This window comes from Acipenser ruthenus, chromosome 6 (assembly GCF_902713425.1).
Source record: "Acipenser ruthenus chromosome 6, fAciRut3.2 maternal haplotype, whole genome shotgun sequence".
NCBI classification, from domain to species: Eukaryota; Metazoa; Chordata; class Actinopteri; order Acipenseriformes; family Acipenseridae; genus Acipenser; species Acipenser ruthenus.
The window spans coordinates 21648421-21720509 of record NC_081194.1 but is presented as its reverse complement, the minus strand read 5'-3'; the positions used below and the strand labels follow the sequence as shown (position 1 = coordinate 21720509).

Here is a 72089-nt window from a genome sequence, read left to right as displayed (position 1 = left end):
CCTCCTTTCCTAAAACCATACTGACTTTCTCCCAGGATACTGTTACCATATAGGTACTTTTCCATTTTGGATCTTATTATAGTTTCCATATAATAGAAGTCAGGCTTATTGGTCTGTAGTTACCTGGTTCAGTTTTGTCTCCCTTTTTGCCACATTACTACATAATTCCCTGAGGGACAAGCCTTCAGCTGCACCAGTCCTCTAGGTTCCGGCGGTTGGTGGATTTGGTTTTGATAAACTGGGGGTGTTGGTTGGACAGCAATTGGGAAGGGCCCTTGTTAATCCCCGTGGTTTGCTTTCTGCGTCACTCACGGGTGGAGCACACAAGTGTTGGTATAAGATTGAGCGTCATAGGCCGCTACACCCTTGACGTCAGTCAAGGTAAAGGGAGTTAGGTTTGTCAGGTGGGTGTAGGATGCTTTACTAGTGGGGTAGGAACAAATCAAGCAGAAGAAGAATATTTAGTTTGAATCGAATCACTGTAGCAGAAACTGGGAACAATAAAGTACTGCTTGCAACTCAGGACAGTGAATTCTGACACTCATATCACATTTGTACGGGGATAGGGTTAGATTAGCAAAACCCCCAAGGCTAGCACATGTGAGCCATTCTATTTAACAAAAAACAAAACCTACTGCTTCTTACATCCTCATTTCAGTATTAACATAAAACCAAAACTATTTCTATTTTCTAAATTTCTGAAATTAAAAATATCAGTTATGGGGTCTATTTAATTGATCACAGCTTGGCTGAAAATAAATATCCCGACCACCACAATAAATGGTATTCAACAAAGTGACTATTTTGAAACATTAACTTCTACCAAGAGTGCAAGGTTACAATCCCCATTGTAACCTTGCACTGGTATATACTTATTTTGGACGTATAGCAACTTAGAGAGACAAACAGAAAAAAAAAAAAACATCTACAGATATCACATTTCAGTTGTTGACAAGAGAAACTGAATAGGTTAGTTTTGTTGCTTAAACTGAAATCTCCCTTTCCCTAATATAGCACTCCCCACATGACTCACCCATTTTCAGAATATACTAAAAAGGACTGTATTGAGATGGCTATACAGAATACATGTCATAGTGTTGTACATCATGGGGGAGTGAAAACAAAAGTAATTGTTGATACTGTATACGAATAGCAGGATTCTACATTATATTTATAACCATAAATAATACTGCTCCTAGATAGCTTGTTCCAGTTTACCAAACAAACAAATACATAATTTAAAAACATTTCCAGTAACTGGGGTGATAATAACACACCGTGTGTGAAAATATTGTTTGTCAATCAATGGTAAATGAACAGGAGACTAACTGTCCATTTGTTGTTGCATTACTTTTTTTCCCCCCCACACGTACATGCAAGTAAAAAGTTTGAAAGCTGAAACATTAGGATTGCTTTCAAGGAAAAGCAACAATTGCTTTTTAATGCCTAAGCAGTTTTAAATTCAAATTCTTTGTGTTATAACTAGGATTGCTACCTTTCAATTTTAAATCAGTAAAGCTCTTTAAACATCAAATTCCTCAAAAATATGAGTTCGACAAATAAATTCACATAGGATAAAACGTCAGTAAAACCACTCGCTATTTTTTATTTTATTACCATAAATAATAATAGAGATCATCTCTAGTTTGTGTAGTTTTTGTACTTGCTGTCTGTCCCTTCTCCGTTCTGCTCTGAATGGCTAGGGGTCGCTGTCAGTCACCTCAGTGGTCCCTTAGTAGGCTAGTGTAGTTTCACTGTCAGTCATTTCATCCTGTGCTGACATTGACTGAAGCAGTGCTAGAATGCTCTCATTCGTTTAAATGACTGTCAATCCTCAAGACCTGCACCGACTGTGCACTTTCATTTGCCAGATACAGCACCTGTCATTCAAAGCGCCTACTTTGAAATTAGCAGATGATGGTGTAGGTAAGCTTTTGCTCAAGGGATACAGTGACAGTTACTAGTTTAATTTGGAAATGGGGTGCAAGAGGAAAACTTGAGTATTGTGCACAATACCCTGACCGACAGCTGAAGTCTCCGTGGCAGGAAGAAGCGGGCCTATATGTCTCCCTAACAGCGAGTCCAGCTGTGCTGAAGCAGGAGAGGGGCGGAGCTCAGACTGAGAATAATACGTGTAAGTTAGTTCTGTTCAACTATCTAATGTTTTGTTCTGTGCATATTATTTTTACTTGTAAATTTATGCTATAAAAGTCTGTGTAATACACTATTATATGCTACATTTTCTGTGGTTTGAGACCATTTTTAAATTTGCGTAGGATCTTTATATTTAGGTATAGCTCCGCTGTGACGAAACATTATTTCAACATTGTTAGTAACCATGGTTCTGTTGCATGCTGAATATTATAAAGGGGTTTCGCTAATGAGACGTTTCTCAAAGCAGAAAGGTCGATTTCACCCATTCTCTGCTTGAATTAAAAAATAAAGATCGAAAAAAAATGGTAAATTCTTTCTAAAAAAAAAAAAAAGTCAATTTATTGTCGATTTGGCAAACAAAATAAAATTATTATTATTATTATTATTATTATTATTATTATTATTATTATTATTATATCAAATAGTAGCAAGCCTAGTTACAAATTAAAATAATATAGGATGACCCCTGGATATTATGTAACCCACATATCTGTCAATCCAAATAGACACTTCTGGGACAGTGTGGTAGGGTGCCCCCCACCCCTGTGCGTATTGTATGTTTTATGTGGGGTGTTACTGTATGTATGTATTGGTGCATGGGGTATAGTGTGGGTTATGTGGCACGGGTGATTTAAAATGTATGTTGGTCTCTGGGCACAGGGAAGTCACAAGTAGTTTATGTGCAGACTGTATCTGGACTCAATTGAATGATTGATTAGCAAATCGAGTCCCGGCACAGCTGCATAAGAGGCACGCACTTCTCACTCAGGGTTGGGTGTTGAGTGTAGAGAGAGAGTCGGGACAAACAAGACCAAGTAAAACAATTGCTACTCCTGCTGACATAGCTCAGCACAATACTTGTTTGTTTAGTGTTCGCCGTGTTTTGTTTGCTTGTCTATTGTTGGCTCTCGTGCCGTTTTGTTTGTCCTGTGTTTTGTTTAAACCATTTTAAATTTATAATTAGATTCGTATACCAGCGCATTTAACCATAGGACCGTGTCTCTGCACTTCCTGGTCTGATGTCACCCACAAGCCATTCTTGTTACACAGTTACATACCAAGAATACCAATAAAGAAGGAGAGCACTACCAGCTACCAACCACTTTTTTAGACTAAATTATTCTGCTCATAAAAATACAAATCTTTAAAACTGCTGCACTCTTATTTTGGGGAAAAACTGCAGCATGTGGTTTAAATCTCATCAGCAATTGATTATTCCTATCATTCGGAGCAGATGGATAAATACCAAATAATAACAAATACTGAATTACAAACAAATACTAAATTGCTGGGTGACACAGAGCTAACTGACAGTGTATCACGTACAAGGTACCTGATCAACCAGACTAAAGAGGAGGAAAGACAGCACCTAGATTCTGCTCATGTGTTTATGCTTTGTGAATAGTGCACACACTTAAACTTCACTGGTGGAGTGTTTCTTTTTTCTTAATTTAGTAGTCGCCAATTGTTTTTATCATTTTTTTCTTCCAATTTGGAATGGCCAATTATTTTTAGGCTCAGCTCACTGCTACCACCCCCACGCTGACTCGGGAGTGGCAAAGACTAACACTCCGAACCGTGTGCCGTCAGCCGACCGCTTCTTTTTCACACTGTAGGCCCGCCATGCAGCCACCTCAGAACTACAGCGTCGGAGGACAATGCTCTGGGCAGCTTACAGGCAAGCCTGCAGGCGGCCGGCCAGACTACAGGGGTCGCTGGTGCGCAGCGAGCCGTGAGCCCGGGCGGCGCTCGACCAATTGTGCGCTGCCCCATGGGAACTTTGTCCACGGTCGGCAGTGGAATAGCCTGGACTCAAACCGGCGACATCCAGGGTGGAGTGTTTCAAACTCTTGTTTCCACACTTTTGTTCTGGGTTTGCATGCACATTAGAACAGTCACTTCTCAGAAGAGGCCATTTTGGAATCCTTTCCAATCCATGGGAAATTTAACAGAAACATTCAATTAACATAGTTGCACATTATTTTCTTTCACATTTTAGCAAAAGGACATACATGCATAATATAATGCATTTTAATGGCTATTTCTCCACAGATAGGGAAAGCGTGAAAGTTTTGCAATAGTTATCAATGCGACGCCATTATACAACCCAGACGTCCTTAGCACAAGTTCTTGCCCTGAATAGGTACCATACATACTGGATCTGAGGAGTTTACCATACTACTTTGCCAAATGAAACCATGTTCTATGTCTGCAGTGTAAGCCACTACAAGCCTTTGATAACTCAATGACACGTACTTGCATTTACTTGCTTTAATTAAGCTGAAAAAAACAGATGGTAGCTATTCTGCAGACACGTCATGATATTCAGTCACACTCCCTTTATGTCCCTGTCGGCACCAACTCTTAAGCTAGAGAACTGACAATTAAGCCCAAGTGTTCCCGTGAGAACCACCAGACTCTAGAAAGACAATGTTGCAGAGGTAGGGCTTAAAAAAAAAGGATTTACATTTCACAAAAACCGCCATGACCCCAAGATAAACCATTTATTTAAGTTTTTTGAGTTTGTTTAACATTCTACAGTACATAACATAGGCAGGGTCCCAGGGCTATGCATTCACTCTAAAAGACTATTGCATTCACAAATCAATTGCAAAGCAGAAGTCTGCACCTCAATGCAAAATTATTAAAATATAAACAAATTAGATGCATTGCTATGTCTGAAGAGACCAAGCTTTCCAACTTGAAAAAAAGGAGAATCATGAAATATAAAATGAATGAACAACAGCCTCCATGTGCTGTGGTGGTCTTACTGGCCATTTAAAACCTTGAGTGTTTGTCTTAACATGGTTAGGCAATGACCTGGAACAATGCTTCTTTATTTTGCCCCAAATCGAAGTACTCACTATAAAACCAGATGCATAAAAATCCCATCTCACACCCGAGACTAGACAGAAATTTAGAATGGTTTACTTATGTATTGCTTATTTTTTCAGACGATATCAGCATTTATATATTTATACATTTTAGTAAAGATCAGTGAGATTCTTCAAATTAAATTGCTTTGTAGCAACATTAAATGATTTCTGTTTCAGAGGCATAGTTACACAGTGCAAGCTTTTTATTAAGACAAAAGACTTGACTGTGGAGGTGGATCCTATGTGTACAGACTGGGATGTTGACAGTGTGTGTTTATATTATCTTTTAATTCTACAATGATGTCACGGACATCTTCGTCCAGAAGGAGAGAAGGATGGACTTCATATACAAGTAGATATGTAAGTGCAAGTATTTATTTTCATTTTAATTGTCGGGTATTGGTGAGCAAATGTTTAAAAGAACGCTAACAGGTTAACTATAGATTTGGGCATTTATATAAAAACACTAATAGTACGAATTAAATCAGTGTGTACGCTTTACAGTACATTCTTTTGTGGACAATATTATTATTATTATTATTATTATTTATTTCTTAGCAGACGCCCTTATCCAGGGCGACTTACAATCGTAAGCAAATACATTTCAAGTGCAAATACATTTCGTTGAGGTCAGAATGCTAAAGTAGGTATTGAAATTCAGTGCCATCTGTCGGTTGAATCGTGTAATTACATTGGGGTTTTCGTTGAGCTGCATCAATAACAGTCTCGTTCCCAACCGTGCATAATTATAATTCTGCTCTCTGTAAGCCTGCCAATCGAATCTATGTAAATTGGGGTGCAAGACTGGCCAGTTCCTACTCAACCACTGACCTCACTGCACGTTACTGATGTCCTGTTGATATGCAGTTCCTTTTAAAACCTGTTTTACTGTGAAAAAATATATATTTAAACAGCGCGTCTAAAATAAACAGCGCATGTGAAAATAAACTGGACCTGACGCGCCTGATACTCGCTGAATAAATGGACCGCTAAGGGTTAATACATACCAACTGACCACAGTAAATATAAATCTTAATATGAACTATTTAAGCTAGATGATGGAAGATGATGGTGCCTCATCCAGAAAATCATGAGAATGCATGGTCAACAGCGAGTGATTATTGACAAACTGGCTAGTGGCCACGCATATGAGAAAACCCGTGCCGAATGTGGTTGAGAGATAAACTAGGTAATTAATATCCAGTTAATCCATCAGCCACAATATAAAAACCTGCAGCTGTGGCTGAGCAAGGTTGGAGAGTGAGAGAGAGAGAGAGAAGAGGTAAAATAATACATTTTAAAGAAACAATTCCTAGCGTGCTAGTTTAGACTAGCACAATACGTTTTTGGTTCAGTGTTCCGTTTGTTTTGGCCACCGTGCCATTTTGTTTGTTCAATGTTTTGTTAAAAGTATTTATTTGTTTAATAAAACGTGCAGCAGCGCTCTTTGCACTGTAGTGTGTGTTTCTTCCGGGTCTGACATCACCACCAAGCCACCGTGTCACATGGCCTTAACACTAGCACCGCCATAGCCGCTTTTTGAACGGCTTTTGCAATTCAAATTTAAATATCTCCGCGTATGTGATTATCTTGTGCATGTCCGTTCTTATGTGTTACTGAATATTTTAATGAAATAAATACCAATACGGGGTTTCAGCTGCAGAATCGTAAAAATGAATAAGTTATAAGCACTTGCTTCTTCAACCGCCAGACCCGCAGTTTATGTGGCATATTGAAATCAATACAATATACCTGACAATTTAGTCGGGGCTTTGAAATAAAATCAACGTCATTGTCAAATAACGTATTATAAATCTTGTTGAGTGCTTGAAACACTGATGAAAGTCATTCTACACATCATATATTAGTATTATTTACACTACATTTCTCAGGCAGAATGACTGTCACCCTGAGTGTGACGGTGCAATTTTTATTTTTTTTAAATGTGCATATTTCAAGCTCTACACAGATCAGTGACCATCGGGACTGATGCTAAACGAAAACCAGAGACTGTTGCATTTTACAATGCAACGAAGTACGGTGTGGATATACTGGATCAAATGGCACGGCTGTATTCTGTCAAAGGTGGTACTCGCAGGTGGCCTGTGTCTTTTTTTTATAATGTTTTGGACCCGGCAGCTATAAACACTTTGGTTTTGAACAAGGAGTGCACCGGCAACACGATCACTCCTGGGACATCATTTTGCAGCTAGCCCTGGAGCTACTACAGAAACATTTTGATAAGAAACACGAAAGCCGGCTGGTAAATGCCCCTCAATCTTCAGCCAGCGCTGAGCCCACTGCCACACGGAATAAGAGACAATGCCAGGTTTCTAAATGCAATAAAAACAGAACTTTTGATGTCTGCGCCCGTTGTGAAAAGGCAGGTCTGTGGCAAATGCACTGGTACAGTTGAAAAGCATGTTTTCTGCGTAGATTGTACTTAGAAAGCTGTAATAGAACTCTGAACAGACAGACAGCCTTTGAACTCTGTTTCACTCAAAGCGCTTTCACGTTGCATAAGTTATGTTATATTTTTTGTTTTATGCTATTTTTACAACTAGTTATTTATAGTTAGTTAGTTAGTTATTTATATTTTATAATTTTATGTGCATACAGCTTTCTACACCTGTTTACACAGAAGTTTATTGCGTAAAGTTTATTACAGTTTTCCATGTTTATGTATATGTTCTCTTTTTGAACTAAATAAGAAAAAATATTAAGTTGTATCCGATTGTTTGTTTTTCATTTTTATATCAAAGCCAAGCCACACATTTTGCGGGTGCAGTGGTTGTATGTAGTCCGAAATCTCGGCGGTTCTAGTGTTAAGTGTAGGGCTGCAACGAAGGATACATATTGACCTTCGAAGGTTCGGAACACATTACCGAAGGAAGGTTCAAACCTTCAATGGTACTCATTTACATAATTGATTGGTGACGTCACCATAGCTACGTGTGTGTTTGATTGAAAATCCTAATTTTACAGGTAATCCATATAAATGGAATAAAACATTCAAGTGTAGTTTAAAAAAAAAAAAAAAAACAGTGCGTGAAGTCGTCTGATGAACCTTCGAAGGTTTAGAAAAATCTTTGAATCCCTGGCTAGCGAACGAACCTTCAGACACAGCCCTACGTAAGTGCAATTAATACTGGAAAACTATTTGCAATTCTTTCCCAAGCTATTAATTTTCTCTCAGCTGTGGAACTGTAGGAGTTCATTGTCTTTTCAGAAAGCCACACATGGCTATGACCTCATAATTATGTAGATTACAGTTGTGAATTAAGGTAAAATTACCCTTTGGACTTTTTGCGATTGAGTTTGAATAGACTTTCTTTGGGCATCCCAGAAAACCAACTGTTGCTTTTTGGTATCCATGAAAAAGTAAAATGTTAATATATTCTCAGAACTACAACTGTGTACTAAGAAGGGACACAATACATTAATCTGTTTTGTTAATAATTAGCTTAGAAAGTTTGGACCTTGCTTGATTTTTGAGCAATGATATGAAAAGTCACATTTTTTGCCTACTGAAAATACATTCAGTAAATCTGCTAGATTTTGGCACAAATAATTATGTTGACACACACTACAGTTATTAAATGCATTTGGTTTGATTAACTCCTCTTCCCTACCAGTACATGTAGAAACACCGTGCAGCACTGAGAACCTTATCTATAAAATAGGACATTTTTGCTGTATTTCCTATTCATTTAATTAATTGTAAAGTTAAAATTAAGTACATTCCTATATATGTTAAATCATTTTAAGGTCAGTTCCATTGAAATAATGCGAGATAAGATCATTGTTAAACTTTTTTTTTTCTTGAGAATAAAAACAGAAACCAAACAAAGATATTTCTTTGTTCTTGGCATGAATGCCGATACAATACTTATTTCCCATCACTGCATTAACTTATTTAAAACAAAACAATACGAGGGTAGATACTGTTCTGATTTTCATACTTACTTTGTACATACTCAAATGACTTTAGCAATACAGTACCTTGAAGGATAGGTAAAGATAACTTATCTTTATCAAGAACTATAGAATTATTTAACTAAGCCACATCTCAGATTCCACACGGTTGTCAATTCTGGACAGAATGACCAATACAGACTTACTCTAGTTCGTGGTGACTAGCCTAAAATAGCAATACGGTTAGGAGTATGCATTTGATGAATTTTGGCTGAAAAGACTAACAAAACACCACTTCAAGTATCTGTGGCGGAACTAAGAGACCAGTTTTTCCAAGACACTTATCCCCACAGCTTTGTTTTCTGTCTTAAATACAGAGGGAACTGCATGGCCTGCTTTCTCTTTACACAATTATTTAAAATGATGTTATTTTATAAATATACACACATCAAGAGATGGCCACAGAAATGAATGTACTTACTGGCTTTGGCATCTTCAGTTGTTTTCTAGGTTTCCTTTAGAAGCACTGCAAATTCTCCTTCCAATCCTTTTGATGGACCACTGTAGGTTTCTTTTCTCCAAATCTTCTCCTAAATTAAAAGAACAAGTTGAGAGACTTCAGAAAACTACTGTCAGAAGACTGTTGCTCCTTCAGACCAACTTCTGCTTGTATACTTGGCTACTGAAATAAATATTTGTGAATCACTGTTGTAGGCAACTCCTGAATATAAATGAGCCTCACCCTCCAAGCAAAGGAGTCCAACTGCATAATAGCATTACTTAAAAGGTCATCCGGTCCCCACCCAGTTTAGCTAAATACTTACCTCAGCACTTTTATTAAAGGTGTGACCCTTTAAATAGACAAAAGTTTAGGTTCTCCTAAGTAAATAGTCACTGATTAATACAAAGACTGATATTATGATATTGCAACTTTATGTTTCCAATAACACAACAACAAAAAAACAGCAGTTAGTGCTTGGACATTCATTCCTTCACAACTATTTATAGTATTTTAAAAAAGAACAAAAACAAAAAAACACAGTAACATATTGAGTTACAAAATAGGTTATAAAATAATTGATTATTTTTGTTTCAATGTAGCAAACGACATATAAAACAACCACTCATTTATAACGTTATGTTTCAATTATATATATAAACTACGTGTGTGTGTGTGTGTGTGTGTATATATATATATATATATATATATATATATATATATATATATATATATCACGTAATTTGTAATACGATGTTAATGTTTGCCAAACCTTTTATTACTTTCACATATGACACACACACGTAGTTGTTAATGCCATACCTTGTATTACTTTCACACATGATTAACGGCAAATCTGGTTTGCGACAATGGTTGTAAATCACGTAGTCGTCTACTACCGTATGTTGGATACATCGTCCTATACATTTAAAAAACCGTGATCAAAACATAACCACCCTTAATGAATACTAAATTATTTGAATGCTTTTATTATTTGATTGTGTTATTATTTTATCCAAACCACCAAATGAAACGGAACTCTTTGGTCTCAATGAAATGCCTATCTACCAAATCGTATCTACCTTGTTTAAAAAAAAAAAAAACTTCGAAAATAAAATCAATCGAAGTTTAAAATACATTTATGTACATTTTGGTACATAACAAAATGACAACAAATAAAACCGGTTTACCTAACAACACTACTAACCACAGCCCACAGTAATCCCTGTAACACCTGTTGAGCGATTTCCTTTAATTCAAATAGCAACTGCAAAACAAAAACAACTAGGACCTCGTTGGTTTGGTCGTTCGGTTGAATTCTACTTCGTGCTCAAACATATCTTTAAATGTAACTTATTTTATGTTCTTACCAGTACAGGTGGGATTTAGAGAAGTCAAACAGTTCTAGCAGCGTTCGTTTGTCCCCTCCCTCAACTGAGCAATGCTGCAAATGGCTGACGCTCGTCTAACTCGTTCCTACACAGCTCTATTCTTTTCATCACCCGCCTGTTCCTGTTTGTCACCGCTGCCAATGGGACTCGGGAACTCCCACAGCGACTCCTACCACCCTAAAGACAGCAACAAGCACCTGCTGTCTCTACACAGGAATTATTACACAACTAAAACAGTAGGACTTTAGTCAATATAGTACATTGAGAAAAGAAAATAATGCGCGCGGGCACACCTGTCTAAGAATATCTACATACTGTAAGTTTAGACAGGAAACAAATTTAGGGTATCTGTATTGATTTCACACTTACACCTAAAGACATTACCATATATACAGAGCTCAGACTTACTTGCTTGAAAAAAAAAGAGAAGTACCTATGACACATAATGACATATTGTAAAAATAGTTTCCCCTGGCCTTCTTTATTTAGGGTGGTTATTTTAATTACTATGTCAAAAGTGTGTATGTGCTAGAAAGATGTCTTGCTTTTATAACATCAATATTTATATGTAAGAAAGGATGTGTCAGAGTTGTATATCATCATAATGATGTGTATTTAAAGAGTCACAAGCTATAGAAAAAAAAATCTTATCTTCGAGTTCTTAAAGAATCCCTGCTGACATGAGCTGTAGGTGCTGCTGTTACTTAGTTTAGTTCATAGCCTTGTGGGCTGTCCATGTCACAAAACAACCACACCCTCAGCAATCTCTGTTAGGGAGCCTGTATCGTGTCATGTCCCTCATCTTTCACACTAATTTAAAAGCACACACCTATACAGTATATCCCTCTGTTCTATGTCAACATTCTACTCAAATTCCATTCTAAAGGAGTGTGATTGAACAGTGTCATAGGTGGGAGTTGAAATGGAAAACCTCTTTTGTTAGACCGTCTGCAAAAAAAAAAGCTGCAAATCTGCAGTAACTCTCCCATATACATTAAATTATGATAATACATCAGACAAGAAAAGTGAGACCCACACAAAATAGTAAGCAACTGCAGGTAAGCCACAGCCAGAGGAAAATGTAACAGGGGGGGTTCAATATTCTAACAGGCCAAAAATGAGTCACCAGTAACACTTTGACATTGGATAATCCTTTACTGCAGATGAGCAGGTTACCTAAAAAAACAGCACTGGTTTAAAGAAACATTCATTAATAGTAAAGTTAAAGCATTTTTAAAGGTTAACAGATGTTTCAAAATCAGTTTCTTACCCGTTAGCACTGTCACTGGCCAGCCTCTTCTTGTGTTGGGGTTCTTCCTTATTTTATGTTTTTTCAGAATATAAAGATTTGTCAAGTACAATGCAGTCAGTATTGTGCTGTTTTTATTTACTGGTAGCTAATCACTTCCTGTGTACTGGGTGCACAGCCCTGACTGCAACTCGATCATTTTAGTGAAACTGATCTACAGCACAGGAAGTGAGTATCCTTTGAATATATATCTGCATATTCAAAAGATCTAAAAATACAAGCAAAAAAACCTAAAGATCTTCAACAGACGAAAAGTAGGATCAGGTGTATATTACTAGTGCTAATAAGAGGTAAGATCATTTATTTTATAATACTATTTACCATTTACCAGATGATAATACTTAAGTGCAACCTCTTCTTTTGCTTTATAATTATGTATTATAAATATTAACAGTGAGCCTAAATGAATGATTTTGTATGTGGCCTATTTGGTCTTATTTATTAAGAAAATAAAATTGATGGTTTATTCTTGTATGTCTAACAGAAGGGGTCTTCTATACCAAAAGCTGCAGTGCCACATCACTTTACCGAATTATACTGATATAGTACAGTATTGTACTGATATAATACAGTATATCTGTTTATTGAAATTGTACGTGACGGCGACTTTTCCATTCACTTGCACTTTTTTGTCACGTGGTGTCCTTTACAAGGTCATCTACCAAATGCAAACTGAATAAGCCTCACGAGTACAAAAAACAAAAGGGATTATATAGAAACATAGATTGTGAACCGCTAGTGAATAAGCGGTTCCAGGACTAATGCACATGGATATTTACATAGATATGACGTAGTGTTTCTAATTGCATTATGTGAGGATGTATCAGCAAGTCATACCTTTCACAGAGCTATTGTAGCAGCGGTCACAGACACTCCCACGGCACTTCAGCAGAAACCCGAACTGGGTGGGGAGGGTGTCGTAACAGAGAAGGTTGGCCAATAGGAGAGCGCGATTAAAATAGAACCATATATATCCTTCAGAATCTCCTGTATAGCGTTAATAAACCTTACTGCAGCAGCTTGGTGAGAATTGTACGTGTATACCTACATTCTTTGTTTGGTGTTTCAGCTGTTACTAAAAAATAGTGCCGGTAAACAATGAAAAGTGTCTAGGCAGGTAATGCGCCGAGCAGTACAGTAGTCTTCCGGAAAGTGCTTTTCTCAGTTGCTTTCATTATCACACGGCAGAAAAGTCGAAAGTCTTGTTTATTTCGAGACTGCATAGAACACTGTATAGTTTTTAATTGGGCCTATGTCTCATATAAAACCAATTAAACTACAACAGTATCTGTGCACTTAAAGCTGTAGTAAACCCAGGACTTGAAAATGATTCTCTTACCTACCGTGCAAGTCCCTTATCTTTTTGTGTATTCGTTTTCCATACTTTGTTATTATTATTATTATTATTATTATTATTATTATTATTATTACACAAATCAGCTACTTTGACCACTTTCCCAATAAAGCAAGCCCCACAACTTTACTTGTAAAGTTACCATCTAGTTATTATTATTTAAAGTGTTGTACAATCCCTCATGACCCCCACATAGTTTCATATTAGCAATATGTACGTCAAGACTCAATTTAGCTATTTGCATCACAAACTGCACAAGAGAGTGCCATGACAGCATACATTTGCTTCCTGCGTGTCAAAGTGAAAATATAGTTTTTATCTTTTACAGCCTGAATTATCAAACTTATTTTAAGAACTGGGACATACAATAACAATGTTTATGTAGGGTACTTGTTTTTATCCAAAAAGTCATAAACTGCTCACTTGTGATAATAAGAACAGCAGAACTGTAAAAGGTCAAGAAAAGTATGACAATTATTTATCTACATCTATCTACCTTTCTATCCTAATTGCGGAAGGCTATGTTGGTTGTTCTGTCTGAACTTTCAGCATTTAAAGTAGTTTTTTTCTTTTTCTGTCAGTAGCACATTGTTACATGTTTATTTTGTATCCTTGAAGGCCATTAGTGCCAACAGCAATGTGTTTTTTTGAGAACTGGGCTGACATGACCAAGGTGAAAGCATTTTTTTGGTGTGTTTTCCAATTTTGGTGCCTGTCATAGACTCTGCTGTCAATATGCCCTACATTAACTAGATACAGTTAATGTAGAGCATGTCTAAGACCCTGTTCACACTTGTTTTAGAATTATTAGAATCGTTAGCTGTCCAGGGTTATAACTTTTATACGTCTCCAGCACTTCTGGTGGAACTAAAACGACTTGGCTTCAATGCATGCAGCACATGTAACACCAAACGATGAAATTTCCCGGCAGTAATGAAAGATTATAAAACCTGGGAGCATAGGCGCAAGCGTGGGGATATGCGATGGTGTAGAATAGAGGAGGGGAACATTTTAGCTCTTCACTGGAGAGACACCCGGACAGTTACTTGCCTCTCATCTTTCCACAGCGCTAACGACTCAACTGTGGTATCAGGGCTGGTTAGGAAAGACAGTTTGGAATAGACAGGTGGTGCACTAGCCAGCCACCATACATGACTACAACCAATTTATGGGTTGGGTCGATAAGACCGACCAAAGAATTGGCACTTACCACATTTTAAGAAGTCTATGAAGTGGTGGAAAACGCTTTTCTTCCACTTTTTAGAAATTGCGATTTTTAACAGTTTTCTGCTGTTTCAGGACTGGCGACGTAGTCATCCAGCAGCTGGGAATCCACAGCGATTAAACACATATTCACACCCTATTTTCAGGGTAAACCTGTGCCAGCAGCTACCAGGTATAAATATAGATGATGACGTTCTGCTTTACAACCCAGCCGTACAAATCTCTAAACCCTTCTCATCTTTTCACACTCTCCACGTACCAGAACTGATGATCTCTACTAAGAATTGCTGGCTTTGTTACCATAGAGATAATAGTAGGAAGGAACAAAATATTATTATTATTATTTGTTTATTTAGCAGACACCTTCATCCAAGGTGACTTACAGAGACTAGGGTGTGTGAACTATGCATCAGCTGCAGAGTCACTTACAATTACGTCTCACCCGAAAGACGGAGCATAAGGAGGTTAAGTGACTTGCTCAGGGTCACACAATGAGTCAGTGGCTGAGGTGGGATTTGAACCGGGGACCTCCTGGTTACAAGACCTTTTTCCTTAACCACTAGACCACACAGCCTCCATACTGTGGCACCAGAATGCAACGGGACACCACTTTGCTTAGTTAAGAATCAGAACTGTCCAAATTTGGCACTCTCCTGAAGGTGATTTTTTCCGTTTGTAACAAAAAGAAGTAGGTCTTCATATAAGTAACTGACAGGAACAAGGTGATTGTTGTTCAGTTTCATCATTTATCTTGCTCACCTTATTGCATATTGCCTCAAAATTCACAGTTTTCATATTGTTTTCTCTTTCACCGTTCTACCCTACTGACATCACACTACACAGGCATTGTTTCTGAAAATAGTTTACTGATCATTATCTTGTATATGTTATAAAATATAACGTTTTTGCAGTAAAACCTAATATTCTCAGTCTGATTTATTTCTTCTAGTTTTACCAATACTTGTAAGTTGCTTCTTTTTAAATAAAAAAAAAATGAATTACTCAACATCTTGTGTGTTTTTTTGTTTATTTTTGTGACCTCTATACTCATAAATAAATATACTTTTATCACAAACAGGGTAATACTGTTTTCAGTCTCAGTTTATGGAAAGTCTTAGAGCTGGTCTGCATTTGCCATTTCGGAGGTTGTTTTTTGTAAAAAATACCATGCATCGTAAAACCTTGTGCATCTCTGCAACTGTACAAGATATTTCATTCCTGATTTCTGATTTGAAATCCTTGGAAACTTGCACAGCTCCTATATAATTGCTATATAACTTGGAAAGAGATCGAAATTGGCTTTTTAAAAAAAAAAAAATTATTTATTATTATATATTTTTCAATATTTTTTGGGGGGAGGCGTGGCTTATATGAAAAAAATATAATACAGTCCACAACAAAATACATTATATCATTGGAAACAGCTACTTAATGCCTTTCTGTATATATATATATATATATATATATATATATATATATATATATATATATATATATATATATATATATATATATTAGGTTTTAATTTCTGATTTAAGGTTGCCAAACTACAAGCGCTAAAAAAGTGGTCATATCCATGCCCATATATGGACATTCTGCTTAGGCAGCAAAGGGTCATACAGTAGTTGGTCAGTTGGTCACTTCCTAATGCCATATTTACTCACTTGTATACATTTTTGTATGCTCTGTTTTTCTCAATTAAGTATTTAATCTAAATAAGCTGAAGTGTGACTTGCTTTTTAGTTCCAGAGTCTACCACGATTGGGTTATTGAAGCCTGGATATTTAGACATACAGTACATTAAAGAACACCTTCCATCCATAGTTGTTCCAATTTTATCAATGCAAAATTACTTCCCCACATTGAAACAGGATCAATCTTTTTCTTTTAACAGCAGAGCTACTTTGGCCTTCACTTTGGCCAGTTTTAATTTAAACCACATTCTGTTGACCAGAGACAACACCAAAAAACAAAGCAGAATATTCCACAGATTTTTTTTCAATGACTGATTTAATTCCATGAGGCCCAGATATGCTGCAATATGCAAACCACAAGGCAGACATATTCAATACTGTTTAGGATTTTGTGTCATTTGAGGAGAGCCACACTACAGTAAACACTTTAAGAAAATATATTTATATTTAAGGGATAGCAGTTTATTCCTATATAATGCAGTTATTAAATCTGTGTGTAATGAATATTAAAATCATCTGATTTGTTAGTTAGAGCTACTCAGGAGCTTAACTCTTTATTACATTATTTAAACTTGAAAATACAAAATACATTAGCTGTGCAAATAAAACTCATTGAACCTAAAGTGCTGAGCCAGATTACAGGGTGTGCCTGGCTGCTGCTGCACTGTATTGTGAAAGAGTGAATTTGAGTAGTTGGATAGGATAGGATGGGACAAAGGGGAAGACAGCCTTTTGTTTTACACCTTTAACATCTATAAAACAATTCACTTACATCTTCTTTTGTTTTTAGTCTGCCAGAAAACCTGTGGAAATAAAACCATACATTTCAGTAAAATAAACTAATTGTAAGTTTTCCTCTCTCAAGGTGATGTTTTGTCATACGACAAAAAATTCTGTAATCTGTATTTATAACCAACTTTCAGAATTTAAGAGTTATCCTCTATCCATTGTACCCCTGTTTCAAATCAAGACAAAAAAGTACAGCAGAGGATGAGCCACCACAAGGCCTCTTTCAAAAGTCAGTGCTTTCCAACTGACTACTATCAGTAATTTAATTTAATGGTCATGCTGTATGACCATTGGCGATTTGATGTAATGGTGGTCTTTTATACAGATCAGTGGTACGATTTGTAAAGAGCAGCATTGCACCGTCTTGCTTTGATATTTGTTAGATATTTGTTAGAGGTTAGACTTAGATCTGTTCAGAAAATAATTCATTGGTTAATTTACAAACAGTATGGTTAATTTACAAACAGTATGGTTAATTTATAAACACCAAACAACATGATGTTGAAGCTGGCTTCTTATTTGGCTTCTTACTTCTTATTCACATTCTTTGGGCTACTTATTTCAAAAGTTGATTCTCACAGAGGGGGAACCCCTCTATGTCCCCCATGTGTATTTATCCCGACCCAAAACGGATTTTGACGCACTACTACTACTTAAAGTTACCAACTTTCCGAAGCCTAAATCTGGGAGTCATAATTCGCAAAGACTGTAACTCAGTAAGAGTTTCCACGCTCATCCAGTCTGCAGTAATGAGGTGTGAACTCAAAACATGTCATGTAGAATAAAAATATATAATCAAATAACCTCAAGTTTACTTTTATTTAATATATTAGGCATTCCAAAAACAATGACATTTCGACCACAGATTAATTTGAAGTCAAAGAGTTTTGAGTCTTCTTTCAATTAAAACTTTTCCTCACCTCGGTTTAATAATAAAGAGCCACTACGAGCTGACTGCCAGTAAACAGATTTTTTTTTTTAAGTTGCAATAAGTGCAGTTGAGTAGCGCTGTGCAGAAGTCAACTAGTCTCAAAGTGTATCAAAGTGTCTCTAGGTTTATGGGACAAGTTTGCTTTAGATTTACCTCAATCCATCAGGAAGCTGCTTATTTACAGTTGAGCCTATGGACAAACACAGACATACATGAAAAATGGGACAACTAGCCAAAAGCGGGACAAAAATAAAATTATACTAAACTTGTAGGGACACCGGGACATGCTATATTCAAAAGTTATTATTATTATTATTACTATTCTTATTATTAGTAGCAGTAGTAGATCTGGTAGTAGTAATGTTATCAACCGTCCAGATTTTCGTGGGACAGCCCTCTTTTTAGGTGTCCCGATGACCCCACAAGTTTAGTAAAATCTTATTTTTGTCCCACTTTTGGACATTTTGAATATTTTTATTTACATTAGGTATTTTATGGGAACACAGATCTATAGAATACAATGCATAACAACTAGAGACAGTAAATGCTAGTTTACTTCTGCACACAGCGCAACTCCACTGCACTTATTGTTTCCTGGCAGTCAGCTCGCAGTGGCTCTTGTAGACACTCTCCATGCATAAAATATTATTAATCCGCTTTAGGCTGGGATAAATACATATGGGTGACATATAGGGGTTCCCCCTCTGTGTGAATCAACTTTGAAATAAGTGGCCCAAAGCGATTTTACCCTTGAAATACCCATTATATTTTAGGGATGCGAACAAGAAGCTGGAATGCAAATAAGAAGCTGGCCGAATAAGAAGCCAACTTCAACATCGTGTAGTTTGGTGTGGCAGAGACACATCAAAAGCTGGACTCGGCCTTGATGATCATTTGCTGAAATTAAAAATACTCCTGACTTCATCTTCAGCGGAATTTGAGGACCGGTGTGCTGGAGTTAGACTGTTGAAATTGTTGTCCAATGCATCTGATGTTGCCTTTTGCACATTAAGGATTCGCCAGCAAGTTTGAAAGAATGTTACTAATATTATTAGTAGTTGTGTTCTCCATTTTGATTGCCCACAAATTTTCTGGACAATCTGTGGCACAGAAAAAATGATTAAGCCTCATGAGCAAGCCCTCCAAAATTATTTCAAGCTACCTTATAATCATACATATAAGTGTATAGGTATAGGGAGGCTAGTGCTCCAGTATGTTGAAACAGACAGACTTGTAATGTGTAGGGGACTGTTTTAGAGTATTAGAGTAAAAATAATGAAAATATTAGACATGCTTTAGATTATTATTATTATTATTATTATTATTATTATTATTATTATTATTATTATTATTATTATTATTAAGTACAGCAATTAGCTTTCTTAGCAATTAGCTTTCCTTCAAATATGTAAAACACAAATAATGCCTCATCATTTTAGCCTTCTCATGGAAAGTGTATGCCTATCTTCGTCACCAGAGTGCGCTAATACTCAGATGGCAAATGTGAGATGGAAAATGACGAGCATCCAAGTATAAAGACTATGTATTCATTTACGCATCTATATGGTATGACAGTAAGGACCCCAAGGTTGTCCTTCACTGTGCCATTTAATGTCCCAATCATACTGTTTATAAATTAACCATCTTGAAAATAAATTAACCATACTGTTTATGAATTTACCATACTGTTTATAAAGTAACCATACTGTTTATAAATTAACCATACTGTTCGTAAATTAACCACCTTAAAAATAAATTAACCACACTGTTTATAAATTAACACATCAACAGAATTACCGATTCCATTGAAGACTAAGTAACACAATGTATCAACTTGTACACTCAATGAACCCTGGAGTTATACAGCGACTTAAAGGAGTGCTAGTTGTTATTATTTTTTACCTCTTACTAGCACAATGATATTTTCAATTTCAAAGCAAATTTTACTGTAGTTAAATAGTACCTCAATTTAATGGTACACTAATAAAAGAGTGAGGGATGCAGCATAATAGGAGGATAATTTTTGTTCTTTTTTTCTGCAGCTTATTTTAGGCTTGATTTTAGATGTCACTACTGACAAAAAAATATGTACTCAATATCTGCATTTGTATGGTTAAAGAGGGAATTATGGCAGCAACGTATTAGAACTACTGTGGTGGACTTCATGGAAACCATAAATAAAACAAAACACAGAATTCCAAAAATTCAAAATAAAATGGGTAAACAGCTACAAAACAACAATATGATTTTATTCTATGCTTTGAATGGTCACTGTATTACTGGACAAGACTTTTTTTTTTTTAAGAATTTATCCATCATTACCTCTCTTATTATTTTGAAGCATGTTTCTTATGTTCTATCTTCTCAAAGACATCTAACCTCTGCTTAACCACCTTAAGGATCAACGCTAAAAGAAGAAAAACAGGACATAATAATAATAAACAAACAGTAAAACAAATAACTGGATATATTGGATGACTGTGCACATTTTTTCTCTGGTGATATTTCCACTGTTATGCCTGCTCCAGTGTACTATTACTATTTTGCTGAGGTTACCACATAATGGACTATCTATATAGGCGGTACGGACTGCACTTAAACAAAAAGGGAACCAATCTACTCAGAGAAAGGATCCTTGAGGAGGTCCAGAAGCATTTAAACTAGAAAGGAAGGGGGAGAAAACAAAAAAAACAGAAGGGAGACCACATCAAAACAAGGGCAACAACTCAGGTAAGACAGCTATTAAATGTATTTATCTAAATGCTAGAAGTCTCAGAAACAAAATGTTAGAACTTAAAGCTACTGCACTAACAAGTAACTAGGATGTGATAGGTGTTACAGAAACTTGGTTGTCTGAAAGTGATGGAGACCAATATAATATTAGTGGGTATACACTGTATAGCAAAGACAGGCAGGACAGAAGAGGCGGAGGGGTAGCGCAATACATAAGAAATAGTCTTGAAGCCCAGGTGTTAAATCAGGACAAAGAAAACAACGCCGAATCAATATGGGTCAGAATAATGGACAGAAATTCAAAGGGCATAATAATAGAAGCATGCTATAGACCGCCAAATTCAGATAGAGAGCAAAATAATCTGTTATACAATGACATTAGAAATGCATGTAGAAAAGGAGAAGCTATACTAATGGGGGATTTCAACTTCCCCCATTAGTATGGCTTCTCCTAACGCAATTTGTCAAGGAGGCACTTTTTTACACAGAGAATTGTGAGGGCCTGGAACCAACTCCCCAGTAATGTTGTTGAAGCTGACACCCTGGGATCATTCAAGAAGCTGCTTTATGAGATTCTGGGATCAATAAGCTACTAACAACCAAACGAGCAAGATGGGCCGAATGGCCTCCTCTCGTTTGTAAACTTTCTTATGTTCTTATGTTCTTATAATAGAACTGTAATTTTAGACTACAGATGTAACAGTATTGTTAAATTAATGCAGTTTTTTTAAAGAGTTGTTGTAAATTTAAAATAAATTAAATAAAGGAAAAAGTAATCCAGAAAACCTTTGGTCTTTCGTAAAATAATTAGAACACTTAATTAGAACAAGAGTCTAAAGAAAGTGCAAAGCAAACGAAAGTTATACTGAATCCCATTGGATAATTTTTATGTTGACTTTAATAAAAAACGTTTATCATTGTTAGTTATTATAGTTTTATCTAGAGGTTAAATGTTTTTGATATTATAAACATTTTAAATGACACACAATTATGCAGAGATGGGAAGTAAATGGTACTGTATTATTTATAACAACTTTGCAGAATAGAAAGTGAATATGTGTGTTTCCAAAGAGATTCCCAAATATTGTCTTTTGATTCTGTGCATCCAAAGACATGTAATTAAAAGTTTCAAGAATTAAGTCTACTGTTTGGTATTCTTTCCTAAACCAGCAGTTTGTCAGTCACAAACTGTTGTGACATAAATTATATATTAAATAAATGGAAAAAAAGAAAATGTGTTAAATCAGATTATTCTGCTTTTTATTACACTGTGGTACCATTCAGTAGAGCGACAATTGAAAAAAGGGTTATTGAGCTGAAACCGCCAAACCTCTTAGATTATCATGAAACAAACAAAAAATGTCACAAGGTGGCACTGATGTGCTATTAAAATGTATCAGTCAGTACACTTCAGCTTTGTTACCAACAGTCTTCTAATGTGTTCAATATCTCTTTAAATAAAGTATTAAAAACCTCACTTCCATTGCCCTATTAAAAAGAAAAAGTAGTTCCTCTAAACCCCAATACAATTACAATGACTAATTCCCCATCTTGAAGCACATGTGTGTTTTGTGTCTATACAAGATGACCATGCACTGAGAATATATAACCCAAGACATGGGTGTGAAGAAAACTTCATTCAATAACTGCAGAATTGTTACTTACTGTCCAGCATTGTTCTACCAAATACACTCTTATCCAAAGTCTTCTCTAATGAATTCTGTTTCCACATCTGTGACAGTGACAAAAAAAGTGTTTACAATTAATATTATACAATTGTATTATATTATGATATCATTACAGCTGGACTTTGCTAACCTCCAATCAATTTTTGTTTTAAAATCTGAAAACTGTCCTAATAATGACCTCAGTTATTGATTTACCTTTTTAATGGAAGTGCGTCTGTATTAAGATTTTGTATGCTAGATTTTTCATTTTATAAAATTTACCATTTTAGGATTAAGAACTTTTGTACAAACCTCTCTCAACTGAGTTGTAAAAAAATAACCATTATTCTGCAGAGAACTGTAAACTGAGGGAAGGAGGTCAGCCAGATAGTGCTGTGCGAGTGCTTGTGCTGCAATCTTCTTGGCACTTTCTTTTTCCAACCGTAGAAACTCCCTCTGTTGCTTCATGCGGTGTTCCTTTAAAGTAAAGAAAGCCAACATAAGCTCAATATACTATAACACAGGTCATGGTGCACCACAATAAACATATCGCTTGATACAATTACTGCCAAACACACTTGAACAAAACACATTTTTATAGAAAAGCAGTTTTGGGCCTTGTGGAAGGGTGGTGGGCAATTCACTGACACACACGGGAGACAGAAGTTTTATTTGAAAACACCGCACTGGTGCCCAGCTTTATTATTTTTGATTTTTTTGTCTTTTAGCCCGCAGAGGGCGCTGTTGTCCGTGGTCTGAGTACTGACAGTGGTACACAGGACCACAGGAATACCAATACTGGTAAACAGTAGAAACACTGCCACACTCACAGGTGCTCAAAATAATAATGAAAACAAAAGGCGAAATGAAAAGGGAAAATAAAACACGGTAATAAAACTACAAAATAAAGGTGCTGCTTACGCAGTGCCCCCACTGCTGCTAAGCTGGTCAGTACGGGCCTCCGACCTACGCTCAGCTATTTATATACACTGGGTTGGCCAGAGTTCCCCGTATACCTACACACGTCCCCTCGGGTACGTAATTATTTATTTTACTTTGTAAATTATTTTAAGGCAGGCTGTCTCCCTCAGCCGGGCTTGCCTGGTCCTTGTTTTACACTGGCGTCTTCTGCCAGCATCACTGTATATTCCCAAACATGGCCACATGAATGAACAACCAAGCGCAGTTCTTATGGGCCAAGCAATCTCCCAAGACCTACCTCTCAGCCACTCAGAGAGAGGGAAAGCCAACACACCCTCTTCCCCACCTCTCTGTGTCATTGCCATGACTGACAGGCGGATCTTATGAGACTGCTGCCCTCTTCCTGCAGTACCACGCAAGTGCCAGATAGTCAGTCCAGATCTCCCCTATTACAGGCCTAAATGAACTGGATGCTGGTAACCCAACCCAATTTCTGTAATAACAAAGAGCAGACCTAAAATTCACAGTGAAGAAAAGCCTCTGTCTTATTTTGGATCAGAAGAATCCTTACCAGATTTCAGAATAACAAAAGTGAGAGTATTCATTTTCAATAAACTTAAATCTCTCCAACAAAATGCCTTCTCCTCTCTGTGTCTTCACTCTTGCTCCTCAAGTCTCTGTACTTCCACCAGCTCAGCACTGAGCAGCTCTTCAAAAGCCCGCTGCTGAGCATGAAAGCTAGCTAGCTCCTCTTCCTCTATCACCTCCAGCAAGGCCTGTTCAATTGTTTTTTCAGTCAGCACCTCCAGGATGGGACTGACTTCAATGTCAAAGTCAAAAAGCTGAAGGGAAGGAATATGTGAATGGCACCTTAAGTAAACAGCCACTTGTTTTAAAAAACTTAGGGTTTCACTGCAATTGGTATAATGTTTAAAACACACTCCAAGTTTAGTGATCAGTGTTTAAAAAGTAATGTTTAGTAATAAGTACTGTTTACAATACTTATTACTAAGTATGTCACAGAACTCCCTGCAGTGTTTAATATACTTTTGAACATAATCCTGATTTTTTGATATTTGTATTCACACAAAGATCAACTGGAAATACATTCTTCAGTTATTCCTCTTAGAGCGTTCACAAGGAGAAAAACTTATCATATGAGCATCAAAGTGCTATCATTGTGTATTGATGCTCCAGTCTGCAACAATGCTAGTCCTCTGATTGAAACAAAGACAAAACAGCATTGCAGGATGGAAAGAGATCTCGATATGCTTCAATGCTTATAACAGAAATGCATTTTTCTTCTGACGAACACTATTGAGCAATGTATTCCCCTGGTGATTTATGTGTGAATAAAAATATTAAAATAGTGGTTATTATGTATGCCAACATACTGTATTGCTGTCGTATGGACACAGTAAAAGGTAAAGTAACACGTCTGTTGTAACCATTTAAGTGTGTTCTGTAACCTTTTCAAATACCACTATTGTGGAAATTACAGTTATGTTAGAAGCCATATTACAGACTACAGTAATTATTATTATTTATTTCTTAGCAGATGCCCTTATCCAGGGCGACTTACAAGATATCACATTATTTTTACATACAATTACCCATTTCTACAGTTGGGTTTTTACTGGAGCAATCTAGGTAAAGTACCTTGCTCAAGGGTACAGCAGCAGTGTCCCCCACCTGAGATTGAACCCACGACCCTCTGGTCAAGAGTCCAGAGCCTTAACCACTACTCCACACTGTATAGTGTAGACAATGGAAACACTGAATGCTAGTGGCTGAACCAGAACACTATTTACTGACTGACTTGCAAGGCTTTAAGACTATTTCATGTTTTTAAATAGGAAATTACTACAGTATACTGATATTTTCCTGTAGTTTCTTGTATACTTTCAGGCAAATCTCAAAACAACATTCATATCTAACAGATTTAGAAAATGTTACCCCAAATATTATTAATTTAATGATGTCACACCATTCTAAAATCATGGATAGAGTTACAACGAACAATGATGTCACTGCTATAAGTTGCTATGAGTGGAATGAAATGGTGTCATAATGCAAAGCTTGATGTGTCTTCACTATGCAATGAGAGGAAAGTAGGGAAATCCTCACAATGCATAACATATTTTTTGGTATAACTTATTTGATACCTTAAATTAGGATTTCTGAATCATTTATTAGTGGGCTATACATGAAATACTGATTTTTTTTTTCTGAGAACTTACTTACTGTATGTCTACTTTGAACCTCCTAGCACTGAGTAAGAAGATACTGTAATATTTATATCCCAAACATATGAACATAGGCCTGTATTATACATGAGCTATTACATTCATGTTCCCCATATTTGAATAACATTTTTTAGTAATGAATCTGATATACTGTCAGCAGCGCAAATTCATCCTGATATGTGTTAAGCATAAATGCAAAGACACTCATATCTGCACATCTAGACCTCAATCTAGAAATAAGAGTTTCTCACGATTCAAACTGTTGATACTATTGATGTCAGGCGTTAAGAAACTGAAAACTGTAACTTGCCAAGCAAGATCAAATGCATGAATTCTCAAAACATTAATTTGTAATGTAAACCTACTTGATGATATTTAAATTCCGTCTGTAATGATAACATATATTTAAAGGATAGCTTTGCAGTATTTTATATATTGTTGTTGTATTATTTTGAGTAGGCAAAATATGTTCTTTTCTCACAGCAAAGCTGCATATCTGCATATTCCTATCAATTTATTCTATCTGACCAAAATATAATGCACGCACACGCACACGCACACACACACACACACACACACACACACACACACACACACACACAGCTCTGCCACAGGGTCTCTGAATTTATTCCGATTTTCTAGAGCTCTTGGTCGACTACAAAAGGTGTAGGTACCGGTCGCCTCGTTTTAGGGCTGGCAAATAGACGTCATGTTAACAATAATATAACTTTAAACTAAAAGAAAACACAACGATGTCCAAGTTGTTTTGTCTCAGCAACCGTATCCAACATAAACTGTTGCAGCATTTCCTAACGTCACTTCCGTTTGTACAGATCCATATGGACTTGAAGGAGAGATAGAAATCAATATTGCTAAGGGGGCTAAAACCAATTCCAAAATGTTTTTCCAATATTATAACAGCAAGAGAACATTCAAAGAGGAGGTTAAATGTCTAAGAGACACAAATGGCAAAATCATAGATGAAGAAAAAAAAAATAGCAAATATATTAAATGATTACTTTTCACAGGTTTTTACAAAGGAGGACACGGACAACATGCCCCACATGTTGACCTGTTCCTGTCCAATTTTAAATAACTTTAGCATAACAGAGGCAGAAGTGTTAAAGGGACTAGGAGCTTTTAAAATAAACAAATCCCCTGGGCCGGATGAGATCCTCCCAATAGTACTCAAAGAAATGAAAGAAGTTATTTACAAACCGCTAACCAAGATCATGCAACAGTCTCTTGACACAGGGGTTGTACCGACAGACTGGAAAATAGCAAACATAATACCGATACACAAAAAGGGAGATAAAACCGAACCAGGTAACTACAGACCAATAAGGCTGACTTCTATTATATGTAAACTTATGGAAACTATAATAAGATCCAAAATGGAAAATACCTATATGGTAACAATATCCTGGGAGACAGTCAGCATGGTTTTAGGAAAGGGAGATCGTGTCAAACTAACCTACTTGACTTTTTTGAAGATGCAACATTGAAAATGTATAATTGCAAAGCATACAACATGGTTTATTTAGATTTCCAGAAAGCTTTTGACAAAGTCCCGCATAAAAGATTAATTTTCAAACTGAACGCATTAGGGATTCAAGGAAATGCATGCACATGGATTAGGGAGTGATTAACATGTAGAAAACAGAAAGTACTGATTAGAGGAGAAACCTCAAAATGGAGTGAGGTAACCAGTGGTGTGCCACAGGGATCAGTATTAGGTCCTCTGCTATTCCTAATCTACATTAATGATTTAGATTCTGGTATAGTAAGCAAACTCGTTAAATTTGCAGACGACACAAAAATAGGAGGAGTGGCAAACACTGTTGCAGCAGCAAAGGTCATTCAAAATGATCTAAACAGCATTCAGAACTGGGCAGACACATGGCAAATGACATTTAATAGATAAAAGTGTAAAGTATTGCATGCAGGCAAAAAAATGTGCATTATAAATATCATATGGGAGATACTGAAATTGAAGAAGGGAACTATGAAAAAGACCTAGGAGTTTATGTTGACTCAGAAATGTCTTCATCTAGACAATGTGGGGAAGCTATAAAAAAGGCCAACAAGATGCTTGGATATATTGTGAGAAGTGTTGAATTTAAATCAAGGGAAGTAGTGTTAAAACTTTACAATGCATTAGTAAGACCTCACCTAGAATATTGTGTTCAGTTCTGGTCACCTTGTTACAAAAAGGATATTGCTGCTCTAGAAAGAGTGCAAAGAAAAGCAACCAGAATTATCCCGGGTTTAAAAGGCATATCGTATGCAGACAGGCTAAAAGAATTGAATCTATTCAGTCTTGAACAAAGAAGACTACGCGGCAATCTGATTCAAACATTCAAAATCCTAAAAGGTATAGACAATGTCGACCCAGGGGACTTCTTTGACCTGAAAAAAGAAACAAGGACCAGGAGTCACAAATGGAGATTAGATAAAGGGGCATTCAGAACAGAAAATAGGAGACACTTTTTTACACAGAGAATTGTGAGGGTCTGGAACCAACTCCCCAGTAATGTTGTTGAAGCTGACACCCTGGGATCCTTCAAGAATCTGCTTGATGAGATTCTGGGATCAATAAGCTACTAACAACCAAACGAGCAAGATGGGCTGAATGGCCTCCTCTCGTTTGTAAACTTTCTTATGTTCTTATGTTCTTAATTCAAAAACAAAATAAACAAACAAAAAACAACAGCGACAAAATAAATAAATAAAAATATTTAAAGAAATGCAAGATCTGACAGATATATTACAACGTCTCTGGTGGTGCAGTTGTTAGAATAAAAAGATTATTTTTTTTATTGCAACTGGAATTAGTAACAGTAATGTATAGCCTATATTTGAATAACACTGTAAGCAGTTTCTTTATTTTGTTTGAGACTGTGGTTATTGATGGTGTTAAATACGACAAAGCCACACACTGGGTAGTAGGTGGAAGTCTGGAAAAAATAAGGTGACCATATTGCGCCGTGTTCAGCAGGACAGTTTTGGACAGTTCAGGCTTTTCAACTCACAAGCCAATGCATTCTGGTAAGCGCAGTCCAGCTTGTCTTAAAGGAAAGAATGGTACCTGAGACAGGTAAAACGGGTTGACAGGTAAAACGTACCAGAATGCATTGGGTTGTGAGATGAAAAGCCTGAATTGTCCCAAACTGCCACTGAACAAAGAGTCATATGGTCACCTTAAGGCCTGTATTCTTTGCAGAGTAAAACCATCTTGAGTAAGGATACCAGACATCAAGTTTTGGACGGGACAGTCCCACTTTTGGAACACTGGTCCCAGTGTCCCCAGAACCTTTCTTGGGACGCTCATTTGGTCCCATTTTTTTTTCTCCCCCAGAGCATTGTCGTATTGGTAACAGAAATTACAAAATATTGTATTTTCATGCTGGCTGCTGTGTTTCTACCATATCTAACTTATTACAGTACAACACTTCATGTGACTAAAGAAGGCTGAACGACCAGTAGCATTAAAAAATGGCTGTAAAATGCTGTGCAAATCTGAAGAATTACTGAACAGTCAACGTTCATAGTTGCAACCAATCACAGAGAATTATGCCCGGGTTTATCCACTGACTGCTGTTAAAACGAACGTATGTGCGTGAATAACACAAAATAATTTATGAACTAGTTATTTTCACATTTGTAAAATTCATATTTTACAAGTTTCAGAACATTCTTTTTTTTATTTCTTTCAGTATACATGTTATGTTGTTTTTAGCAATGATGAAATACAATAGTTTCAGGTCTCCTGGTGCCAATTTAATTTCTTAAAAAAAAAATATTTACATTGATAGTTGAGTACTGTATATGATACACATAGTTTAAATCAATTACAAAAAATGAACCACATCCTCGTTTCATTTTACCTTTCTTTAGAAAATATGTAAATCTCTTTTTAATTTGGTGACCCTTATTTGTATTTCTGTGTTAAATGTATATTTTATCCTGCAACGTTTAAAGAAAATAGAGACAATGGAGTACTCATATTTAAGATGAATGCTATCTGTTGCATAGTGTGATAGCTCTGTAAAGTATTTTATAAGAATTTTTCTTTATCACAGCTTTTAGTTTAATAGAAGAAAAACAATGATCCAATCAGAAACTGCAATAGAAAACGTACAGAACAAATACCATGTCATATTAAATGGTAAGAAATTCAATATCTTGAAAAAAAAATGATTCTATGAAGTAATCATTTAATAAATAGAAATACTGAGATATGTAATGTTTTCATGGAGGAAGGGCTTGGTTTGCAGATTGGACACTGGAGGATAGCGCAGAGATAGAGATAGAGCGAGATGGAAAGTGGAAATTAAAGAGAGAAGATGCAGTATATAGAATCTCAGAATTTGATATTATTGAATTGCTACTGTGTAATGTAATTAATATCTGTTGTGTAGAAATGGCATTACAAAGACAATAAGATCATTTATTCACAAAAAAAGTTTATGAAAGTAAAATATTCCACTCTGAATATCACCATGAGTCTCTGCATTCACTTTCAATATAATATTAGATCAAACATTGCCAAAGTGAAAATAAAAACCTGAGATCTTCCCCGTAGCTTTGACGTTGGAAGTTATTCACAATATTTCCATACTGTCCCAGTTTAAGGACTTAAAAATCTGGTCACCTTAGTCTTGAGTGTATAATGACATTCCCCTTCGGTTCCTAAAGTGGTTGTATAAATAATTCCATAAATCGTACCTATAATACAATTCCATTCACTATATACATTTCAAATGATTCATTTTGAAACAATCACAAGTTTTGGCAAACATGCATTTTGATTTTTAAAAAAGGTGCCTCTGAATGCTTTATTTTGGGTTATAAAAGGATCTGAGTTTGGTTCCCTTTTGACAGGTAGGATTTATTGAATTATTGTGTTAGATGCAACCTCTTTATAATCAAAGATATTTGATTATAAATATCAAAGATATTTACTACAGACAGTAAAAAACAAAACTGTGATAGAGCATCCATCTCCTTGATGAATACGCTTTTCTAAAAGTTTCTGTTAGTATTCACAGCTAGTAGGCAATGGCAACTGTAAGATTAAAAAAAAAAAAACATAAACTCCAGATTCACATAAAAACTTCCAGTTACAGTAATTAGGACCATCCATTGTGCACTGTGACATAAAAGGATGTGATATGCATTTTTCACTTCCTAAAAAAGGCACTTCTGTATTTATCCATTTGATTCAGAAATAGTTAATAGTCATGTGCGATAACCTCACTAATGTTCATTGAGAAGCAGAACTACAGGATAATTCTATAAATCAAACTGTAAACACAATATCTCACTTGAGGTGTGTCTGTCACATGAGTGAATTGGACATCACAAGATCTTATACATTTGTACAGTGAACGTGGAGCAGTGCATGCAGTCACTTTATAAAACATGTTGATTTCTGTGCAGGACTATGGAAAGGGGACTTTACCCACAATAAGATTATTCGGTTTTGTATTAAACATGGCCAAACACTGGCATTTAGATATCAGGGTGACTGGTATGTTTGCAAAATAAAGACACTGTGCACTGTGGTTATGGTGAAGTGTGGTAATGGTGCTGTCTGGTTATTTTTGCACAGGAAATCGTGTTGAAAACTTATTTTATTATTGTTTTCCTTTTTATTCAGTATTCAGAAAGCCAAAAGAGCCACACTCTAAAACTGTCTAGTGTTTTAAATGCAGACATATTTGATCTGTTTGCACCTGCTTTGTTGGCAATTCTATTCCTGGAGGGCACATCCCCTACAATGACATCGATCTAATTAAATAATTAACTACTTAATAACCTGGATGTAGGTGTAATTGTTTTCATTAAACAATTCAGTGCTTGGCTGGGACAAAGACCTGAACTGGAAGTACCAACTTATGATAGTTTGATCTTTGTTGGATCACACTTTTTACCCTGCAAATATGGTTTCTCTACCTGACAAATTCTGTCCTTTTTTTAGTGCCATGCAGTTTAGTAGTTGTTCAGTACTATATACAGTGCTAAATAAAGTGAATGCCAAGAGTGACAGCAGTGGTCACAAAAGGTTAGTGATCGACAGAGGGACAGATGGAAAGTTAGAAAATCAAACGGCAGCTCAAATGACAGAAACATTTAATGCAGGACAGCCTGCACCCATCCCGTAATATGCAGAGCATTGCAATAGATCAACTACTGCTGTCAGAGACCATTGTGAAAACTATCATCTCAGATACAAGAAAGTATGGGTGGCGGGGTGTAAGATTGTACAATTGAATACTGGATGAAAGTGATGTCATCAGAATAGTCACGGTTCACCCTTTTATGCATGGATGAGAGAGCTGAAATATTGAGCAGACCACACAAATCTCTCAACTCCTCTTGTATGGTTCCTGTTGTTAAGGCTTCTGCTGGCATGTGATGGTGTGGGGCATATTTTCCTGGAATACCCTGGGTTCATTTATTAGTCTGGAAGGCTGAACGAAACCATGGTTTACCTCAGCATTGTTACCCATCAGTTCCACCCAACAATGCTAAACTTGTACCTTGATGTTGATAATCCTGCATTTTGATAAATAGATATAAGATAAATAAATTATAATATCATAGAAACAATGTTGTTGCATTAATGTTGAGTTCAAATGTCAAATCTAAACTGTATGCATATTTAATTTTATCTTTGGTAATATTTTTGAAGTTCAGAGAATATCCTACCACAAAGGAAGCTGTTAGCTTTGGCCTCCTTTACATTAAGAAAGGAACAGTGCAAGCCACAAGCATACAGAGACAAAGAGGACAGGCTTAGACAGAATTTTTATTTTTATTTTTCATGTGCGCATAAATATTTTAGAAAATAAATCTTACCAATGTAGTTATTATAAGACAACTAAACAGTAGTTGCAGTTAATCTGCAATCTCACAGTACCCATACATTATACTAACCTTTGTTTTTCTCTTTTGAACCAGCAGTGTTAATATTCTCAACGTTGTACTACTTCAATTTAATGCAATTATTTTACATTGCATCTACAAAAAGGGAACCAGATTTTAAGTGCATCAGACAGTATAGTACAGATTCAAGAAGGAACCCTGAAACTACCTGATTAACCTGTGCCAAAAGAGCCATAGTCTGGAACGGTCTGGTGTTTGAAATGCAGGCATATTCACCTGTTTATCTTTCTGCTTTTGTTGGCAATTCAGGTCCAGGAGGACAATTCCACTTCTGGTATTATTGATCTAATTAAATATCTGACTACTTAAGAGGATTAATGGAGGATTAATTGTACTGGGTCTACCCATTTCTGGGAGTCAGATACTGTATGGTTGTTGTTCAGTCAATCTGTGTTGGATCACATGTTTATTTTCTCAAAATAGGGGTTTCCTACCTGCCAGATGAATTTATTTTTCCTGGACAACTGGAAGTCCTGCTTTTTATTGCCTTGTGGTTTAGTAGCTGTTTTGCTAAACAAATCTTTCCTGTCTGTGTGTCACACTTACATGTGTCACACTTAATATCTATAGTCACTGTGTTGCTCTTTGTTGTTCAGCTATCTTAACATGTGTGTTTACTGATTTATCTCCTAGCATTTCAACATTAACTTGAAACAAAGTGTTGAGCTAACACAGGAAGTCTAAGTCTGCTGCTGATGAAAAAGGAGATAGTATGGTTACCCAGTAGGAAGGCTACATTTCAAAGAAAAAGCGACCTTGTGATCAGTGCTGGTTTCCACTTTCATGTAGTGTAGAACTCTCTGTTCTCAATGGAGCTAAAGCCATGTGTCAGGCCATACTTTTAAAATGCTCCCACTCAAGTAGAAAAGGGAAGAATCTGACACCTAAAATGCATAATTTACATTATGTACATGTTTTAAGCTTTTTATGCTGACTTGACTCATTCACATTCCAATGCAACTGCCAAAGAATATAGTGGTTAGTTACAGCTATTTTCAACACTGTGCCCGTAGTCTACACTACAGGTTTCAAAATGACTAAACTTTAATGTTGTTGGTAAACTAACCTTTATTAAGTGCATTATTTAAGAACGGCTTATATTGCAAAGATTCACCTTGAAAATAATATTATGTATAGTCTACACTTCAAAATACAGATGTTTTAACTACACTGGTAGTTTTTTGATAATTTTGATAAATACATTTTGTTAATATATTTATTTCAATGACTAGGCTAACTTCACAATTACATAAATGCAAGTTAGATTGGTAGCTAAGGTACAATACATCGGACAAAGTACAGTGCATTTGGAATTGCACCCACACTGTTTATTGCACTCCAGGCCTATAATGATCTTACATCAAGCACACACTAAAGACCTTTAAAAATGGGTTTAAAAAGTGCTTTAATGTAGTGGAAACAACATCAGAAATTGTAGTTGACAGTTCAATATATACAGTAACTATATAAAAATACATTATACTATAAAAAAAGTTAGCCCAACAATAATATGTTTGGTGTATAGTATAAATATAGATATTCTATAGCTAATTTTATTTTTTTACATAGCTTTACTGTATGTATACAGAACAAGTGCTGTATAAAGCTTACTTTTACTAATCAACTATTTACAGGTAGCTTTTAATGTGGATACAGATGTTCAGTCTCTGTGCAGAGGCTGATAAATATATACATATTTATTCCATTGCTCCCAGTCTGTGTTGGCTGGGGATGTGTCTGTATATGTACAATGCACAAATATTTACACCTGTACAGTAAACAAACATGATATTTACACATAGGATTCCTTAGCATATGAAATATCCTCAAAAAGCGGTTGGCTACACCTACGCTGCACCCAATCATACCTAGCTCTTGATATGGATTCAGACATGGCTCTGTGACGGAATGCTGTTGATTTTTCAACTATTGTATCGCTGTCATTAATATCGTCTCTCTCCTTGTAGCCAAATGTACTATTAGTTGTGGAATTCAAGCAGTTCTCTGTTACTGACGATGGCCTGGTCTTTCTATCTGTTGACAATTTGTTTCTAGCATCTTGCACTGTCATGGAACTGTATTCAGGGGGAGGAGGAGACGTCCGACTCCGAATAGCCTGTTCATAAGATGGGGGCTGGCCCGGTTTTTTACTGTCTACCCGCTGAAAGACCTCCTCGGTTGAAACTGATGCTGTACGAGCTCCGGGCTGTGGTTCTGCTGAATCAGTTTCATTTTGAGAGTCTTCCTGAAGAGTGTCACATGAGAACTGGCTTTCTTTCTGAGAGTCTTTCTTTAGGCTGTTCCTGTTGAAGCTGGTTGGTCCCCAACTTTTTGTTTTAAATAGGGGCTTCTTGTCATTCCTTATAGAAAAGGACAGCGAGTGTTTCTTCAGTTCTTTGTCATGTTTCTCACTGTCATCAGTAGCTCTGGCAGAGAAAGACTGGTTCCTGCCAAAGAAAGACCTTTTGGGGCTAGATGGGGAGGCCAGAGGAGAGCTGGTAAAGACAGAGTTGTCAGAAACATTGGAAAAAGTGCTTTCCAGAGAGCAGGTTGAAGAAGCTTTAGAGGAAGGTGCTGTTGGCAGTTCCTTTTGCAAACTGTTGCTCAGCTTCAGACTTGCAGGTTTTATGTCCCTGAAACAGCGTGTCACAAAACAATCGTCTGAGTTTTGCTTTTTAAGTTGCTGATCTTCAAAGCTTAGGTCCTCTGTCTCAACTGAGAAGTCACCTTGGCTCCGAGTCAGCTTTTGACTTTTTATACCAACTGAAGAGTTATGAGCCAAAATGCTAGGCTCTGAGCACCTTCTGTTTATTCTTTTTGTGAATGTTTCAAAAATGTCAGAAGGAGGGTCTTTTTCACAAGTTGAAGAAATGTGTCCAGTTTCAGTTAGTTCCAGGTCATTGTTTTCTTCCTGGAGACTGCAGCCAGTGTCTTTTTGTTGCTTTGTGCTTAGGTTCCGAGAGTCTCCATCAGCATCTGGGTCTGTGCTGTCGTAGGCAGAGTCATGTTGGTGGGATGATAATGTATCTGAGGTAAAATAAGAATAAGAGTTATTTAAGATTATTTTCTTGTGACTCTCTGAAAGATAGTGGGCCTATAACAAAAACTAATGTTTACATCTATCCACTTAACATTTGATTAACACTTACCTGAGCTATTAGCCAGTTCCTCTTCATGTGGCTCATCAAGCAAAGATGTGATGTTATCTCCAAATATTTCACAACAGTTCTCAATTAGAAACTGTGTCAAAGTTGTGATCTTTAAAAAAAAAAGGAAAGTAAGAGTTGTTTCTATACATATGTTATTTACTTATTACCTCCTGTCACTACAGTAGAAGTAGACTAATGACAAAAAGAATGTGTACTGACCTAGTTCAATAATTTATAAACTAATGAAACACATTGATGCTTATTATTAGTGTCTTGTAACTGGATACGTTTCTAAAAATATATATTTAATCACACTTTGCTTCTGCTAGTAAAATGAAAGTAACACTCTAAACCTTTACATATCACTTTTACTTGGTGCTGATATTTTCTACTTTCTGATGTCACACAAGACTTTATACAGTATAAATATATATTTTGATTTTCTCCTAACTATATAACACTGCAGTGCCTTTACCATCTGCATTCATGAATACAGCCTACTATAAGGAACTGTTAGTACTCACCTTTTCAGTCATCTCTTTTTGCACTTCGAGAGACAATGTGCTGTCAAGCAAAAGCATGTTTGGTGCAATGCAAACAGCAAGGTTTTTGGCATCCATCTTGTTAATCCCGGAGTTCTTGCTGATGTGGTGAAGCACACAAAGGAAGTGTTGCAGTAGGAGAATGTTAGGCTTTGGGAGCTTCTCTACCACCCTGAAAAAAAGAAAAGCACAATATATAATCTGCCCTGCTGTCTCAACTTCTTCTTTCACCAAATCCCCAAGTAATACAGAAGTAGCCCTTCACCTTTCAGTACTTCCTTAAATAACTTGTACATTCCATTCAAAAGCCCCTGTTCTAAAATTGCTGAAGGTTTCATTCAAATAATGTACCAGCATCTACAGTATTGTACAATCCGTCTCCCTGTTACAAACATATACAATTTTATACTACATAGCTAATGTGATTTACCAAGTACCTACAGTGAAGTATACAGTTCCTAAATAGTGTTATATATTATAATTGTCCTTTTACAGTATTTTAATAGTTACATGTCATTATGCATATATATTTATTCAACTTACAGTTTAAGGTTGTAGTATCTCGCTTTAATATTGTCCTTCTCCATTGATTCCATCCAGGGAAGATAAAGTTCAGTCAACAGCAAGCTGTGTGGAATGTGCCTCAGGAAATCCTGGAAACACATTAAAATGTATGTCATTTCTTTGAACAGCTGAAAAAAACTGTGGGGATCGTCACATCCACAATATTTTGTATTTTATTGTTATTCTGATTTTGTTGAGATAGGGTTGTATAAAACTAGATTAAGTATTACCTTGAAGACAGCTGCTAGAAGAATAATGGGTTTTGTGTCCATGTCAACCTCTGTTCCAGCATTTAGCTGTTCCTTGATCTCCTTGCAGATCTTTGCGTTTCCTGCTTTTCTGAAAATCCCCTCAGTGGAGGTGCCTTTTTTCAACAAGAGTGTAAGAATATCCTACAAAAAAAAGTGAAGTTTGTTTAGAGCATTTGAAGTTTTTTTTTTTTTTTTTTATACACCTTGTTCTTCGTTTTCTAAGGATGTTAATTCTGTAACATTATCAGGCTAATAACATCTAATTAATAATGTAATAACTTGATTTTTTGTTTTGGTTTTTACTATAGTTACAGTAAGTGGGGAAGCACAGAGTTGTGATATATTAGCGATAAGGAAAAGGAATTCCAGATGCAGTATTTACCATAATGGGCTTGGGAAGTTTCTCATCTTCATCACAGACCATGGACAAAGGCTGTCCGAATAACGGGGTCTTCATATCTGGGTCTGAACGAGTGGAGGAGTCAGACTGTGTGGAACTCTTCCTTATTTGAAAAGGCCAAGACAACACTTTCTTCCTCTTCTTGTTGCCTTCTGATGTGAAAAAAGAGATATAAATGTTTGAACTCTCTAAGTACATTTTATTATTTTTCAGTTTTTATGAAGTTTCCAATAAATACATCACACCGTTTTCCAGGTATATTTATATTTTCTTCAGACCACCTTCCAGTCTACTGTACAATACAATCCATGTTTTAAAAGAAACTGGAAAACCATCTAATTTTATACAACACAGAATTTGAAAGCTAAAAACATTTATTTGCTTTTAAATATTTCCCATGCTAGAGGATTTACCACAAGTGTAGTCACAGTTAGGATTTCATAATTTCAAACTCACCAATCAGATGACATGTTCCATCTTCACTGTCACATGGCGCTGACAAGTGGTAAGTTTTGGCATCACCCTGGAAACAAACATATCTGTTAGTTGAAGTGTCGGAACTGCACGCCACAATCCACATAAGCTAAGATTTGTGTAACCTAATGGGCTAAACCTGATTTATGTATTTTACAAACAAATACTTCTCTCTCCAAAGTCAACCCTGACTGCAAATGTCCAATAGTGTAATCCTTTAAAAAGGTTAATGTGGTATGCTATGTTAAAAGCATAGGAAGCATAATAAAACACAAATAAAAGGCAAAGGAAATGCATGGGAAACTACAAAATTAGAATGCACATTGGCCATGGTAACTTTTATAAAGAATACCATGTCAATAGTGATTTTCAATCTAAATTTATGCTTAGCACATGACTTGCTGTATTGTAACACTGGTTTAGATGAGCCCATAAGCTATGCAGACGCCTCCATTGGCTACATGATATGTTAGCAAACATAATAATTTTTTAAAAGGTATGTAGGTATTGAAAGTAAACCCTCAAATAAACTAGTGAAGATGCTAAAACTTATTTTCATTGTGCCAATGATTTAAAATAAAACTTACATCCAAAGCAGACTCGATGAAGGAATCCATATTACCTCCCGACAGTGTTTTAGACTAAAAAGAAAACAAAACATTTTTAATTAAGTAAGTCTAATAACTTGATGCAGTAAAGAGAAAGCAAATTGTATTTTTGACAGACCGATGAACGTTACTACTGTATGTAAACTTACTGTAATGCTGCTACTTAACACCTTCATGAGTAATTTTGTTGATGGTACGTTGGGAGCTTCTTTCCCTTTTGCTTCTTTAATTTTCCTGTAAAAAGCAGTACAACCTTTCAGAAAAATGTATATGATATTCTTACCCCTTTTGTAAGTATAGAATGTTTAAACAGTAGAATCTGTTTAATTAAGAACTACAATCTTAATTTCAGCATCACATAAGTTTAGGTTCATCAGTAGTATTTTGCTGAATTAATTAAAGTGTATTTGTTGATACAGTATGGTTTTGGGAGGCACCATACATTAAAGTTTATAGTTGCTTATATAAAAGTGTGCAAAAGACAACATAAAGTAGAACCAAGGTCTGGTTAATAATTTTGTGTTGTTGTTTTACATTCTTCCACTTTATTATATTCTATGAACATATATAATATTTTTTTTCTTTCTTGCTTTACTATAAATGTATTGTTTTCCTTCTTATTAATATAGTCAACCCATGTACAAGGTGGTACTTACCAGTGGAGAGTATCTAGCCAGCGTTCTTTCACCTCAGACGAGCTGAATGTAAAAAGAGAGCATGATTCTTAGTTACTAATCCAAAGGGGCAGCACAACAAACTGAACAGGAGGACAGCAGCACATGCTGTATTAAGGGAGGGGATGTAGGCGGCGGAAATTCACAGAGTAATGGAGACAGGAAGTAGCATCACGGACTCTCACTGAAAACATCTAGACTTCCCCTTTCCTTATAGGTCGACTGTTGCTTTTTTTTTTTTACTTTTAGTTGGTGACGTGTGGAAACAGTGACAGTGTCACAACAATATTTACTCTGCGTCACCTGGTGGGTTGAATGAAGGTGAATGCAGACTAAAGAGACGCAAAGTGTGGTCATCTTTATTAAAGGTGTTGCAGAGGCACTGTGGTGCTTAAATGTTTTTATGTTCTTCAATCCAGTCGCCAATAAGAGTCTTGAAACTTTCAGCAGATCACAGAAGGAGCCTGCTGCCGTTAAGTGCAAGATAATAGACTATGAATTCTTCTAACATCTCAAGACACACTCCAACATCTATTTCAGGATCTGTGGGATGTGCTGGACTGATAATCACTACCCTCAGCCACCACTGTGATGATGGACTAATACTGGAGGAACTGTGGATTTTGACCTGTTCCGATGAAATAAAATAGAATGCTTTGCAGGTACCAATTCAGCTGAAGGCAGGGAGTGATCCTACTTCTTACTGAGGATTCCATTCTCGCACAAGGAAAGTTTTGTGTTTAATGAACCCTACTTAATCATATGTTTAGCTAAAGCAACACACTGACACCATCAAAGTTATTTTATTTTCACAAGGCTTTAAAACAAGAAGTGAGGACCTGTGTAGAAGTGTGAAGACCAATAACAAAACCAAAGGAGAACATTTTTAAGAAATTGTAATGCCTAGATGTAGAGAAAACAGAGCAAAACATTTACCAGTTTCCTGAAAGAACAAAGTTTTCTTTGTCACCTATTTCCTTTCCTTATCAGATTTTAGATCTTTATAGCCTTACTACTACCTGCCCTACTTAGAAGCTGTGGCAGATTCAGTTAATATCATAATCACTTTCTGCTTGGTCTTTTCCATTTTTTTCAAATTTGGAAAATACAGAACATTTATAGAAATAAATAAGCACATTTGTACAAATTTCACTATAGCTGCAATGTGCAGAACAATGCCTGGACTACCTGAAACTAGAAAACATTATTTGTGGATAAAATAAAATCAACATTTTATTCTGATTCTTTGCATAAAATGTGCCTTATGGAGCCTTATGAACAGCCTACACTTCTTTCCTAGTGGTTCCTAATAACTCCTGTAGTGTTCAAAGCAAAGCAATGTTGTTAAAATGTTGCTTGTCTCAACTGACAATGTTTGCCAAAAATCACAATGGAGCAAACACACATTCACATAGAAAGTGAAATGGTTAGTAAGTGATATGGAGAAGTAATGATAAACAATTACTCACACACATGGATATTAGCATAGTAAAAGCAAAAAACAAAACAAAACAACAAACACACACTATAGCAGCATATAAATGTGCAGACATTTATTGAGGAAGGGTAATTATTCAGAATTATATTTTCTACTGAAATGCAGGGCCCCATATTCACTAGGGTTGGGGCGAAATTGTGAAAATTGACTAACGTGATAATTGCTAATATATGACAATCATTGGTATAGTAGTTGGATATTGCTTTCCCCGATAAGCTCTCAGTTTAAAGGCATTTAGAAAATAAAATATTTTAAATTTAAGTTGTGTTGTATTGACAAATTCTGCAAGATCACAGGCAGTACACAGCTTTTATTTGTACAACAATCAACAAATTGGGAATCACCAAGAACTAGTTTAGCAATACCATGCAAGCCAATCCATCACCCCTGACAACACCTTCAGTCTTGTGTCTTAGTATCTGCCTAGATTTTTAAACAGCTACATGCTATGTTTAACAAAGTACAGTCAGCAACAAGTCCTTCTAATACTGTATCACCCAACAACCAGACAAGATTTAAGTGGTGGGTATTAAATGGCTTAAAAATGCCAAGCTCTTTAAATTACACCTACACATTTTGTTTTTGTGCCCTACATTGATGTCAATAGATGCAACCCAATTCAAAACAGTCACCCTTAATTGATGTAACCTAGACAACAGGATCTAAATGATAACATTTTTGTTTTCAATGTGAAGCATAACACATACTACTTACTTGATTGTATTCATTTTGTAGAACAGTTGGATTTCTGGGAAGTACCCTTGAAGTAACTATCTTTTCTTTTTATATATATATTTCATAATTTTCCTTTTAACGGTTTAATTATCAGATATATTTTTGTGGCTAAAAGGTGACAAATCAGATACTTCGTGGTTTACTGTACTTCTCGTGATCTCTTGAGACATACTAAAGGGTATTCCAGTTTTACTTCTCTTTTGGTGTTTCGTTCTGTTCCCTTTTTCTACTAAACTGTAGACATCCTCCTTGTTTTAATGCACTCATAATTATAGGGCCTGATAGCCCTTTCATGGATACTGAGATATTTCGCCAGCAAGCGGTTTAAATGGGGTCAAATTAATTCCTCCATCCCCACTCTTGGATTTCCTTTAGAAAATGGCTAACCATTGGATTTGTGAAGGTTTGCATATTAAAAGTCATTGCATGTTTTTTTTTTTTAAGAAGAGACAATTGCAGTGCATATTCATGGCAAAATAAATGCAGTATATATAATAAGGGGCCTCAGAAGGGTAAAACAGGCAGAGCACCACCCCAAGTTACCTGTACTGTTAATCATATACCCTAATGCTTGCTGGAGGGTAGGGTTTTTTCTCTATTGATGTTTGTTTTGTTTTTTTGGATCACACTGACCTGAAGAAAACAATGCAGACTGTTAGGGGCCAGGCAATGACAAATGAATTCCTTGGATCAATGTTGATGGCACAGATCTCTTCTTCACAAGAGGCTATCCATAGATCCCTCAGATTAATCTTGTGTTTGAGTCTGTAGCTTGTGTTGGACCTGGGAGAAAACAAATAAAGCCTGATAGTTTTGAAATATGACAGGTACCATACTGTGACAGAAAGACAATGATTCTTGGTGGTAAATCTCCCTCTCGACCTGTGAGGGTGCTAAGTAATGGGAGTATTCTGGACTACGTTGCCTGACACTTCGTTCCGAGGGTTAAAAGGAAGTCGGTCATGTAGAAAAGAGACGGAGCTTCGGTACACTAACTCATTGACCCGGAAGGGAAATGATGTGGCAACTGCAGGTCATAAAAAGCAACTGCAACCGTTTACCAAGGGGTCATGAGTGACGGTATAAATAGGGGTCGAAGCAGTGTTATCTGTTCCTTCGTTTTAGTTATTTAATAAGTGACCCGGAATGACCTGTGTTTGGTGAAATAATCGTGACTGTTTGTTTTGTTCTGTCTATTTGTTTGTTTGTATTCACTAGACAGCTAACGCGTTCCGGAGCTGTCACCAGAGGCCAGCACAAACCCGGAACAGCACTGCACTCGTATCACTAACTGTATTTGCACCACGAGCACCAATTCACGCACTAATGGACTTGTGTATGTGTTTTGTGTTTTGTGTGGGTGTATAATAAAAACAGGACTATTATTTGCGGGGCAAACCCAGGGATTATAAATTAATTAATACACGCTGCTGTATTACTTACCTTCAATATTGTTTACTGTTTGTTTTGTCGTCAGGCACTGGACAAAAACTAATAAAAACAAACCGTTTCACCTGGATCACAATTGTCTGTCTGTTCTTTAATCACCTGCACCTGCACACTGCACCACTTTGTCACACATACCTATCAACTTGAATGTTGATCAAAGAGAGTATATGCAACTGGTTAAAAAAAAAAAAAAACAGGAACACATTTATCTTTATGTATGGATTATCCATTTTAATATTTACTTGCTCATCTACTTATCCTTATACTACTGTATACAATTTATACTACACAGTGTATACTCCTGTAATACAGGACAGTCAGTCAGGTAGAAAAATAGATGAACTTACTAATGACAGATCGGTTTACAGGGATGATGAGATGATGCACCATGATTGTAAAGCCATTCAGCCAATCTATCAATCCATCCATAAAAGCCAGATTGTTCAAGTTTACAGTTAGAGGTATCTACAGTACTGCACATTTCCATTAAATACCTGCAACTGCATGTAAGTTAAAGCTGCTTGTTGCAATGTTTAAATGGTGTATTATCAATGATAAATAAATAATTAGAGACAACCATAGCAAAATAAAACTACTTGTCTTGGGAAGCTCAGAGTCATTTCTGAGAAAAGTTGTGTTCTTGAATGGCTGCAGCATTCAGAGTGATTGTATTGGGTTTACTCTTAAACGGTCACAATTGAAATCAATGCTTGACGGGAAACATTTCTTTGTATGTCTGTTTGTAATCTGAGGTCAGTAATTAACAACAAGATGTAGGATTTGGACTTTCCTCACCAGAAAAGCCTTCGTATAACTAAATAAAGCCTCACATGACTAACGCTGTGTTTTTCACAAGACAGCCCACATATGCCAATCTCTGTAGGAGGAATGTGAAATGTTAGCTCAGAGGCATTAAGGAGGTCTGGTGGCAAAGGCTGGATCTTAAGTCCAGCATGCTTGTATTCCAATTTTAATTTTAAATGGAACACTGACTGTCATCACTTCAAACCAAATAGAAAGAAGGACATGATTATTTTTGAGAAACATTTTGTACTGCATATTATCATCATGGCATAACTTTCAGATAAGCAAAACCAAAGATGGTGTTATACTGTACCGCAAGAGACAGGATCAACTTTGTGTATATTAACAATATTTTGTAAACAAAATCAATGTCTACACTATATTTTAGGACCCATGCACAACAAATTTTAGAAGACACCAGACTGATTACCAACTCCCCAGTAATGTTGTTGAAGCTGACACCCTGGGATCCTTCAAGAAGCTGCTTGATGAGATTCTGGGATCAATAAGCTACTAACAACCAAAGGAGCAAGATGGGCTGTATGGCCTCCTCTCGTTTGTAAACTTTCTTATGTTCTTATGTTCTTATGTTCTTATGTGGCACAATGCTACACTGTACTCACATTAAAAATACTGTACAGCTGTCTGTTTCTGGCATAAAAAACATTGTATAAAAACTAAATGCTAAAATGCTAAAATGTTTTATGTATTGTCTGTATTATGAATAGAAGTTTAGAGAGAGTAAGGTACATTATGAACCCACTTACAGTGGTTCTGAAAAGTAGCCAGTAAAAGGTCACTCAGCAACCCAGGAGCAACAGTAGAAAAAGGAAAGCAAACACCAACACATTTTCGAGAAAAGAAAGTTTTCCAGGGGAGCAGTTAAAAAAGCACAAACTGATTGATGCTTTTTATTTGTCAGGAGTGTTCATAATTCTGTACCCTATGCTGTAGCTATCTTCTACATGAAAGCACCACACACTATTCTTTTTGGTATGTTAGGCACATACATGCCTGCAAAAAAGAAAATGTCACTTTCTTTTAGTTACATTTTATTGTGGAAATAAGACAATACAGCATGTAGTATTTCTTCTTCTTACCATTACTGCCACTACTATTATCATTGCTTTATTCTTTGTATTAATTAAAACTATTAATATTTTTGTATTTTTCAGATAAATATGAAATAAGTTCCAACTCAACCACAGGACTAATACTTGATAAGAAGTCATTAGCTAGTCATTGAAATGTGTATTTGTTCAAATAAACTTTAATAACTCAAACACCAAATAATGTCAAACCACCCAATTTGACAAACCTGTGGTATTCTTGTACCATTTTTAAAAAAAAAACATGGGTCTGTCTAGACATAAGCAGGATTCATTACTGTTGACATGTCAATTGCACCTATCCTTATTTACAGTACAGTGTTCAATCAAAAATAGTATACATTATCAGAATAAATTGAAAATATATATTTTTTTAAGATGAAGAGAACATCTGAATATGAATTTGTATTTGAAAAAGTATTCAATAAAGGTTTAAATTGATTTAGTTAAATTCTCTCTCTCTCTCTCTCTCTCTCTCTCTCTCTCTCTCTCTCTCTCTCTCTCTCTCTCTCTCTCTCTCTCTCATATATATATATATATATCCTGAAACTGAAGTCATTGTGAGACTTGCTTATTGAAAAATGTCATCTTATTCATACCAGGACACACAAATACAACAGCTACGTTTGCATTTACTGTAACACAGCACACACACTAATACAATAGCAGCAGTGTGGAGTAGTGGTTATAGGGCTCTGGACTCTTGACCAGAGGGTCGGGGGTTCAATCCCAGGTGGGTGACACTGCTGCTGTACCCTTGAGCAAAGTACTTTACCTAGATTGCTCCAGTAAAAACCCAACTGTATAAATGGGTAATTGTATGTAAAAATAATGTGTAAAAAATAATGTAATTGTATGTAAAAATAATGTGATATCTTGTAACCATTGTAAGTTGCCCTGGATAAGGGCATCTGTTAAGAAATAAATAATAATAATACTAGTAGCCACTGTATCTGTTTATCTGTCTATGCCTGTTTGAACATAAATGTTAATGACAATCTACTGTATATCTGCATCTTATCACATCTTTTGATCAGCCTGAAAAGGAACAAATCTACATTTGTCTTCAGATCTGTTTTTGTTTATTCCTCCTACTGTACTTGAACACCCACCAACAGATCTATGCCAGGAGACCCCGTGGAAAAGAGGTGAAGAGCGTATGACTGTGTCAGCTCTTTGCCTGAGACTGAGAGTGTGCTGGGCTTGTAGATCAATATGTGACAGAGACAGGAAATTCCACTCTGTGAAAGGCTCCACCGTCTGCTGTGTTTATGAGTGTATGGAAACCTATTCACTCACTGGCATGCTCTAAAAATGCAATATATTTTGAGAGATATATTTTCATATACTCTATGTCTTTACTATTTTCAACAGCATTGTTTTTAAGTATTCTAGGAGATCACCAGTTAGGATTTCCTGTTTGTGTTAAATCAATTCTCATTGGTTTATATTTATATACCTGGCACTGGCAGTGGTATTTACCCAACTCTCCAGACATTCCACTCTAACTGACTTTAGTTTCATATTAGATTAGTACAGTGCTGTAAAAACATTAGAAATCCCCATTGTGTCCAACCATGCAGCAATAATTTTGAGTCACCTGCTGCTCTGGTTACTACACAGCAAGGGCAGAATTTCCCCATCTATATTTACTTCAATCCTTTCTCTGTCACAACATAACTCAGCTACTATATTTACTGGAAGAAGAAGGTATTTGTAAAGTTGATATGTATGGTACAGTATACAGCTAGATTATTTTGGTAACTTTCTAGGCTGATGTTGAAGGTTTTTTCACCAAAATACAATAGTAATATAAAATATATCATGTTATTCCAAGAAATGGCAAAATGTATACATTTTGTTGAGGTGCTTTATATCATATCATTTACTTTCAAACCTGTGAAATGTAATAAGGCAGACCAAGTTATTTGTAACATGGATGAATGTATCTGGCTTTTTAAAGCCCTGTGAACTCCAAATCCCTATGTGGGAGAAGTTGTGAGGAGGCTTGTGTGATTTTTCATTTTTGCTGTGTGAAAGTTTGTGCGCCAGGAATTATATAACAACAAAACACAAAGTGATAGGGAGCTATGGTGGTAATATTACCATAAACAGGAATATTCTGCACTCACTATGTATAGCTGATTCCTGTTAAAGGTGGCTGATGGGATTGGGGACATTTATTACAAAGTGTTTGGGGTATGTTGTAATATTGTGTGAACGCATGTTGCGCATACAATGGGCAATCACTTTAATTCTGTCCGTGACACTGACTAGACAAGGAAGATAGATCCTACCCTAGGCTTACAAGCAGCTTTTCAATCAATCTTGTATTTTCCAAGTTTTATAATACCAGAAACTTAAGACATCATTTCAACACTGTGCATGAAGGACCCTTGTGACATGATGACGTCACTGGCCAGGCTGTTGTAATCAGGAAGAGACTCAGGAGACCGAGAATGCAGGTTTGTAAATGCTGCGCATGTTTGATTATAAACAAACAAAAATAACATGGACAGAAACTCTAAACAAAACACCGTTAACAAAACAAAAGGTTATTCAAAACACTAACGAATGTAAATGGACACGGATGTAAATACAGTACAGCACAGCCAGCACAGCACAGCACAGAAAACACATAGCTTCACCAACATTAATTCTGCCCATCACTAACTATTTCATCACCCGTGATCACCCCCGCCCCCCACCCCCCCACCACGTGCACCAATACATACAAAATAACACAAAACATGAAATACGCACAGGGGCGGGGAGTACTTTGTGACAACCCTTCATAAAACAAATGATCAATTTGGCTCTGTAGTTTTTGGTGTGTGTATTCTATTCTCAGATAAATACATCCTTGTGTTTTGGGGAATCATAAAAAAAGGATACCGTAAGTTAATATATATTTTGATGTACCTTCGTAGAATAAATATTAACACGGATCAAATGCTGAAATAAGATATACATGTAACTATGTTTTCCCATGAAAATATAAATACATTTTTAAGCCATTATTTTATGTGGCATAAATAAGTATAAAATGATATGCATTTACCCATCTAATTGAAGTTCATGTACATTATAAACAGGCTACAGGGAAATACAACACCATGAAAACGTCAGGATATCAGTATTATTTCAAAACTTGTCATCTTTCTTTCTTACAAAATTGTTATAAACCTTTCCAAAATACATATGAACCATGAGCATGACATTGCAATGGTGTCTAATGGTGAACACACACAAGCACCCATAGCGCCTTTATGCCACTTAAAATAAAGCAACACAGATGAAGAGTAAGGTTTGATTCATGTGGATATTTATCTTCCAGGTCACTTTTGAAGATAATCTGAGTACTGCCCATACTGTTATTATTTTCAACAATCTTGCCCTCCATTCTATTGAAAGGTAAATACAAACGTAGGTTTCCTTACTTTAACTTGGCAATGACCAGCATATCACTGAACAGAAACAAATGTCTCTCTTTAGTCTGTAAGCCCTCTGTCAGCTGTGCACAATCATCGAGGATGAGCTCTGCATTCTCACTGGTCAGGCCCAGCACAAACGGACATTGCTCAACTGATACAGAGCACAGCAGGTTCTCTCTGGAAACATAAGAAACACATTCAATACGTATTAAATACTGGGAGAAAGGCTATAATTCACTGTTTACAAAATGCATTTCAATAAAAAAAAAAAAGAGAAAAGCACTTTAAACAACACATTTTTCATCTAACAAACAAATCACTAAAATAAACACAACTTTACAAGTTATAAGGCCAGTGGATAATTATGACAGTATGCCTTATAACTACAGATGGTCAACTACAAAAATATGTTACAGTTCTTCAAATGTTTGGACTTATTAGTTTATACTTACACTTTAGTTGTCTGTATAGAGTATGATAAACTTTAATTTAGAAAATCATTCTGTATTTTTTACTCTATTTTACTCCTCATAATTCCCTGTGCTTTATAATCTGATGACTTGTTTTGTCTTATATACTGAATATAGTAATCCCCATTTCAATACTGCTGCCCCAAAATGCAGCATGCTCTGCTGGAAGACTTGCTTTCCTTCCCATGCTTATCAAACCCTGACCACATCTTAATCACCGGGGCACAGTTTCAAGCTTAACTTCCATCTACTGTAACCTTTTGATGTTATCACATAGAAAGAAAGAGATGTCTCAGAATCCCTTGAGACACAGCACATTGATTTAGCTTTCTATTGAAACTTAAGGCCTGACTTGCTTGCAGGGATGGTCACTCTGTCTGGCTCATTCTGCTACTCCTGTAAAACTTTCTATTAAATTAGGTACGCAAGGACACCCTTGTTTTAGTCTCTTAAAAGGGACTGTATTAAAATGTATTTTATATCCAAATTAGTTGTCTCAAAAGTTGACCACAAATGCATTTTGTAGCACTAAAATCACACCTCTCATGTCTGCATGCTTTTAGCAAACAGGTTTTTCCCCATTTAGCACTGAACTCCTACTTCAACCACTGTTGACCTTTCAGTCACACAAACATTTTCATTTTGGAGAAGAGAGGCAGCACAAACTTCCCACGTGCACGAACAGTAAGGAGTCCTGACACACGAGAGCTTAAACACTGTTCAACATACAATACAGTATTTATTTTCTTAAACATGCTGTACTTAAAATAGCACATAGGAATAAACAAGGGATTCTGAAGCATTATCCTCCAGGCGGAGGAGAGAGGGAAAAGGAATTCAAATAAATAGCCCCAGGGTCACACAGTACAACAACATATGAATATGGATTTACACACAGTGTACCCAATACCCAGCACTAGTTCCTAACTCTTATTACTGCAGTTGTTCATACAGAACTGTTAAATAAGATTATGAAAAATAGAACATAGGAACAAACATTACACTTAATCCCTGTGACACTGTTAACAACTTGTATAATATGATATGTTGCTTCTTCCCAGGGTCCCAAACAGGTTTAAATATGGTGTTAGCCATCAACTTCATTGATCAGTTCCAACAAAATGGATCCAGATCTGTTAAATATATTTATGACAAAAACAAACATGCCCTGTGCCTTCACAGAAGGCCGTTTAAAATGTTACAGTATATGCTTATAGTAATCTTTTTAATCGCAGCGCTGAAGCTGCAAGCTAACATAATAATATGAAACCTTCTTGACAGGTTTCATTTTCACTAGAAGTTGCACAACAGCGGGGATCCAAAAGATGTACAAAAGTGATTGGAAATGGAATTACACTAACAGCAGAGAAAGCTGTGGTGGGATTCAGGCAATCATCTGTGACAGAAAATGAACATCGTTGAGTAACTAGATCAACTAGAAATTACACTTCCCAAGCTAACTGTGTTTCTTTGGAATTAGGCCTGTACTGTTATATGTATTGTATAAATGTATTTTATCCTAAACACAAGTCTGATTTTATATTTTTTTATACATTTCTATGAATTTTCAACCCCCCCACCCCAATAAAAAACAGTTCATGGGAAAGTTGTATTTGCTTATTTAAGTCCAAAGGCTGCTGGGAGATTTTAATTGTTTTTATTTTAATATGTAGCCTAAATTGCTGTATATAATCATCTAAATCCAAGCACTAAATCTTTAATAAGAATAACAAATACTATTTGTTGAATTTCAAATGGTTAATTAATGAAAAAAGGGCTGTACCATACCAAACACTGAAGTGAAAATGTCAGTTTTGGGATGACTCCCACTGCACTGCTATTGTTGATGTCTGTGTCGGCAGGTGTCTGCTTCTGGAGGAGGATTCTTATAATTCAGCCAATCAGTATAGACACCAAGAAGGTTATTTTGAGGACGACACTTTTTAAATCTGTTTAAAACAGCCAATAATACATCCATTTTTTAAAATAAAATATGTTATAAACAATTGTAATAGTAATAACGACAGGCTTTTTTCCTTGTTAATAATCTTCAAAACGTGTAATAACACATTTACAGTTCCTTAAGCTATCCACTCATGGGTTCCTCAAAATGAACCATTTTCTGTAAGAAATTGTTACAGTATAACCAACATCACTGTTAAGAGGAAAGGATGGATTACAGAGTTCAACCACAGATGAGCACAGATGAGAAATTGACAGATATATCTTTGGAACCACTCGTCTGATTCTGAGGAACCTGTGCATGGGCATTGGCTTTGAGTCCATGGATGAAGGTCATGGCAATGGTGATCTATTTTCTTCATGGTACTGAAACCTTTAATGTGTTCCATAGGTATGGCATACTTTGCTATGATTTTACCATGGTATACTGCAATGTGTTTTTTTTTTAAAAGTTGTACAATTCTGTTATCTTTAGATCCCATCTGATAAAAGTATACTGGTTTCATTTAATTTCCTGTGTTGGTGCTTTTAGCATGTCAACACTCTTATCCCATTTTCATCTTCAAGCTGTCTTCTGAAGGCTTTCTGCTCAACTACCAGTAATCTAAGAAAAGCTAGAGTATACAAACCCTTAATATAATAGTTGGTTCTGTATTTATTTACAGTGTAAGTGACAGGATTTACCTAAGATGCCTTCACCACTTTTGCATAAACATGAACAAACTTCCAAACAGCCTCAAAAGGAAGCATACGGATGAGTATTTGCAAGGCTTTCCCTATTTTCACAGGTCTGTAGCATAAGTAGACATTTGCATACATTAATCTACAAATTGTGACATTTCCTCTTAACAATTTTACTTATTTTCCAATCCCCTTTTTTATTAGCATACTTTAGAATAACTTTTGTAGCAGGGCTGTTTGTTAAAGAATAATTTAAAAAAGTAAAAATAAACAAGCTGCCAAGATGTTTAAAAACAATGTGGGTACTGGCATACCCAAATGAGAAAAAAAAAACTATAACAGCAGTTAAAAACTAGAATTGTACAGTTTTTATATGGGTAGTTTTATATTTAATGTTCCTCAGCAAGGCACTTTGGGAGGCAATTATTTGATATTAATGTTGACTGTTTTTAGATTCCCCACTGAATAAATAGGCATCTAAGAGGAAGAACATTCTGCAATCTGAGGAACCTGAAAATAGTCAGCTGAAGATGAAGTGATAAGTGTGCCTTTCTTACATGAGAAATAGAGGTTGGCGTGTTGCAGAAATGAGAATAAAAACAGCAGATCAAAGAAAGTACAAATACCAAATCTATCGGCTTGGCTTTGATGTCAGTATGGATAAATTAGTTTTGAATGTAAAATATACTACTAATTTATAGGCGAAGATATCACAGTCACATTATGAAAATCTGCTGTGTTTTAATGAGTAGAGTTACAAAAGGGTACAATGGATCATTATGAGTTATATGACACTATACTCCGGGTCAGCAAAGTGTTTCTGTTCAGTGGTGTGGGAGTGTGAGTATGTGTGTTTGTGGGGGGATTACTGGCAGGTTTAGACTGACGTCTTTTGTTAGAGGTGTCATCTGCAACAGGTACACAACATCAGTGACGGACTGGGACTAGAAATCGGCCCTGGCATTTTAAAGTGCACCGGCCCACGTTGAGGCTGTGACGGTACTTAGTAAGCATAAAATGCAGGATTTGCGTTCTGACAGAGCATTACATAAGACGTTTAGCAAATTTCAATTACTGAACTAAAAACAGGCTATCTTGTGACGGGACTGTTTTACTGTTTACTGTAAATATACATAAACCACAGGAGACCTACAGACAGTGTACAATGGGTTTGCTTATTTATTTCAGTAGCCTAATATGTAATTATTCCAGACATTTAGGAGGTAATATTCAAGGTAATATTAACACGGTTTTATATGCATGACAGAGATGCCAAGGGATTGGCTGTCCTAAAGAGTGAGATTCACAGTCCCAGAGTGAGATTCAAGGCCAAAGAGAGCCTTTCCAGGTGGTGTGTCAGGTCACTGCTTAAGACAGGGACTCTCATCTTTGGTTCTTGGTGACATCCATTTTAAAACAAACTTCATAGTTTATTTTAAAATGTACACTGCTTAATATTGCATATGAAACACTTCAATCAGCTAAATTAATTCATATTTATCCCTCAGTAATATGGTACAGTTTGCAGGCACATGCTACGTGAAAAACAAATTTGATTTATCTTTTCACACAATGAGTCAGTGGATGAGGTGTGATTTGAACTGGGGACTTCCTGGTTATAATCCCTTTGCTTTAACCACTGGACCACACAGCCACCTAGTACATTCTTTTAGGAGAGTTCTTCATGTAGTAAGTCATTCGAAGTCTTTTCTATTTGAATAATCTACACGTACACAATAGCGAAAGCAAAAAAAAAAAGAGGTTTACTTTTTGGCAGCTCTGGCATTTGCCAGAGCTGCCAGATAACCAGTGCGGACCGTCACAACATTTAACTGAATGTAAAACATGCAGTATAGTGTTCCTATAGAAGCACATAAATTGAAACATTAAATCTTGCCTTGCCTTATGTGTGGCTTAGAGATATACAGATACAAGCATAGCTTTATCACGGTATCTAAGAAAAGAAAGCACATCCCCAAAATAGCAACTGGTCCAATGCATTTTGCAGATACCACGGAACATTTTGTTTTTAATGATCTTAGGATAAGTAATTGGCTTTGTACTCAGAAAAAAATGTGAAAAAGAATATGCTAAAAGTAGGTCAGAATGGACCAATGTGAGGTGTATAATCAAATAAGTAAGCTCCAGTACAAACAACACTGATTTATATTAAAATATTGTACTCTAAATCCACAAATTAGCTAATACTTTTTTTTTACCTTTAATCTTCTGCTACCTACTTGTAGACATTGAGAAATACTGCTAATCTTAACTGTAAATTTGTAGTTTATAATGTTTGCTTGTGTTTTTACTATGCAATTATTGTTCTTTATCATGGTTAATGTTTTAATCCATGCTTCTCTATAGTTTTAAAACATGCTTTACTAGTGATTCACCATGCATGCCTGTGCTTTATTTTGCTTCCACTATGCTTTTACTACACCTTGCTATCAATTTACCAGTTTACCACAGTAAACGTTTATAAAGGAATGTATAAAACACATATTAAAAATCATATATATTACAATATAATTTGTTATATACTTGTTTGTACCAAAGTGAAATGGGTTTGTGATACTGCATATTATTATATCGTATTTTTCTTGATGATAAAGAGTTACCAAAAAATAAAAAAATATATAAAATAAAGTGATTGTTAATATGTCAGTTAGTTAATACACAAAAGGCCCTTCAATTTAAAGTGTTGTAATAATGACTGTAGACTGAGATACACCGATTTGGCAGGGATGCCACCACCATTTATGTTGTTCCAAATGTATGTGATTCTGTAATACATACAGATGTGCTCAAATTTGTTGGTACCCTTACAGCTCACTGAAATAATGCTTCATTCCTCCTGAAAAGTGATGAAATTAAAAGCTATTTTATCATGTATACTTGCATGCCTTTGGTATGTCATAGAATAAAGCAAAGAAGCTGTGAAAAGAGATGAATTATTGCTTATTCTACAAAGATATTCTAAAATGGCCTGGACACATTTGTTGGTACCCCTTAGAAAAGATAATAAATAATTGGATTATAGTGAAATTTCAAACTAATTAGTTTCTTTAATTAGTATCACACATGTCTCCAATCTTGTAATCAGTCATTCAGCCTATTTAAATGGAGAAAAGTAGTCACTGTGCTGTTTGGTATCATTGTGAGCACCACACTGAACATGGACCAGAGAAAGCAAAGGAGAGAGTTGTCTGAGGAGATCAGAAAGAAAATAATAGACAAGCATGGTAAAGGTAAAGGCTACAAGACCATCTCCAAGCAGCTTGATGTTCCTGTGACAACAGTTGCGGCCGCAAGAGGAAAATCGACCCCAGATTGAACAGAAGGATAGTGCGAATGGTAGAAAAAGAACCAAGGATAACTGCCAAAGAGATACAAGCTGAACTCCAAGGTGAAGGTACATCAGTTTCTGATCGCACCATCAGTCGCTTTTTGAGCGAAAGTGGGCTCCATGGAAGAAGACCCAGGAGGACTCCACTTTTGACAGAAAAACATAAAAAAGCCAGACTGGAATTTACTAAAATGCATATTGACAAGCCACAATCCTTCTGGGAGAATGTCCTTTGGACAGATGAGTCAAAACTGGAGCTTTTTGGCAAGTCACATCAGCTCTATGTTCACAGACGAAAAAATGAAGCTTTCAAAGAAAAGAACACCATGCCTACAGTGAAACATGGAGGAGGCTCGGTTATGTTTTGGGGCTGCTTTGCTGCGCCTGGCACAGGGTGCCTTGAATCTGTGCAGGGCACAATGAAATCTCAAGACTATCAAGGCATTCTGGAGCGAAACGTACTGCCCAGTGTCAGAAAGCTCGGTCTCAGTCGCAGGTCATGGGTCCTCCAACAGGATAAACACACAGCTAAAAGCACCCAAGAATGGATAAGAACAAAACATTGGACTATTCTGAAGTGGCCTTCTATGAGTCCTGATCTGAATCCTATCGAACATCTATGGAAAGAGCTGAAACTTGCAGTCTGGAGAAGGCACCCATCAAACCTGAGACAGCTGGAGCAGTTTGCTCAGGAAGAGTGGGCCAAACTACCTGTTAACAGGTGCAGAAGTCTCATTGAGAGCTACAGAAAACGTTTGATTGCAGTGATTGCCTCTAAAGGTTGTGCAACAAAATATTAGGTTAGTGGTCCCATCATTTTTGTCCATGCCATTTTCATTTGTTTTATTATTTACAATATTATGTTGAATAAAAAATCAAAAGCAAAGTCTGATTTCTATTAAATATGGAATAAACAATGGTGGATGCCAATTACTTTTGTCAGTTTCAAGTTATTTCAGAGAAAATTGTGCATTCTTCGTTTTTTGTGGAGGGGTACCAACAAATTTGAGCACGTCTGTATATCATTGTGATCCTATGTGCTTTAATTCAAGTTGTTAGCAATGCAATCAGAATGTATTATGAAGTTTCTATGGAAAAGTAATATAAAAAATAACCAATTTTACTGAGATAGCTATTAAATATAGCTATTAAAAAACCACTGAATGCTAAGAATGACCTTAGTTCCCTTTATTTATTTATAAAAGTGAAATACACGTTGGGAAACTCCCTCTAAATTAGTTTGAATTGATATATGGAATCGCACGAGGTACTCAGTACTTGCTGCTGAACAGGGGCAGCAGTTAGATTTAAGAACTCACAATTAAAATTATACTATTCACAGATGTTGCTTTCACTCAGAAAGATACCATGGCAGTGCTTATGGCATTTTTATTTTAATGAACATCTGCTATACATTACAGTGGTCTGTAAAAATCCCCACTTTGGTTTTGATTTGCATCCACTTCTTATGCCCACAGAGAGTGGGAGGGGTGACATAGACTGAAATATCGGACTCTAGTATGAGCCCCCTGGGTGACTCAGTCCTGTAAAACATTGATATTTAAATTTTAGACCACACAATGTGTTTAACATCAAGGATTACTGTAAATCTTATCATATGGGAAGTACTTTAGCTACACTGTTACGTTTAACCACGCTGCCTGTACAACTTTTGATTACCTTAGTTATCTTGTCTTTGATTCTTTATTTGTTTAACTAAGCAGTGGTTAGTGTATGATAATTGTAACATTCACTCCAGCTCACATTATTGAGAGATTAGATTAGTCTGAGAAATACAAATTCAAAAGTACCGGTCCTGCAAAGATTGTTTCGCTTGTATTAGTTATGGCCTGTTCATTGATGATTCCTCTCTACTATATCCTTGTGCAACTGCGTTATTATCGTGTGTTTGGTGTTCAATAAGGTTGCCAATGGAAACAAAACTGTACACCTGCAATGAAAATGTATACAATAGCTTATATTCTAAGCAAAATTAATTCTTAGTTAAAATGGCAGCACCGCATCCCTAAGCTAAACATTTTGACTTGTTCACTTGTAAGTAGAAATTTAAGCTTCTAAAACAATCCAATCACAAACAAATTGATTCATTTGATCAACCTATAAATCACAGAAGTATTTTATTGAAGCATTTTACTGCACTGGTTGGTTTTATAGGGGTAATTCTGGGTAACCACAGATAGGTGGTCGATACAATCCAGGGGGGTTCCCTTGCTGCAAAATGCTATAAAAAAATGCATGTGTGTATTATCCTGATGGATTATAGATTGATCCGATCAACCCCTACACATTGAAACCAGAGAAATTTACCAAAAAATCAGTAAAATATCAATATATATATAAGTCATATATGTAATTTATACAGTCTACATATTTCTATAGAATGCTCCACAGAGACATCCCTTTTGAGATCGTGCCAACATTAGTAATTTGTGTGCAGTCTTGGATAAGGAAGCACCTGTAAACCAGCCGCCTACCATCAGCTATATTTAAAACAAATCATGTCAACTTCCAAATGTGATCAGACTTACAATACATCATGTTTTCGGGATTTCTCAAGTAAAAAAAATCAGTAATTTACAAAAAAAGTGTATGTTACTCCCATTACTCCTGTATGTACTTTGTTTTTCTGAACTGTTACCCTCTCAGTTGTGTTTTGGCTGCTTAAAGTCAGAGTGTTTGGGAATTCGCACAAATTGTGTGACTAAAAGCTGACGTAACATATATAAAGAACCATATTCAGCATGTTTCTAGAATATTGCATATTATGAAACACAGCACAACTTCTGGGATTGATATGTGACGATAAAAAAAAAATGAAAGACACTTGGTCTGCTCTTTTGTGAAGATCTGACGGACCATAAGGCCTGGACCACAAAAAGTATTTTCAGCAATATCGGTGACACCATAATTTGTTTTACCATTTCTTTGACTCTTTTATAGATTTCCTGGCAGTGAGGAGGTAAGAAAATGGCTATACCCAATTCAGTCTAATTTGTGTTTGTGAATCATGATGTTGCTGGTTTATTTAAGTTCAGTAGGACAACTTTTTCAGGTTTTACAACAACATTAAAATACAGTATATTTCAGTTAATCCAGATTTTATTTACAGCGTGTTTGCAGGGTTGGCAACATTGTGGTGTTTATTTGGCAGAATAATAGAGTCATAAACATACCTGGCTGTGGTCCATGGCTTGCCGAGTGCTTTACCGAAGGCCAGGGAAGGGGCTGAGCGCCGACGCTGTGCCAGACTCCTCAGCTGCTGGAGACCAGAAACAGAAAAAAAGACAGATAATAAAACAAGTCATCTGTTATTCCCAATTCAGACTGAAAGGAATGTGAAATATCTCCTCTCTCCCTCCTTACTCTTTTCTGTCCCCTCCGATCTCACCTCCCTCTCTGTCAATACCTTTGAATTTCATGCAGTCCAACTAACCTCTCCCTGTCAACTCCTGCTCATTGTTCTGTACCGCCCACCTGGGCCTCTCACTCACTTTCTGGATGAACTCGACTATCTACTCTCCTCCCTCCCCTCTCTGTCTACCCCGACTGTCCTGTTGGGTGACATCAACATCCATCTCTCCAACCCCAGCCACTCTGCTGGATTCCTCCCTCTCCTTCACTCCTTCGACTTCTGTCTCTCTCCGTCCCCTCCTACCCACAAAGCTGGCCGTCAACTGGACCTCACCTTCTCCAGGGCCTGCTGCCCCTCCAACCTCTCTGTCACCCCCCTGGACCTCTCTGATCACTATTTCATCTCTTTTTCTCTGTCTCTCCCCCCTCTCCCTGCTCCTCCTACCCCCACTGTCACCTCTCGCCGTAACCTCCGCTCTCTCTCCCCCTTTGTCCTTGCCTCCACTGCTCTCTCTCACCTCCCTCCTATCGACTCCTTTTCACAACTCTCCGTAGACTCTGCTACCTCCACCCTCTTCTCCTCACTCACCTCCTCCCTCGACTCCCTCTGTCCCCTCACCTCCCAACCTGCTCGCCCCTCCCCTCCCCATCCCTGGCTCTCCTCTGTGCTCCGCTCGGCAAGAATCACACTGCGATCTGCTGAAAAGAAATGGAAGAGAACTAAACTCCCTGCTGCCCTAGACCTTTACCGCACTCTCCTCTCCTCCTTCTCCTCTACTCTCTCCTCTGCTAAATGTGCTTATTTCCAATCTGTAATCGAAGCCTCCACTAACAACCCACGTAAACTATTCTCTACCTTCTCCTCCCTCCTAAACCCTCCCCCCCTCCTCCTCCCTCCTCTATCTCCCCTGACGACTTTGCCTCCTTCTTCTCTTCTAAAATCTCAGATATCCACAAACTCTTTAACACCTCTCCAACCCCTACACCCACTACATCCCCTGCTAACTCGCCCTCCCTCTCCACCTTCTTGCCCCTCTCAGACTCTGACCTCTCCTCCCTGCTCCAGGGTCACAAACCCACCACGTGTGCCTTGGACCCCCTCCCCACTCACCTCTTTCAAGCTGCTGCTCCTGCTCTACTCCCCTTCATCTCCTCACTCCTCAACACCTCTCTACTTTCTGGCATCTTTCCCTCTGCCTTCAAAAAAGCCTCAATCACTCCCCTCCTCAAAAAACCTACCCTCGACCCCACCTCCCTCCAGAGCTACCGTCCTGTCTCCCTCCTACCCTTCCTCTCCAAAACCCTCGAGCGGACTGTACACCGCCAGCTCTCTGCTTTCCTGTCCAACCACTCTCTGCTTGACCCTCTCCAATCTGGCTTCCGCTCTGCTCACTCCACTGAAACCGCCCTCCTGTCTGTCACCAACTCACTTAAGTGTGCCCGAGCTGCCTCTCTCGCCTCTGTCCTAATTCTCCTCGACCTCTCTGCTGCCTTTGACACTGTCGATCACTCTATTCTACTATCATCTCTTGCTGACCTGGGGATCTCTGGCACTGCTCTGGCCTGGTTCTCCTCCTACCTCTCCAACCGCACTTACCAGGTAACCTGGCGTGGAGCAACCTCCACACCTCACCCTCTCTTAACTGGAGTCCCCCAAAGGTCAGTCTTGGGTCCTCTCCTGTTCTCTCTCTACACCCGCTCCCTGGGCCCCCTCATCGCATCCTATGGTTTCTCATACCATTTCTATGCTGATGATGCTCAGATTTTCCTCTCCTTCCCCACCTCTGACTCCACCATCTCCTCCCGTATCTCTACCTGTCTGTCTGCTATTTCCTCCTGGATGCACTCGCATCACCTCAAACTCAACCTCTCTAAATCTGACCTCCTTTTCTTTCCCTCCTCCTCCCCCTCCTCTGATCTCTCTATCTCTGTTCCTCTGGAATCTACCACACTCTCTCCCTCTTCCTCCGCTAAGAACCTTGGAGTCACCCTGGACCCCTGCCTCTCTTATTCCCAGCACATCTCCACTCTGGCACGCACTTGCCGATTCTTCCTGAGCAACATCCGAAGAATCCGACCCTTCAACACCAACTATGCTACCCAGCTCCTGGTCCAGGCCCTGGTACTCTCCCGCCTAGACTACTGCAACTCCCTCCTGGCTGGCCTACCTGCGTCCGCCACCCGTCCGCTCCAGCTCATCCAGAACTCTGCTGCCCGCCTGGTGTTCTCTCTGCCTCGCTTCGCCCACGCTACTCCACTACTCCGCTCACTCCACTGGCTCCCGATCACCGCTCGCATCCAGTTCAAGACTCTTGTACTAGCCTACAGTTGCCTTGACCAGACTGCACCCAGCTACCTCCAGACCCTCATCTCTCCCTACACCCCCACTCGACCTCTCCGCTCCTCCTGCACTAGAAGACTGGCTCTACCTCCGCTACGCTCCCCTGCCTCCAGAGCCCGCTCCTTCTCCACCCTTGCTCCGCAGTGGTGGAACGACCTTCCTACAGATGTCAGGACTGCCCAGTCCCTGACCACATTCCGGCGCCTCCTTAAGACTCACCTCTTCAAACAGCACCTGTAGAACTCCTCTGTTGTATCCTGGGACACTATCACCCTTCATTTAAATATGCTTCATTTTGCTCTTATCTGCCCCCTATTTTACTACATTTAATCCTGTACTTCAGAATATTGTAATCTGCCAAGTGTTTAACCTGTAGTATTTTGTACTTAATCATATCCTGATGTAACTATCACTATTTAATCATATCCTGATGTAACTTTCACTATTATCTGCTGTATTATTGAATTGTGGTTTGCTCTTATTGTATGACTTGTATTGTAACACTTGAATGTATTTGTATTTGCTTGCGATTGTAAGTCGCCCTGGATAAGGGCGTCTGCTAAGAAATAAATAATAATAATAATAATAATAATAATAATAATAATAATAATAATAATAATAATAATAATAATAACATAGTTTTCATCTCTAGTACAGATTTTCCAAATGCATTCTTGCAAAACTATAAACTTCACCCAAAAAAGTTAAAACTATAAGGACGTCATAGAAGCTTTTTGACAAAAAAAAGCAATTATATATAAAAAACTATTCCTTAAAACTTAAATATGCAAAAATACAAGATCAACATTAACATTAAATAATAATAATAAAAAAAAAACTACCTTTGTTCTCTTTCAACACATTCTTTGCTACTCTTAAACTAAAAAAAGAACAACGTTGGAGAATGCTCCATTCTACATCAAAGATTACGAAATACTCTCTATAAATATGTTAAGCACCTTTAAAGATAAAATATTATAATTTGAAGTTTGATTGATTAATGTATTTTTACCACACTGAATCAGTGAAGAGATCTAGCTTTACAGTAGAGTATGTCTATTATTTTTGGGTGCTTCTGCATTTGATCAAAGTCCAGGAGTGGAGTTCAGAAGGAACATGAAATGTAAAGATTCCAGCTACAACTTGTCTGATTTAATCTAATTTTGGTTCTACTTCAAGTAATGAGATTAAAGTACAACAAAGCCTTAATCCACACAACATCACAGATGTTCCTATTTCACCATCAAAGGAAAAACCTTTCAATTGGAGATGATCTGTTTATCAACCTCTGGCCTTAGAAAACTTCATGATTTTCATCAGATGTTCATCTGCAGCATTATGGAAATATGGGGTGTATGAATTCCAGTTACTAGTGATGCATTCTGGGCAAATTACCAAGAAGGATTAAGGGTTCCTTTTTTTATCATATTGGGGTTTTTAAGGCGATGTCATAAAGTATTATATAGATCCACTGCTTTTATTTTAATATCAGAGAAATAACACTCACAGGAAAGAATCAAATTACATCAGGTCAGATACCAGCAAAAATACAATGAAAACAAATAGATGCTGCCAATGGAAAACCTGTTTTTTTTCCAATCACTTTCTTCTCCTTGTTGGGAATACCATGTTATAATTACCCCCTTTTGATTTGACTACTTGTTCTCCACATGGGTTAAGCACCCCCTGAGTTTTGTTTTGACGAGGAAACATGTGATGTGTGTGTTGGAATTCCAGCAAACTTCAGGGAATTCTTTCTTTTGGAACTCGTTTTTGATCTCTAGAGTCTACCCCTAATTCTTTTAATATGTTTGAGATTATTATTTTGGTACAAACTGGTTACAGTTACAGTTTTTTTCCATCAATGGTCCAATCTACCGCTGAGCTAATCCTGTTATATGTGTCAGACTTAATCAGGCTTTCTTTATTAATAGCGAGTTCTTCAATCAAACGACAGACAATTACTAAAAAGCTCTCAATGCAGCTGGCAGTGCATCATCACCATACTGGTCCATCACGTAAACCCACTTAGATTTGAAGCAAGAGGACAACAAGACCATTCATGCACTCATTCACTAGTCAAAAACAATGAAGACATTCTCATTCTTAATAGAACTGTTGTCCCTCTAATGCCAGAACTCAGCTGGAGCAACCCCAGCATGATGTTTACCAACAATGTACAGGAATGTTTCTGTTGTATAGGATCTGAAGTGCCACCCTGTGGACATATTATAAAACTGAGAGACTGACATTAAACATTCCACTGGATTTCATATTCTCATACAAGGTGTTTTATACGGTTTACATTTTATGGCTGTTCATAATCATTTAGTTTTAGGGTCAGTTTAGACAGTTTAATGCCAGTGAATTTATGCTTACTAAAAATAATTTTAAATTTCAATCTGAGTGACACATAAATTAAGCACATGTATTGTTACGATTGTGGAAGACAGTGGTAAAGTTGCTATGAATTCAAAACTAATAAGCAACTTAAATAAAACCAATAACTAAAATGTACATAAAGAACCTTTGCAGTTTACTATTTCTGTATTTTTTAGTTGGTGCCATCACCCTGTTTCTCATAATTAGATATAGTTATATCAGTCATTATTAATATAATAAAGAAACCTTTCTAAACTATACATTTTGATGACATGGATCGCTTATTTAAATTTCTCATCAGTTAGCCACAACTAGCTGAGCCCTGGATCGTGGATTAAAAGTATTTCTTTCAAAATATCTTCTTGTTTCAGGCCTAAATAAGCAAACAAGTTAATTTGGTATAAGAAGCATTTCCAAAAGCAGAGATTGCTTCAAGGCTAAAACTTGGTGAATATGTTTGCAGCTCATTTTAGTGCTCAAAATGCTCATTTTGAGTTCTTCCAGGTTCATGTTAGGTTATGCAGCCAAATATAGCAAGTCAGCAGGATAGTTAGTCTCAGCTCTTAGAGAATTAGCAGCAGTATGCTAGTTCAGAACCTTCTAATTATTGAGAAAACAAATAGTACCCAATAGTACCCATGCATGTGCAACAGACAGATTCTGAAGAGTGATTATAAATATGCTCTTAGATTAAACAGTGCTTTGAAAAATTTAAATGAAATGTCTCTTGACAAAAGGTTTTATGAACAGTAAACTTGAATTAATAAAGTTCTTAACAAAACATGCATTAAAACAGTCACTGAGGTTTTGTAAATCCGGGACAATATGGAGTCTTGTTTGTTTATGTTTCAGAATCTGGGGGTACATGGAGGATGTAGGCCTGATGGTGGTCTACTTTAACTTGTTTCTGTTAGCTTCAATTATGTATTTTCAGCTGTGGTACAGGGTGTATATTGTTGAAATTGTTATACCATCAGACTTTGATTGGGAATTTACAATAAGTTAACTTTTAACAGAATTATAGGAGTATAAAAATAGTAGAACAATTATACACTTTTTGTCAGTGGAGAATGGTTTGGGATTGACATAGTTAGACTTATTGTAAATTATCTGCAGATCACAATATGCAACAGAAACATGTGAACAGCCTTTGAAAATATGCAACCTCAGAGAACAGGTGCTAAAGAACAAAAAAAGATTTGGAGCCAAGGCATAAAGCACAGGTATTCATAAAAAAATGCAAACAATATTGACGACAACATCTAGACTAGGCAAGTGTCTCCATAGATTTACCATTTAATTACTGTATTCAGATTTGAATCTGGAAACCCTGATAAATGTATTGGTATGTGATGTGCCGTGTCAAATCAAATCAATTGTAAGCAATGCCCTCAGGGTTAATATTTAACACTGATTGAGTCTCCTAAACAGTGCTGGAATGTGACCATGTGCATTCCGTAAGAGGCCCAGATCAACCACTGATTCACTAGGTCAGAACTTGGTTGCTAAGATATTTTACAAACCTTAGGTTCAACATTGTGTTAAATTAAACAGTTACATGATTAATTGAGCTCCATGACAGACACAGAAAAAGGGGCCTTCAAAACCAACGAAGCAGCCATCATTGGGAGAGAGGGATATGTTGTATTGTACTTAAGTCAAAACAACATTTTGCGAAGAAAAAACAATATACTAGATATCATAAGTTAAATCTATGATTGTATCTGTTGTCTCTTTTCCTTCTACACCATGAAACCAGTCTCATCTCGTTCAGTCAAACTGGGGCTGGTTCCATCTGCAGTCTATAATACTATCTGCAACATTACACAAAAGTCAAAGATCACCTGTACAGTATGTATCATTTTTGTATGATTACTATTTATTAATTAATTGACCAACCTCTAATATGTACTTGATGATATAATATATTCACAGCAATTTTTCTGCAGTTGGACATTTAAAACCTGCCCCTAGTGTCCAGTGTACTGGATACTCATTAGGAAACTTCCACCATCAGCACTGGTTGGAGAGATTGAGTTCTGCCAGACCAAAATACTAACTGGGGCTGAGGGAGTCCCAGTTGCAATCAATCTGATTCCAATCTGCTGTTGATGGAAATAAACAAGTCTGATTTCATACTGTTTTCAGGTCAGTCTCAGATGTAAACGAGGCATATGACACCAAACTTAAGAAAATCATACAAGCTGCTTTCTACCCTAAGCAAAAGACAGATATGTGGTCAGTTTGTATAGCAATTACAGTTTCCAGACTTTCCAGTGGTTACCATACTCAGTTGTATTACACCTTTTTTTTGTTGTTGCAGTACTTTTAAATGAACATTATTATCCAAAATAAGTTTACTGTATTCTGTACCACAGTAAACCTTTATAAGCCTTTCATTCAGTTAGCACATGGTAGAAAAGTGTCCTTTATTTGTAATTAGGAGATTTTACAGCAATGAACAGAATGTTTTTCTGACAATAATCAAATTAGCCTCAAGACATTCTTTACCAAGAATATACGTCACAATGCTTTGAAGCAGGGGCTGAATGGCACCAACTGTACATTAGTCCCTGAGGAAAGGAGGGGGCTTTAAAATGGAAGATCATTAGTCAATCCAACCAGTCAGACTTTAAAATGCTGTATAAAGATAACACCTGTTCTCACATGGATTCTGTCTGATTTGTTGCAGACCAAAATGTGTCTTTTTTTAATTTGTTTACATTCTCTTCTGTTTAGATAGCCAGTCATTAGCATTCACTGACTGAGGAACATATGGAACCAATTAGAGCTCTTTGAACTGTGATATGACTGAGGAGATTTAACTGATATAGAAACCAAGTATGGATCCTCACTAGACTAATACCTGTAGTTGTTAGTCACAACGACATCACATGGTGAGGAAATGTCTCATCAGGTGGTTAGGTCGGATAGAAGTGTCTCAAAACAAAGCTGACATATTTAATTTATGAGGCTGAGAATTTGGGACATTGCCAGGGGATAGGGAAAGAAATTTAAACCTGAACTCCTTAAGACGTCAGTTTAGACAGTAAACCAACCAAGTGACTAATATTATTGGCAAATTGGCTGGGGACACACAGTAAGCGCTGCATTGACCTTAGGAAAATGTCTTTGTGTTGTGATTCTGGTACAGTACTGGCATACTTCTTTTCCGACTGAGGAATTCCTCCTCAAATATATGAACAAGTGTAAATAGGTTAATGTATAAATATGTACACCACAGCTAAGTCTCAGCCCTTTCCTGAATCCAGTATTCAAGTATGTAATACTTTTATCAAATTACTTTTATCAAAACAGCGCTGTGTCTCTATTGTCATTCATTGTGTTTCCGTTCAGAGAAAACCAATTAGTAATTAGGAACATGCGGCGATGTCCCTGCTTAGAAAATTACTAAAAGCTGTGTCGCTGTTAGAGGAAACAGAATGTCATGATTAAACATTCTTTTCAATTACTTAAGATTAAAAGCATAATTATTACAATCAATTTGACATTTCATACAAACACTGTACTCAGTATACTATATATATATATATATATATATATATATATATATATATATATATATATATATATTTTTTTTTTTTTTTTTCTGCTTGCAAGTTTAACTCTGTATTACATATGGTTAATTTATTTTCCATCTGCATTCTTACTCTCCTTTTTCCAATCAAGTTCTCCTCCAGTATGTCTGGATTTTTACCAGTGGATTTGTTTTCTCCAGTCTCGATATTTTCCTGATACAAATAAAGTGTTTCTCCCATATTTATGTATTTTTCCCAGACAACATTCCAGATCCTTAAATCTCTGTGACATTTGCTTAGCACATCTATTTCCCTTCACATTTTTTCCTCTGCAGATTCTACAGATGAAGTCTCCCTTTCTTTTAGGCACCTCTGTTCTTCTGAGACTGTTCCTAAACCCCTTTCCGTTCAGACTATTTATTCCTCCATAAATTCTAACCCTTCTGTATGCAGATCATCATTTGGTAACCCATGCAGTATCTAGTCAGTTTCAATCCTATGGTTATAATATGAACTGTTCAGAAATTAAGATATTTTGATATCTATTCTGTTTAACAGCTACCAGAACAGGTTATGAAAATCAAACTTCCAACAGTACATGTTAGTTTTTTCAGTATTTAGATCTGCCTCTATTAAGATCAATTGAATAAACCCCTTTATCCTGCTAATGTTTATTGCTTCCTGGCAGACACATCCAGCCCCATTCATGGTTCATTATTTTCATTTTCAAATTGTGTTCACTGTATTGGACCTTTTCCTTTCCCTCTCACTCCCATGCAAAGCTATCAAGCTAGAATTTTTGTTTGTCTTTACCAAAACTGGCAGTTCTGATACTCTGTAATCCATCGCTTAATTCTGTCACTACATTCTAAAGCCTGGACGAATTGTATGTCATTCGTATCTCTGACACACGTTACTCAACACAAAAAGAGGAGCGAATGCACACTCTGGTTATCTAGGTTCTAAAACCAGTTAACCAGTTAAAAAAGACATTTTAATTTCTACAAACATCTGCACATGGCACAAGGTTGACAGTTGGCCTTTTGCTATACTGATATCAGAATAAATTCCCCATTACAGAGTTTTATAAATTGTACTTTGCCACTGTAGGAAGCATTCTGACAAATTGGTGAATGTTGGCGTTATGATGATTATGTCTGTTGCCAACTGTCTTGTAAAGTGACTGGCTTGTCTCCCTAAAAAAATGGGAAATGTGTCTAAACCAATTTAAAATACATCATACTGGAGGTAAAGATATATCAAAAGTTATATTAAAGTGCAAAAATGATACAAAGTGATGTCATCACCTATAATACATATTACCATGGAAACAAACATAATAAGTTCCCTAAATATCAATGACATTTGATAGACCCACCAGTCAAAAAATAGTAAAATGAACATAGTAAATAAATAACATTTTCAATTATAAAAGATTATGCAAATTGCACACTGGGATTTGATAATTGGTTTCTATGTTAAAATGTAAGACATACACAAAGTTTAAGATGGGCCGTATACACTTAAATGAAAGACTTTAACTTAAATATTGAAAAATACAGTGCAGCGAAAAAAAAAAATTGTGAGGAGGGATAAAATTTCAAGCATCATGCCTCTAAAATCTCTTCAGAAAAATAATAAATAATTAAACTAATAATAACTAAATAAACTAAAGTTCATTCAGTAATTGTCAATCATTGACGTAAACACCAATTGATTATGATCAGCTGTGACTTATATCATATATATGTTGTGTGAAAAAAGGCAACTTACTGACAGGAACTGAAAATGAAACACTACCTATGGAAATACATATTCTACAAGAAAGTAAGACCTGTTATCTTTGGCATGCTATTAAATGTACAGCCCTATTGGTCACAAGATAATTGTTTCTGTGCTATATTGTGTTATATTATAGCTACAGGTATTTTGTTACTGACTGATTTACACTAAATGAACACATGTGTTCATACTGTAAGTTTACATTGTATACCTTTCTCAAAACATTTAAGATTATCTAGAGAAGAAATAAAACAATAGATAAAGCCTCATAACTTTTGATTTGCACCTTTTCTGCAATTACTTACAGGGCTTATTGAAGCAGCAATATCATCATAGCTTCCCCTTCTCATGGTTGTCTCTGTCTGTGGAGTGTAGTAGCAGCTGCTTCAGGGGTGTAGGAGTTGCTCCAGTCCTGACTGACCACTTCAGCTAGTGCTGATGAGCAGATACCAGTCAAAACACAAAGGAGAGGGGAGGTCCCGTTAGACTCAAGTGCTCAAGCATTGTAATTAAGTTTTAACCAGATTCTTACTGATAAAATAAGAGCACTACCTCCATGTATGAGTCAATTGGAAAATAAAAGCTACACGGTTCATAGAGCAGAAGCAATTATATTTGGTTTATTGTTTTTGATAGTCTGGCAGTAGTGGTGATGGTAGTTGAGAAAAAGGTAATGTATGCACCATATGCACAAAATACTGTATCAAAGAATTAATAATATTGCACATTTGAGGAGTACGTTTCTTACTGTAATAGTCACTTTACATGGTTAAGGCAAAGCTACCTACTTAGGGGCAGCAGTGTGGAGTAGTGGTTAGATCTCTGGACTCTGGACTGGAGGGTTGTGGGTTCAATCCCCAGTGGGGGACACTGCTGTTGTACCCTTGAGCAAGGTACTTTACCTAGATTGCTCTAGTAAAAACCCAACTGTATATATGGGTAATTGTATGTAAAATAATGTGATATCTGTATAATGTGATATCTTGTAACAATTGTAAGTCGCCCTGGATAAGGGCGTCTGCTAAGAAATAAATAATAATAATAATAATAATACTTACCTTGATACATAGTGGGGGAGCAGGTGGGATCTTATAAACTTGTGGAGGTTGAGGCCAAGATTTGAAAGCATACAAGGTTGTGAATATGAACATAACTGATGTCAAAACATGTTTTCAGATCTCTAAGTCTAATTTATCAACCTTGGTTTAGGTTTGATCAATGTGTTTATGTCTGTCTGTCACGATATCATATGTCTATCTTTTGGTCTGCCTGCCTGTCTTTGGCCATCTGCATTTTGTGTAATGTATATTTCTTATTCCAGAAGTCTAAAATCTTTATACATTTTTTTTCGTGGCTAGTAGCAGATTGGATGGGGAATGTGGCAAGGTCAGGTTCAGCAAAGTCTTACATTCACTGCTGTTAAAAAATGTCATTCCTTAACTTACTGTTTGGAATCCAGTCATCCACACATTGGGCACTTAGCATTGTTCATTGTTCATAGTGAAGGGTCTTCTGGGATGATTTATTTGCCCCTTCTTGTAGGCTTTGTGAAACAAGGGCAAAACAAGTGTTTAGCATCTGCATCTCCTTCCTTGTGTGTGAAATAATAGGAATGTTTTTCATTTCTCTCTCCCATCCATTTTACCTTCCTTAATTTATGCAGGAATTTTTCACGTACATTGACATGCTGAGCAAAAGCCTTTAATGGAATGACATGCTCACTTCTCACACACATAGGGTAGCCATCACTATTTTAGACCACATAATTGATGGTATCACCATCCAAGTCATGCATTCTTCACCTTGTATATGTGATGAGGTGGTAAATCTCATTAGTCCTGCTGTTTTGAGAAGGGCTTGTGGTGCCTTCCCTTCCTTCAGCCATAAATCTTACCTGTTGCACACTTCTGTTTGTTATGTCTTATGTGCAGTTTTGAAAGAAACACAGTAAACATATATTTTTATTTTAAAGCATGGTATCTGGCTATGCAATAGGTTAAATAAATCTCAAGCCATGCTTTAAGATGGAGTAGCACTTACTTTACTTGGTCATTTTACCTGCCTGATAAATGTGTCCCCACCCTTCAATTAGCTGGTTCCATTATCAACTGACATTCTCATCCATTACCCTTTACATACTTTTTTTTTTTACTTTTACATTTTTTTTTTTGCACAAATTGAAGGTCATCCATAAAACTGCTTGAATAAGCAGTGCTTTCATAAATGGATATGGATATCTGTTTTAGCATTCATTAATCTCATTATTTTGGTAAAGCTTTATTTTGACCATGTAATACCCATTGGTCAGATATCACACAATATCTAGCCACCCTGCTTATAATATTGTGTTTACAATCCAGCCTATTCAATACATTATGTCAGATCTTTAATTTTATGTTTGATAGAAGGAAGGAGTCTAGGTAAATAAATATTGCAGCTTTTATCCATATACAAATACTTTAGCATTCAATGGGTACTGCTTTCTGTTGTGGGGATGACTTGTTTAAAAATAGTTCTTGTATTCTGCTTGTATTTTTTAGACATTGAAACTTATGTAGAACTGCATTGAAATACCTTTCATGAGAGGTACTTTCCATCAATAGCATATGTGCATGTCTGTGTACAAAAAAAGTGGGTGGAAAAGACATGAAAACCTTTTCTGGATAAAAATACTTCTGTGAAACATTCATTCTGAGAAGAGAATGATAAAGGTTAGAATTGTAATACAAATTTTCGCAAGAAATTGCTGTTGTTGAAAAGGAACATTAAGACTTGCTTGTAATGGAAAAATATAAAGTTGCATTTCTCGCTCTGTCAAAACAATCAATGTTTAACCTTTAATGAATTGTAAAAAACATATCTAGAACATGACACATATTGAACGACCATAACTTAACATGATATCCTCATGAACAGGGACGATTAAACCTGGTGTTAATTCCAAAAAGCAAGAGATCTGAAAGCTGATACAGATAAGAGCAATCACTGTTGCTCCAAGCATACCAAGGTAATGGTGGTGTGACTGTTGGAAAATATGAATGAAGTGAGGACATTCTGAAAAGCCTGGGCAGAGTAGTACCATTAGCAAAACATTTGGCTCAGTTTGACCATTCTTTGTTTTCAGGCACAGCCAAATGGTGTTGGCTAAAGGATGTATCATGGAACCTCTGTTACTGAAGTTCAAATGAGGGCACAGAACTTGTTTGATGGTTCCCACAACAGAAAAAATCGCAGACTAGCAGCTTAGAAGTTTACCACAAACTTTGAACCTGAGCAATTGTTTATTTATTTCTCAGGGTACCCTCAGCAGATTTATTTTTGAGACACTTATCTCCTTTTCAAAATCAGAAGGGTTAATTATCTATCGAGTGGCTGTTCTTAATACTAAACCAAGTATTTTTTACTATACTTGCTTTAATTATATATGAAATAATTTAAAACAACTGCAGGCTTACATCTACACCCAGCTCAGATCCATTAAAACTCAAATATGTCTGGAGCTCTGTGTATTACACAGCTTGTAGTTTTTAACCTGAAGGGAGGGACATCCAACCTTTTCTGTACATTAAACTTACATGGGATCATGACAAGCTGACTGGCCTATGGTAAAAGCATTCAAGCATTTCTGTTTGTTCATCACACACCTTAACAGCCTTCAGCCTCTTTAATCAGGAAGCTAACCCCATAGCAAAGAGTAAAAATAGACCTGGTTCTTCCTCTCCTGTCAGCCCTACTTAGACATGACTGTGTGATGCAGCCTAATGACTTTACAAATTTATCCAATAAGTAAAACCAAGTAATCTTATGATTCCTGATAAGACAGAGAGTGATGGAGGTTTGGCAGCCATCCCAATGCATGTGTTAAC

At 36.6% G+C, this 72089-nt stretch overlaps 2 protein-coding genes across 2 annotated transcripts in view; both read right to left on the bottom strand.

The window, feature by feature from the left end:
- The window catches only part of LOC117411008 (ezrin-like), a 41490-nt gene extending 30513 nt beyond the window's left edge, over positions 1-10977 (bottom strand). Inside the window, exons 1-2 of the mRNA XM_034018006.3 lie at positions 10815-10977; positions 9427-9535 (exon numbers count right to left, since the gene is read on the bottom strand). Coding sequence (XP_033873897.1) covers positions 9427-9438 — 12 coding nt within the window. The 5' untranslated portion in view covers positions 9439-9535; positions 10815-10977. The remainder of the gene's footprint in view (positions 1-9426; positions 9536-10814) is intronic.
- A 21561-nt stretch (positions 10978-32538) lies between these two features.
- On the bottom strand, positions 32539-68661 carry LOC117410842 (T-cell activation Rho GTPase-activating protein-like). The gene is made up of 14 exons (XM_034017728.3): positions 68529-68661; positions 58002-58087; positions 48352-48522; positions 42183-42332; positions 39299-39340; positions 38792-38876; positions 38622-38675; positions 38017-38083; positions 37543-37712; positions 37140-37301; positions 36889-36998; positions 36328-36517; positions 35804-35912; positions 32539-35681 (listed from the first exon to the last, which is right to left on the bottom strand). Exons 1-14 carry the CDS (start codon positions 68571-68573, stop codon positions 34447-34449), a joined length of 2676 nt encoding a protein of 891 aa, XP_033873619.2. The 5' UTR covers positions 68574-68661; the 3' UTR covers positions 32539-34446.
- Positions 68662-72089: the final 3428 nt, after the last annotated feature.

Bases quoted from the DNA above. Each gene is read 5' to 3' on its own strand.
- LOC117410842 (XM_034017728.3), bottom strand. From the start codon at position 68,573: ATGAGAAGGGGAAGCTATGATGATATTGCTGCTTCAATAAGCCCT. The intron at 42,333-48,351 runs GTAAGGAAACCT...GTTTTCTCCCAG, and splicing joins CTGGTCATTGCCAAGTTAAA to GTCCAACACAAGCTACAGAC. The intron at 38,676-38,791 runs GTAAGTTTACAT...TTTTCTTTTTAG, and splicing joins TGTTAAGTAGCAGCATTACA to TCTAAAACACTGTCGGGAGG.